The sequence below is a fragment of the Thunnus albacares genome, chromosome 2 (assembly GCF_914725855.1).
Source record: "Thunnus albacares chromosome 2, fThuAlb1.1, whole genome shotgun sequence".
NCBI lineage: Eukaryota > Metazoa > Chordata > Actinopteri > Scombriformes > Scombridae > Thunnus > Thunnus albacares.
This window is the reverse complement of record NC_058107.1, coordinates 12,464,793-12,532,911: the sequence shown is the minus strand read 5'-3', so window position 1 is coordinate 12,532,911 and position 68,119 is coordinate 12,464,793. Positions and strand designations below refer to the sequence as shown.

The 68,119-nt window shown below is 56.1% G+C and overlaps 1 protein-coding gene across 1 annotated transcript; it reads left to right on the top strand.

Annotated features, from left to right (window-relative positions):
* Positions 1-19,345: 19,345 nt before the first annotated feature.
* On the top strand, positions 19,346-59,591 carry LOC122969757 (streptococcal hemagglutinin-like; the record flags this gene model as incomplete). The annotated part of the gene is made up of 15 exons (XM_044335728.1): positions 19,346-19,762; positions 44,973-45,020; positions 45,510-45,782; positions 45,951-46,310; positions 46,385-46,408; positions 46,483-46,833; positions 49,268-49,498; positions 49,559-49,582; positions 49,667-49,942; positions 50,003-50,026; positions 50,778-50,801; positions 51,460-51,852; positions 54,060-54,090; positions 54,927-55,393; positions 59,562-59,591. Coding segments are annotated over exons 1-15 (2,973 nt in total), but the record flags the coding sequence as incomplete, so codon positions are not given.
* Between the last annotated feature and the right edge of the window lie 8,528 nt (positions 59,592-68,119).

Genomic DNA, 68,119 nt, shown 5'->3' with positions numbered 1-68,119 from the left:
CTATCCTTTACATCTCCATGCTTCTTATCCTTAATCTTGTTTCCTATACCTTTTCACCCTCTACCTATCCTGCTCCTTTACCTTCCTCTCTATTCTTTCTCTCCTTAATCCCTCTGTTTCACCCATCCACTTTTCCTTTCCTTCATATTCTATCATCTTCCACCGTTTTATCTTTAAACTTAGTTTTTCTCTCTCTCTCTGTCTCCTTTACACCTCGACTCTTCCTGTCTTTTTTCTTTCTTTCTTTCTCTTAAATGTTACTTCCACTTCCTTCCTCTGCCCCTCCACCTTTCTATCCTTCATCTTCTTATCTTCTATTTAACCATCTACCCTTCCTATTTTTTATCTCATTATTTACATCTCCACCTTCTTGTCCTTTTTTCCTTCATTTCTTCATCTCCCTGTCTCTCATCAACTTTTCCTCTCCTCCTTCTTCTTCCCTCTCCCATCCACCTCTTTTCTCCGTCTATCTCTATTTCTCAAACACACCATCTCTTTAATTCATTCTTTATGTTCCTGTCTTTCATCTTCCTCCTTCTCCCCTCAACCCTTCCTATCCTTCATTATTCCTCCTTTATCTTTCTGGCCTTTCTCTCGTTTCTTTACTCATTCACTCTCTCCATCTCGCTCCCTAACTCATTGACTCTTCCTCTCTTTTGTTTACTCTTTTACCTCTCCATCTCCTTCAACTCATATTCTTTGTTCTCCATTCCTCCTATCCTTCATCTTTCTCACTTTACCCATCCACCCTTCTCCTCCTTCATCTCCTACCTTTACACTATTCTTTTTCTTGATTCTTTAACCATCCACCCTTTCTCTTCATCATCTTCCTTCATTTTCCTCTCCACTCGTTGTATCCTTCATCTCTTATCCTTAGATTCTCAACCCTTTTCGTCTTTCATCTCCTTCACTCTTCCTCTCCATTTTTCTCTCTCAATCCACCTTCTGTCTATTTCAACTTTGTTCTTTTCTCCATCTGTTGTGTCCTCCTTCTACCATCCACCCATCCTTTTGGTTTTCATTTCTCTCCATGATCTTTCTCTTCTAGCTCTCCACCCTTCCTCTTCTCCCTTCTATCATTCATCTTCTTTTATGTACCTTCATCTCTCACCATCTTCTTTCATTTATCAATCAACTCTTCCTCCCCCATTACTTCTCTCCTTTACCTTTCCATCCTTCTACATCTACAACTCCCTCTTCCATCTACCCTCCTCTCCTTCATCTTTCCACTTCTCCCATCTCTCTTCTTTCTTCTTTCTAATAACTCCTTATCCATCCTCTTCCTCCCTCTCCTATCTTCCTTTATCTACCTCTCCACCTTCATTCCCTTACCTTCTTTTAACCACTCTTCCTCTGTCATCTGCTGTCCTTCACATCTCCTCCCTTCCATTCCTTCACTGATCTCTTGCTCCATCTTCCTTACTTTAAATCTCCACTCTTCATCTCCTTCATTTCCCAACCCTTTACTATCAAACTTTTCTTACTTTTTTTTATTTTCCTTCATTTTATCCATCTGACTTTCATCTATTTCAACTTTATTTTTCCTCCATACCCTTCATTTCTCTCATGGATGGGAGATGTAGGACCCTCTCATTCTTATTTATCTTGTTTCCTTTAACCAGTCACTCTCTCTCCTCTTCTCCTTCTCACTCTTCCTCCTGCTGACTTTTCCTCTCCTGCATCTATCTCACTCTTTCACATCTACCTTTCCTCTTGTGTCTTTACCAGTTCAGTCTCCATATTTCATCTTCCTTGATCACCGTTCCACCTTTATCACATCTACTCTCCCTCTTTCATCTTTTCTCTTTTGCCCTCCATCTCCTTCAACTCCCATCTTTTATTCTCCATTCTTCCTCTCCTTCATTTTTATCTTACCCCTTTCTTTAATCCACTTTCTACTTCTTTAATCTACCTTTTTTACTTTCATCCACCCTTCCTCTTCTTCTTCCTTCATTTTTCTCTCCTCTGTTGCTTCTCAACCCTTTCCATCCTCCTGTCCTTACATCTTTTTTCCTTTACCTCTTCAAGGATGGAAGGTTTTTTTTTTTTTTTTTTTTTTTTAAATCTTCATTTAACCAGTCACCCTTCCTCTTTATCTAATTATTTACATCTTAACCTTCCTGTCCTTAATTTTCCTTCATTTCTTCATCTCCCTGTCTCTCATCAAATTTTCCTGTCTTCCTTCTTCCTCCCTCTCATATCCACCTCTCTTCTCCTTCTATCTATCCTTTACATCTTATTCATTTCTCTCCCTTTCTCCGTCATATTCCTTTCTCTATTTCTTAACACCATCTCTCTCTCTCTCTCTCTCTCTCTCTGAGTGCATGCTGGGAGTGAGCAAGGTGAGTGCGGTGGTGAGTTTGCGTTGTGAGTGACTGAGTTTTTCTATCTTTTTATGTGTATTTTTTGTGTATGTAAAGTCACTGTGAATCGTGTTGTTTTGTGAGTCTTTCACTGTGTCTGGGTGAGGTTTGGGTGGTGTAGGTGGCGTCAGCTGCCAGCTTTGCTGGTCAGCATGACAGCAGGTGGAGGCTCTGGCTTGGAGAAGCTAACTCGCCGGCACGCCATTAAGTTGGCTCCGGCGGTTAGATGCAGTGTGGAGGAGTGTAGTCTGGCTGTTGGGGAGGTTGTTGGGTATGGCAGCATTAAATCTGCCTCCCGGATGAACAACTCTGTGGTTGTATTTCTGGACAGCGTGGACAAAGTAAACCGTGTGGTTGAGAGCGGCGTGGTTATTCATGACACCTTCACTCCGGTGTTTTCGTTGGTGAACCCCGCTAAAAAAGTCATCATTTCAAATGTTCCACCTTTCATCAGAAACGAAGTGCTGGCGAAAGAGTTGTCCAGGCACGGGCAACTCGTATCGCCCACAAAACTGATTCCTCTGGGCTGTAAATCCCCTCATTTAAAACATGCCATGTCTTTCTGCAGACAGGTTTTCATGATTCTTAACAGAAATGAGGAAGACTTACACCTGACTTTCAAGTTCAAGGTAGATGACTTTGATTACACTTTCCACGTAACAACGGATAATATGAAGTGCTTTGGTTGTGGTTTAGAGGGGCACCTCGTTCGCTCATGCCCAGAGAGGGGAGGGGAGGGGAGGGGAGGGGCGGGGCCGCCGGTGCAGCCGGGTCCGGCTCCTGCTGCGGAGCCGGCTGGGTCGCCGGTCCGTGCTGCGTCGAGCGGGGCAGCGTCTCAGGATGAGAACATACAAGGTGGTACAAGCATAAAGGAGAAAGCTGACGGGGGGTCACCTGATTCACAAACCGATGTGGAAGCTGAGACAGGTGTCAAACAGGGAAATGATAGCAGGAATCAGGAGGAGGAAACTGTCAAGAAGGAAATGAGCAGGATGGGACAGACTGCTGCCAGGGTGGCAGAGTCTGCGCTAGAGGAGGAGGAGGAGGAAGAGTGCATGGATGAGGATGTTGTGAAATCATCAGTGAAACGAAAGAATACAGAAACCAAACAAGGTGAAGGCAGAGAAAAAAAGGTGTCAAAGTCAGTGACAGAGTGTCCATCCTCTCAACCAGAGGAAAGGTTCCACTCTGACTGTGAAAACCAGACCTCTGAGAACTTAGAGAGTGGATATTCTTTCATTAGAGTACAAAAGTTCTTACAGGACACAAAGGGGCTGAGACAAGTCAAGGTGGACAATTATTTTCCAGACTTGCAACTTTTTCTGGACTCAGTAAAAGTTTACATGAAAAACACAGAAGAGTTTGGGCAGCCTGTTTTCTCTGATCAAGAGATCTACAGACTGAAAAAAATAGTTCTGAAGGTGAAGACTCAAATACGCACTGATGAATAATATGTTTGTAAGTTTTCTATTTTGTGTGCTTTTATCCCACGTTTGGCCCATTTTGCACATGTGCACTTTAAATATTGGCACTTTAAATCTGAATGGAGCGAGGGATATCACCAAGAGAGCCTCTCTGTTTAGTCTGATTGGTATGAAACATTTGAATGTTACTTTTGTTCAGGAAACTCACAGTACTGAAGAAATTGCTGCTGAATGGAGGAGAGAGTGGGCGGGGGAGGTTTTTCTCAGTCATAAGAGCAGCATGAGTGGTGGGGTTGGGAATTTTATTTAACCAAAATTTTAATCCCATTAACATTGATGTTGAGGAAGTTGTGGCAGGAAGAATTTTAAAAGTAAGAGCTGATTTTGGAAAAGTTAAAATGGTATTTATCAACCTTTACGCATCAACTGTAGAGTCTGAAAGACTTGACTTTTATGACGTTTTAAGTGATGTAATTAAACAATGTCATCCTGATGAGTTTCTGTTCCTTGGAGGGGATTTTAACTGTACGGAAAACCCAAAAATGGACAGGAACCATCCAGAGCCACACGTGGCTTCTAAAAATTGCATTTTAAAGTTAAGTGAAGCTCATGAGCTGAGTGACGTGTGGAGAGTTTTTCATAAAAGCCACCGTCAGTACACCTGGGTCCATACTAAGGACAACCTTTTGTCCATGGCCAGGCTCGATAGGTTTTATTGCTTTAAACATCACTTAAATGTTTTTAGAAGTTCTTTTATAAGTCCAGTTGGTTTTTCCGACCACTCTTTGGTTCAGTGTTCTGTTTTTATCAAGCAGATACAATCTGGCAGTGCTTATTGGCATTTTAACACATCGCTTTTATCAGATGGAAATTTTAAAGATGTTTTTAATTTCTTTTGGAAAAATTTTAGTGAAACAAAATCCCTCTACAGCTCCTTGCAACAATGGTGGGATATTGGGAAAAGTCAGATCCAGAAACTATGTCTACAGTACACTTTCAATGTCTCCAAAAACATGACCAGGTCTATTAGAGCTCTGGAGAGAGAAGTGGTGGAGTTGCAGGCTTTTGCAGACTCCACAGGAGAAAGAGGACACATTGAGAACCTCAAGACGAAAAGGTCTGTCTTGGCTGACTTGCTGGGTACCTCTGCAAGGGGCGCTGTGGTGCGCAGTAGGTTTCAAAATGTGGCTTTGATGGACGCTCCCTCTCACTTTTTCTTTGGGTTGCAGCGGAAAAATGGGCAGAGGAGGCAGATGATGTCACTACGCTCACATACTGGGCAGCTGCTGCAGGAGTCGGCTGACATTCGCAGGTTTGCAGCGAGTTTTTATGGTGACTTGTTCAGGTCGGAGTACACCGAGAATCCGGAGGTGTCTCATTTCTTCTATGCAGATCTGCCAAAGGTCTCGAAGGATGCCAACGCAGAGCTGGGGAATGAGATATCGTCTGAAGAACTGTATGCTGCACTGCAGGGCTTGCGGGGTGGAACTTCCCCAGGCATTGATGGTCTGCCTGCCGACTTCTATAAGACTTTCTGGTCGGTGCTTGGTGGGGACCTCCTGATGGTCCTCAATGACAGTGTGAAGAAGGGCCGGTTGCCTCAAAGTTGCAGAAGAGCAGTCCTGACTCTCCTCCCTAAAAAAGGAGAGTTACAGGATATTAAAAACTGGCGTCCTGTTTCTCTCCTCTGCACCGACTATAAGCTTCTGTCCAAGGTTCTGGCCAACAGGATGAGGAAGGTGATGGAGCAGGTCATTCATGTGGATCAGACCTACTGTGTACCTGGCAGGTTGGTAACAGACAACATAGCATTAATTAGAGATGTTGTGGACCTCTCCAGTTCTTTGGGGTTAGATCTTGGACTGATATCCATAGATCAACAAAAGGCTTTTGACCGGGTTGAACATATGTACCTGTGGCAAACACTCAGAGCTTTTGGTTTCAATCCAGGTCTGATAGCCCAGATCCAGGCTTTGTATGGAGACATTGAAAGTGTACTTAAAATAAATGGTGGTTTAAGTGCTCCTTTTAAGGTGGGGAGGGGGGTTAGACAAGGTTGCCCCCTCTCAGGCATGTTGTACTCATTGGCCTTAGAGCCTTTTTTACACAAACTAAGAACACGACTCTCTGGTTTTAATCTCCCTGGTTCCAACTCTGTTGTTGAGCTTTCTGCCTATGCTGATGATGTCATAGTGCTGGTCCAAAAACAGAGTGACATTGACTCTTTAGTTGACAGTGTGGAAAACTTTGGTCTGATCTCTTCTTCAAAAATTAATTGGGGAAAAAAGTGAAGCTCTGATGGTAGGTGATGGTTTAAAGCAGCTCAGCTTACCTGGGAGGCTCACCTGGAAAAAAGGAGGCATCAAATACCTCGGGGTATACCTCGGAGATCCCACCACTGTCTCTAAGAACTGGGAAAATGTTTTAGAGAAAGCTGAAGGCAAACTGAAAAAATGGAAGTGGATTTTACCAAAGTTGTCTTTTAGAGGTTGTGTTCTGGTTATTAATAATCTGATTGCTTCTATGTTGTGGCACCGTTTGTACTCTGTTGATCCTCCAGCTAACCTTCTGTCAAACATCCAGAGGGTAATCGTGGACTTTTTTTGGGATCATCTCCACTGGATCCCACAGAGTGTCTTGTTCTTATCTAAAGACGATGGAGGACAAGGACTGATTCACCTGGCCAGTAGGGGCGCTGTTTTCCGCCTCCAGCACATTCAGAGACTGCTGACCGGCCCTGCTGATCTGGTGTGGAGGCCTGTGGCTCGGGCGATCCTGGGCCAAGGTGGAGGTCAAGGGTTGACTGAGAATTTGTTTTTAATGGATCTACAGAACCACAGACTGAGTAGGCTTTCTGATTTTTATCAGGGGCTGTTCAGGGTGTGGGGCATGTTTAAGAAGCGCAGGCTGCTGAGTGAAAGCACATTGTACTGGATTTTAAAGGAACCTGACGTTTATGGACTACGTTTTAAAACACTCTGTGGACTGGGAACTTCAATGATGGAGAGGTTTGTCTCCTCCAGAGTCGTCACACTGGGTCAGCTGGTGAGACTGTGTGGACCTAAGCTAGAGATGGTTTCTGCTCTGGCTTCTCAGCTGGGAGTATTTTCAGAGAGACTCCTAACCAACCAGCTCAGAGTGTGGAGAGACCAGCTCTCACAGACTGAACAGAACCTCCTGGTCTCATACTGCCAGGGCTCTGTTTTACCCACCGACTCTGATCCTTTTCCAGCAATTACACTGACTCCTGATTTTAAAGACTGTTCTGGTGTTTTGTTGAACTGTGCTGTACCTGGAGGTGTAAATTTGAATGGTTTAACTGGAAAAATGATGTACCAGCTGTTGGTAAAGATGGTGAACAAAGCCAAGTTGAGGGGGCGTGCTGACACACCATGGAGGTCTCACCTGGGTCTGAGTGTTGAGGTGAGGCCTCAATGGAGAGCACTTTATAACACCCCGTTAACCAGGAAGGTGGGAGACTTACAGTGGAGGGTTTTACATGGTGTCCTGCCTGTAAATGCTTTTATTTCTGTTTTAAATCCAAGTGTTTCTGAGTGTTGTCCTTTCTGTCCTCAGAGAGAAACTGTTTTTCACTGTTTTTTGGAATGTGTGAGGTTAACTCCTCTGTTTCTGTTCTTGGAGAGGCTCTTTGGTGAGTTTGGGGAATTTTTCTCCAAACAGGTTTTCATCCTGGGGTATAAATACTCGAGGAGGACTCGTGATAAGTGCCAGTTGTTCAACTTTCTGTTGGGCCAAGCTAAGATGGCCATTTATATCAGCAGAAAGAACAAGATAAATGGTTCTTTGGACTTTGATGTTATCACCATACTGATCAGAATGATAACAAGCAGACTGAAAATTGATCACAACTATTACAGGTTGATGAATGATCTGGACTGTTTTGTCTCTGTGTGGTGTTATAAAAATGTTCTGTGCTCCATTGATAAGGAGGAGCTCTGCTTTGGACGCATGCTGGGCTGAATCTGGTGTTGTTGTTTTTTTTTTTTTTTTTTTTTTAATGTTTTGTTGATCTGATGACTAGATAAATAAAGGTGTTTTAAAAATTCAAAATTCAACTTTATTTTTCCTCCATACCCTTCATTTCTCTCATGGATGGGAGATGTAGGACCCTCTCATTCTTATTTATCTTGTTTCCTTTAACCAGTCACTCCCTCTCCTCTTCTCCTTCTCACTCTTCCTCCTGCTGACTTTTCCTCTCCTGCATCTTTCTCAGTCTTTCACATCTACCTTTCCTCTTGTGTCTTTACCAGTTCAGTCTCCATATTTCATCTTCCTTGATCACCGTTCCACCTTTATCTCACTCCCTAACTCATCTACTCTCCCTCTTTCATCTTTTCTCTTTTGCCCTCCATCTCCTTCAACTCCCATCTCTTATTCTCCATTCTTCCTCTCCTTCATTTTTATTTTACCCCTTTCTTTAATCCACTTTCTACTTCTTTAATCTACCTTTTTACTTTCATCCACCCTTCCTCTTCTTCTTCCTTCATTTTTCTCTCCTCTGTTGCTTCTCAACCCTTTCCATCCTCCTTTCCTTACATCTTTTTTCCTTTACCTCTTCCCTTTCCATCCTTCATGGATGGAAGGGTCGTTTTTTTTTTTAAATCTTCATTTAACCAGTCACCCTTCCTCTTTATCTAATTATTTACATCTTAACCTTCCTGTCCTTAATTTTCCTTCATTTCTTCATCTCCCTGTCTCTCATCAACTTTTCCTCTCCTACATCTTCCTCCCTCTCCCATCCACCTCTCTTCTCCTCTATCTATCCTTTACATCTTATTCATTTCCCTCCCTTTCTCCGTCATATTCCTTTCTCTATTTCTTAACACCATCTCTTTAATTCCTTCTTTATGTTCCTGTCTTTCATCTTTCTTCTTTTCTGCTCAACCCTTCCTATCCATCTCTCTGGCCTTTCTCTAATTTCTTCACCAACTCACTCTTTCCATCTTGATCTCGCTCCCTAACTTGTCTACTCTTCCTCACTTTCATATTTTCTCTTTCATCTTTCCATTCTTCACCTCCTTCAACTGATATTCTTTATTTTCCATTCCTCCTCTTTCTCATAGTCTTAATTTTCTCAAATTACAAAGTTTTTGTGTACACAAACCAAAAATGACAGGTGTGTAGGGTTTTTTAAACCAGCAACATAGAAAAATGTCAAATGATAATATAAAGATTTTTTTTTAATGATTTTATGTAAAAAGAAGCATTTTTATGCATGTTGCAGTCAAACAGACTGGACAGAAATGTGCTTAAAATGTCACACAAACACATGAGGTCATTATGTGGCTTTTGTTTTCTGGGACTTGAACATGTGTCTCGACTTAAGCGTCAAGACTTGACTACTTGTGACTTGCTCAACAGTGTCATGTTCCCACTTCTGCTTCAAACAGCAGCACAATAAGAGTTTTATTTGTTTTCTGACAGTAAAATGTTTTAAAAGCAGCATTTTCTGTGCTGTGAGATGGAATGCGTGTCACTGAAGAATATCATAATGAGCATTCTAATATATGCGAATTCTAGAACTACCAGCACATTATCATAATGTAAAAATTCTACACTGTCCACTCAGTCTCACTCAGATCTTGAACTGAAAGGCAGTTTTTTTTCAGTGGGAATATATCTTCAAATCTTGAGTCATCTGTTTCTTCATATTCGATGGGATCTTTGTTGGGTTGATACACATGGAGAGTAGACACAGCGGGAGAAGCATGGTAAGATTTTCTCATTTGAAGATGGCAAACCTTTAGGCAAACATTGACTGTAATTTAGGATTGCACTTATCTGGGACAGCTTACTTTTTCTCTCATGTCTTTGTATTTGCCTCAGGTTTCAACAAATTAATTAAATGTTGTCTTTTTCTGGAAAGCATATGGATTTTCATACGGTTTGATAACTAAAGTTAATGCCTCACTTAAAAAAAATAATGTCAGTCTGTGTAAGAATCTGCTCCCAACCAACCCCCAAAATACCCCAAAATACACTTTATTGCATATTTTAATTGATATGCAATAAATACAGGATTGATTTCATGATTGAAACAGGGTTTCTCTCCAGTTTGTGACACATGTTTATTGTGTGCACTGTGACATTTAATTAAATCTCAGGATCCTAAAACAGATTTTTTTTTTCTGCTGCTGTTGACCCATTGACTGAAAGTATACTGCGTAACCACCAATGTTTGTGTGAAAAGCCTAATTCATATTGGTTTAAATCATGTAATTTACTCATCTTATTTCTATTCCTACTTATTTTCTATTATTATCTTATTTCACATTACATCATATTATCTTATATATTCTTTCATCTCAACTGTATAAAAACTGCACTGTCACTGTGTGATCTAGATTTTCCAACAAACTCATTTACCATTGACAGGAATAGTTGTGGTGGTGTTACTGTTTGCAGTATTTAAATAAAAACACACACACACACAAAATGCAATAATGTTACCTAAACTATAAATCTATGGAGGATTTTAGTAGGTTATTTATGAAATGCAGTGGACTAAACATATGCTTTAGTTTGCTAGATGAGTTCAGTGGTGGAGATCACACACTGAAGTACTGTAGTGAAGTACTGTTTGTTTCTTCATATTCACACAAAATTCAAAAGTTATGTGAATTAAGATAATAATCAGTGAAGTTAAGAGATGCCCGTGCTTTAGTAAAATGTTGGCAGGAGATTTTAATTATTTTATATATATATATATATATATATATATATATATATATATATATATATATAACATTAACGATGGCTCTGTTCCTGCTAAGTGTGCCAACAGTGTGACAGTGAGCCAGCACACACAATACTGGGACCCTGAAACCAAATCAGCTAAATTTAATTCAGCCACATTACACCTGTGCTTTTCCTACTGCGATGTCATTTTTTTTTTCTGGACTCTGGCTGTGTATAGAGCTTGTTTGACCGAAATCTCCCTCTACACCTAATCATTTCAAGAATAAGTGAAAACACCTGTGTGGAGGTGCAGAGTCTAAATCTAATATTGATTCCTGGCTCTGTCTCTCTGTCTTTTTTCATTTTTTAACACTTCCTGTATATTTCTGTCTTTTTGGCATTTATAGGAGAGTCCAGGGTGGTGATGCTGCTTGCAGAAATGGAAGTGGAGGCACCTTCAAACTTTCTGTCAGCTGCAGAAGGAGGAGAGATGAGATAGAGGGCTTGCATCAGAAAGGTGGACACAACCTTTTCAGAAGCTTGCCTTGGAGAAAAAAAGCCTCACAAAGAAGACGAAGGCAGACGGTGACGGCAAAGACAACAACGCTACCGTCTGACTGGCTCCAACAGGCAGGGAAGCATCGTTCGCTTACCTTATACTGTTCTTCTCCTTCATTTCCCTCCTTCACTCATCTACCCTTGCTGTCCTTCTTCTTCTCTCTGTGACCTATCTCTCCTCAGTCTTCAACTTCCTCCCTTTAAACATCTACCTTTCCTCTTGTTTCTTTACCTGTTCATTCTTTCCACCTTTCATCTCCTTCTATCACCTGTCCACCTTGATTTTGCTCCATAACTCATCTACTGTTCCTCTCTTTCCTTTCATGTTTTGTCTTTCATTTCTTTTACCCTCCATGGCCTTTAACTCCTATCCTTTATTCTACATTCCTCCTCTCCATTTTTTTCACTTGTTTTACCCATCCACCCTTCCCCTCTTTTATCTCCTATCTTTACCTTACGTCTTTACGTCTTCCTTTTCTTCATCCTCCCTCATTTTTCTCTCCACTGTTTCTTTCCTTCATCTCATATCCTTTCCTTCTCAACCCTTTCCATCTTTCATCATTCATCTTCACCTCATTCTTTATTTTCCATTCCTCCTGTCCTTCACCTTTCTCGTTTTACCCGTCCGACCTTCCTGTCCTTTATCTCCTACCTTTACACTATTCTTTTTCTTTATTCTTTAACCATCCACCCTTTCTCTCCTTCATCCTCCACCCCTTAACACCTCCACTCTTCCTCTTTCATTTTTCTTACTTTCCTCTCTTCCTTTCCACTACATCTTCCTCCCTCTCCCATCCACCTCTCTTCTGTCATTTTCTATCCTTTACATTTCCCCCTGTCTTCTTATTCATTTCCCTTCCTTTTCCTTCTTCTTCATATTCCTTTCTCTATTTCTCAACATCATCTCTTTAATTCTTTATGTTCCTGTCTTTCATCTTCCTTCTTCTCCCATCAACTCTTCCTGTCCTTCATCATTCTTCCTGTATCTTTCTGGTCTTTCTCTCATTTCTTTGTATCCTTCATCTCTTATCCTTAGATTCTCAACCCTTTCCATCTTTCTCTCCTTCATCCTCCACCTTTAACATCTCCTCTCTTCCTGTCCTTCATTCTTCTTACTTTCTGTCATACTCCTTCCATCCTCCACATTGTTTCCTTTTCCTCTTCAACCTTTCACTCTTTTCTCTTACCTATCCTACTCCTTCATCTTCCTTTCTTCCACCCAGCCTCTCCTTTCTTTTCCTTCCATTTTCCTTTTACCTCTCCAGCCTTTCTATTTTTCTTCTTTTACATCTCCACTTTAATCTTGTTTCCTATACCACTCTACCTTCTATCACCCAGCTCCTCCCTCTTCTCTTATTCCTCTCCATCCTTTCCTCTTCTGTCTTCTATCTTTTATTTATCTTCATCCTCTATCCTTTTGCTGCAAAATCTTTATCTTCTTTCATTTATCCATGTAAATGTCATCTCTTTCAACACCTCCCTCTCCCATCCACCTCTCTTCTCCATCATCTTCAATATTTTACATTTCCCTCTGTCCTCTTTTTCGTTTCCTTCCTTTTACTTCTTCATATTCCTTTCTCTGTTTCTCAAACACACCATTTCTATAATTCGTTCTTTATGTTCCTGTCTTTCATCTTCCTCCTTCTCCCCTCAACTCTTCCTGTCCTTCATCATTCTTCCTGTATCTCTCCGGCCTTTCTCTCGTTTCTTTACTCATTCACTCTCCATCTCGCTCCCTAACTCATCAACTCTTCCTCTGTTTTGTTTCCTCTTGTATGTCTCCACCCTCCATCTCCTTCAACTCATATTCTTTGTTCTCCATTCCTCCTGTCCTTCATCTTTCTCACTTTACCCATCCACCCCTCTCCTCCTTCATCTCCTACCTTTACACTATTCTTTTTCTTGATTCTTTTAACCATCCACCCTTTCTCTTCATCTTCCTTCATTTTCCTCCACTTTTTCTATCCTTCATCTCTCATTCTTCGATTTTCAACCCTTTCCATCTTTCAACTCCTCCTTCTTCTTATTTTCCCTTTCATACTCCTTCCATCCTCCACATTCCTTGCTTTTCCTCTTCACCCTTTCTTTTATTTTCTATCCTTTACATCTCCATGCTTCCTATCCTTATTCTTGTTTCCTATACCATTCCACCCTCTACCTATCCTGCTCCTTCATCTTCCTCTCTATTCTTTCTCTCCTTAATCCCTCTGTTTGTATCTTTAAACTTCCTTAGTTTTTCTCTCAGCCTTTCTATCCTTCATGGGTGGGAAGTAGGGTTCTCTCCTATCCTTCTTCACTTGATTTTCCTTTCTTTCTTCTTCCTTCCTCTGCTATCCATTGTTTTTTCTTTTCTCTCTCTAACCTTTCTATCCTTCATGGATAAGAGCAATTTCTATCTTCCTTTAACCATCCCTCCTTTCTGTCCCCAATTCTCCTTATTTCCTTTCCACCCTTCCTCTCATCTCTTTCTCCTGTCAACTTTTTCTTTCCTAAATCTTCCTCTTCCTCCCATCCAAGCTTCATCTTTCTTCTTTCCTCTCTATCCATTAAATCCTTCATGTTCTTCTCCTTCTTCTTCCTTCCTCTCCCATCATCCATCATCCCTCCATCTCCCCTCCACTTTTTCTCTCCGTCATGTTTGTTTTCCTCTTCCATGTTCCTTTCATCTTCCTCCTTCAATCCTACATTTACCTCTCCACACTTTCTATCCTTTTTCCTCTTTTACATCTCCACACTTCCTAACTTTAATCTTGTTTCCTATATCACTCTACCTTCTATCATCCAGCTCCTTCATCTTTTCTTCCTCTCCATCCTTTCTCTCCTTTACCTACTTTCAGCCATTTCTGTAATTTTCCTCCTTTTTCCTTTACGTCTCCACCTTTCCCTTCCTTCTCTCTCTCCCCTCAACTGTTCCTCTCCTACATCTTCCTCCATCCAACTTTTGTCTCTTTCATCTTCCTTCATTTTCCTTCATACCCTTCATTTCTATCATGGAGATGTAGGACCCTCTCCCATCTTTATCTTATTTTCTTTAAAATTCCACTCTTCCACTCCTTTATCTTTCTCTCTCAATCCACCTTTTTTCTTTTTCAACTTTGTCCTTTTCTCTCTTCACCTTTCCTGTACTCCTTTCTTTACTTTTCCTTTCTCAGTCTTTCACATCTACCTTTCCTCTTGTTTCTGTTCCCAGTCACTTTCCATCTTTCATTCATTAAACTTTATGTTGCTCCCTAACTGATCTACTCTTCCTCTTGAATCTTTTGTCTTCCTCCTTCTTCCAACCTGTCTCTTAACATCTCCACTCTTCCTGTCTTTCATTCTTATTTTCGCTTTCATACTCCTTCCATCCTCCATGTTCTTCCCTTTTCCTCTTCACCCTTTCTCTCATTTTCTATCCTTCACATCTCCATGCTTCCTATCCTTATTCTTGTTTCCTATAGCATTCCACCCTCTACCTCTCCATCTTCCTTTCTTCCTCTCTATTCTTTCTTTCCTTAATCCCCCTGTTTCATCCCTCCACTTTTCCTTTCATCTATATTCTATCATCTTCCACTGTTGTATCTTTAAACTTAGTTTTTCTTTGAACCTTTCTATACTTCATGGATGGGAGGAATTTTTATCTTCCTTTAACCATCCCTCCTTTCTGTCCCTAATTCTTCCTTCCTTTCCGCACTTCTCATCTCCCTTTCTCCTGTCAACCTTTTCTTCCCTCAATCTTCCTCCCTCCCATCCAAGCTTCATCTTTCTTCTTTCCTCTCTACCCTTTAAATCCTTCATGTTCCTGTCTGTCTTCTTCTTTCCTCTCTTATCCATCCATCCCTTCATCTCCCCTCCACTCTTCCTCTCCTTCATTTTTTCCCTTCCATGCTCCTCTCAGCCTCCTCCTACATTCCTTCATTTATCTCTCCACCCTTTCTATCCTTTTTCCTCTTTTACATCTCCACACTTCCTAACTTTAATCTTGTTTCCTATATCACTCTACCTTCTATCATCCAGCTCCTTCATCTTTTCTTCCTCTCTATCCTCTCTTTCCTTTACCTTCTTTCAACTGTATCTGTAATTTTTCCTCCCTTTCCTTTACCTCTCCACCTTTCACTTCTTTCTCCCTCTCACTCCCCCCAACTGTTCCTCTCCTGCATCTTTCTCACTCTTCCTCTCTTCCTTTAGCCATCATCCTTTTCTCTCTTTTCTTTACACACTCACTCTCTTTATCAACATCTCACTCCCTAACTTGTCTACTCTTCCTCGCTTTCATGTTTTCTTTCACCTCTCCACCCTCCATCTCCAACTCCTATCCTTTTATTCTACATTCCTCCTCTCCTTCATCTTTCTTGTTTTACCTGTCTATCCATCTTCTTTCTTTACCTTTATACTATTCTGTTTCTTGATCTACTTTCTTTAACATCCACCCTTCCTTTTCTTCATCCTCCTTCATGTTTCTTTCCTTATCTCCTATCCTTTCCTTCTCAAACCTTTCCATCTTTCATCATTCATCTTCATCTCCAGTCCACCCTTTCTCTCCTTCACCCTCTCTCCTTTACACCTCCACTCTTCCTGTCCTTTTCTTTCTTTCCCTTAAATGCTCTTTCCAACTTCCTTCCTCTACCTCTCCACCTGTCTATCCCTCATCTTTGTCCTTTACTGCTCCACCTGCTTTATCTTTCATTTATCTTTCTTATTTACCCTCCCTCTACTTTGTTTTCTGTCCATCTTCCTAATTTGTTCTTCCTCTCTCATCCTTTTGATCTTACTGTCTCTCCTCTCCTTCCTTTGCCTCTCCACCTTCCCTTTCCTTCCTTTTTCCTTTGTATTGCATCCTTCTTAGTCATCCTTCATCTTCCATCTTCTACCCTCTCACCATCACTTTCTTTCCTTTTCTTCCACCTTGCTTCCTTTACCTAATGACCTTTCCTCTTTCTCCTCCACTATCATTGACTTTTCTGTCCTTCATGGATGGGAGGTAGGGCTCTCTCCTGTCCTCCTTCACTTGATTTTCCTTTCTTCTTCCTTCTTCTGCTATCCATCCACCCATCCTCTCCTTTCTTTTCCTTCCCTTTTCTTTTACCTCTTCACCCTTTCTATTTTTCTCTTCCTTTCTCTACTATCCTTCCTGTCCATTTTCCTTCCTTCCCTTACATCTTTTTTTCCTTTACCTCTTTATCCTTTCAATTCTTCATGAATGGAAGGGATTTTTATCTCCTTTTCATTTAACCATCCACCCTTCCTTTTTTTTTATCATTATTTACATCTCCACCTTCCTGTACTTTTTCCCTTCATTTCTTCATCTCCCTGTCTCTCATCAACTTTTTCTCTCTTCCTTCTTCCTCCCTCTCCCATCCACCTCTCTTCTCCATCATCTTCTATCCTTTACATTTCCCTTTGTCCTCTTATTCCTTCTCCTCCTTCATATTCCTTTCTCTATTTCTCAACACCATTTTTATAATTCATTCTTTATGTTCCTGTCTTTCATCTTCCTCCTTCTCCCCTCAACTCTTCCTCTCCTTCATCATTCTTCCTGTATCTCTCGGCCTTTCTCTCATTTCTTTGTATCCTTCATCTCTTATCCTTTAGATTCTCAAGCCTTTCCATCTTTCTCTCCCTCATCCTCCACCCTTAACATCTCCTCTCTTCCTGTCTTTCATTCTTTTTATTTTCCCTTTCATACTCCTTCCATCCTCCACATTGTTTCCTTTTCCTCTTCAACCTTTCACTCTTTTCTCTTACCTATCCTACTCCTTCATCTTCCTTTCTTCCACCCAACCTCTCCTGTGTCTTTCCATTTTCCTTCATTTATCTCTCCACCCTTTCTATCCTTTTTCCTCTTTTACATCTCCACACTTCCTAACTTTAATCTTGTTTCCTATATCGCTCTACCTTCTATCACCCAGCTACTTCATCTTTTCTTCCTCTCCATCCTTTCTTTCCTTTACCTTCTTTCAACTGTATCTGTAATTTTCCTCCTTTTTCCTTTACCTCTCCACCTTTCAGGTCCTTCTCCCTCTTACTCCTCTCAACTGTTCCTCTCCCACATCTTTCTCACTCTTCTACTTTTCCTTTAGACATCATCCTTTTCTCTCATTTCTTTATTCAGTCACTCTCTCCATCTCATCTACTCTTCCTCTCTTTCATGTTTTCTTTCACGTCTCCACCTTCCATCCTCCACATTCTTTCCTTTTTCCTCTTCAGCATTTCTTTTATTTTCTTGTCCTTTACATCTCCATGCTTCCTATCTTATATCTTGTTTCCTATACCTTTCCATCCTCTACCTATCCTGCTCCTTCATCTTCCTCTCTATTCTTTCTCTCCTTAATCCCCCTGTTTCACCCATCTATTTTTCCTTTCCTTCATATTCTATCTTCTACTGTTTGTATCTTTAATCTTCCTTAATTTTCTCTCATCCTTTCAGTTCTTCATGGATGGAAGGGATTTTTTATAATCTTCTTTCATTTAACCATCCACCCTTCTTTTATCATTATATACATCTCCACCTTCCTGTACTTTTTTCCTTCATTTCTTCATCTCACTGTCTCAACTTTTCCTCTCCTACATCTTCCTCCCTCTCTCATCCACCTTTCTTCTGTCATCTTCTATCCTTTACATTTCCCCCTGTCCTTCTTCATATTCCTTTCTCTATTTCTCAGCATCTCTTTAATTCATTCTTTATGTTCCTTTCTTTCATCTTCCTTCTTCTCCCCTCAACTCTTCCTATCCTTCATCGTTCTTCCTGTATCTCTCTGGCCTTTCTCTCATTTCTTTACTCATTCACTCTCTCCATCTCGCTCCTTAATTCATCTACTCTTCCTCTCATTCATGTTTTCTCTTTCACCTCTCCACCCTCCATCTCCTTCAACTCATTCTTTATTTTCCATTCCTCCTGTCCTTCATCTCCTACCTTTACACTATTTTTTTTCTTGATTCTTGAACCATCCACCCTTTCTCTTCATCTTCCTTCATTTTCCTCCACTTTTTCTATCCTTCATCTCTTATTCTTCAATTCTCAAGCCTTTCCATCTTTCTCTCCTTCATCCTCCACCCTTAACATCTCCTTTCTTCCTGTCCTTCATTCTTCTTACTTTCCCTTTCATACTCCTTTCATCCTCCACATTCCTTCCTTTTTCTCTTCACCCTTTCTTTTATTTTCTATCCTTTACATCTCCATGCTTCTTATCTTTAATCTTGTTTCCTATACCATTCCACCCTCTACCTATCCAGCTCCTCCATCTTCCCCTCTATCCTTTCTTTCCTTAATCCCTCTGTTTGTTCTATCATCCTCCCCTGTTGTATCTTTAAACTTAGTTTTTCTCTCTCCTATCCAACTTTTGTTTCTTTCAACTTCTCTCCATCCTTTCTATCCTTCATGGATGGGAAGTAGGGTTCTCTCCCATCCTTCTTCACTTGATTTTTCTTTCTTTCTTCTTCCTTCTTCTGCTATCCATCCATTGTTTTTTCTTGTCACTCTCTAACCTTACTATCATTCATGGATAAGAGCATTTCTATCTTCCTTTAACCATCCCTCCTTTCTGTCTCTAATTCTCCTTCATTTCCACCCTTCCTCTCATCTCTCTTTCTCCTGTCAACTTTTTTTTTTTTACTTAAATCTTCCTCCCTCTCCCATCCAAGCTTCATCTTCTTTCCTCTCTACCCTTTAATGTGACATCTTGCCTGGACTTTGGGTGTTTTTTTGGTCTTATGTTGTGTTCTGTGGGGTCTCCTGGTTTTGCACGTCTGTTTAGTCCCTCAGTTCATAGGGTTTTCTTGTATGATTTGGGTGGTGGGTTTTAGAGGATTGAATCATTAGTTTGTTGGGTTGTGTGCTTGGGTTTGTGTTTGTGCTTGGTTTTGGATGGGTTAGTATAGATGGCATTGAGTTTGATTTCTGGGTTTTTCTTCTGTTTCCCTTGTGTGTTCATGTGCTCCTCCACACCTGCCCTGCATTTGGACTCGTTAGCCCTGCCCTGCTGTCTTCCCCACACCTGCCCTGTGTTAGCCTCGTCAGCCCTGCCCCGCTCCCTGTGTGTCCTCAGCCAATCAGCTCCCTGTATGTTCATTCCCCTCTCGAGTTCTCCACCCATCTCCCCACCTGCACCTCATCTCCTTGTTAGTTCAGTTTCTTTAAGTTCGGGTTTTCTGTTCAGTCTTTGTTGGATCGTTTTGTGTTGTTCCTTCTGCTAGTTCTGTTCAGCCCTGTTTACCTGTCCGTGACCATCCACAATTAAGAGTTTTTCATCATATCTGCATTCTGGCCTCTGCGTTTGGGTCCACTCCTGCTTCCCCGAGCCTGACAGAACGATCCAACCAGTTATGGACCCAGCAGAGACAAACTGTTTTCAAGGAACCCGTCTGGCACTGGGGGGACCTCGATCAGCCAGACGGGCCTCCAAGCTTGCCAACCACCAGCACTGCCATTCGGCTTCCACTCCGGACATTCCAGCTCAGATGACTTTGCTGAAGTACTTTTATTATCAGGCATCTAAGACTGCTAGCAAGGAGCCAGCTAGCCAGCAGCCTGCCACTCCTGAGCCAGCACCAACCCAAAACCCCTACCTGGGCACCCACTTGGCTCTGGGAGGCCCTCGGAGCGCCAACCAGAGGTCCGGTCGTCAACGCAGACGACCACACCGTTCCTTGGGTCACCTTGCCACCTGGCCTGTCCTCTCCAGTGCCTCAGAGTCTCCGCCCCCCAGCGTCTCTGCTCCCCAGCGTCCCTGCTGGCGTGCAGCAACCCTCCGTCCCTGCTGGCGTGCAGCAACCCTCCGTCCCTGCTGGCGTGCAGCAACCCTCCGTCCCTGCTGGGCCAGCGCAGCTATCCCTTGTTCCGGAGCTGCGCCAGCCCCCCGTTCCATAGTCTGCAGCATCCCCTGTGGCGAGTCTGCAGCAGCATCCTCTTCTTCTGTGGCGTCGCCGCCCGAGTCTGCAGCAACATCCTCTTCTTCTGTGGCGTCGCCGCCCGAGTCTGCAGCAGCATCCTCTTCTTCTGTGCAGCAGCATCCATTTCTTCTGTGGCGTCGCCAACCAAGTCTGCTGCAGCATCCTCTTCGTCTGTGGCGTCGCCAACCAAGTCTGCTGCAGCATCCTCTTCTTCTGTGGCGTCGCCAACCGAGTATGCTGCAGCATCCTCTTCTTCTGTGGCGTCGCCGCCCGAGTCTGCAGCAACATCCTCTTCTTCTGTGGCGTCGCCGCTTGAGTCTGCAGCATCCCCTGTGGCGTCGCCGCCCGAGTCTGCAGCAGCATCCTCTTCTTCTGTGGCGTCGCCGCCCGAGTCTGCAGCAGCATCCTCTTCTTCTGTGGCGTCGCCGCCCGAGTCTGCAGCAGCATCCTCTTCTTCTGTGGCGTCGCCGCCCGAGTCTGCAGCATCCCCTGTGGCGAGTCTGCAGCAGCATCCTCTTCTTCTGTGGCGTCGCCAACCGAGTCTGTAGCAGCATCCTCTTCTTCTGTGGCGTCGCCGCCCGAGTCTGCAGCAGCATCCTCTTCTTCTGTGGCGTCGCCGCCCGAGTCTGCAGCAGCATCCTCTTCTTCTGTGGCGTCGCCGCCCGAGTCTGCAGCAGCATCCTCTTCTTCTGTGGCGTCGCCGCCCGAGTCTGCAGCAGCATCCTCTTCTTCTGTGGCGTCGCCGCCCGAGTCTGCAGCATCCCCTGTGGCGAGTCTGCAGCAGCATCCTCTTCTTCTGTGGCGTCGCCAACCGAGTCTGTAGCAGCATCCTCTTCTTCTGTGGCGTCGCCGCCCGAGTCTGCAGCAGCATCCTCTTCTTCTGTGGCGTCGCCGCCCGAGTCTGCAGCAGCATCCTCTTCTTCTGTGGCGTTGCCGCCCGAGTCTGCAGCAGCATCCTCTTCTTCTGTGGCGTCGCCGCCCGAGTCTGCAGCATCCCCTGTGGCGAGTCTGCAGCAGCATCCTCTTCTTCTGTGGCGTCACCGCCCGAGTCTGCAGCAGCATCCTCTTCTTCTGTGGCGTCGCCGCCCGAGTCTGCAGCATCCCCTGTGGCGAGTCTGCAGCAGCATCCTCTTCTTCTGTGGCGTCACCGCCCGAGTCTGCAGCAGCATCCTCTTCTTCTGTGGCATCTACGCCCGAGTCTGCAGCAGCATCCTCTTCTTCTGTGGCGTCGCCGCCCGAGTCTGCAGCATCCCCTGTTGCGTCGCCGCCCGAGTCTGCAGCAGCATCCTCTTCGTCTGTGGCGTCGCCAACCGAGTCTGCAGCAGCATCCTCTTCTTCTGTGGCGTCGCCGCCCAAGTCTGCAGCAGCATCCTCTTCTTCTGTGCAGCAACATCCATTTCTTCTGTGGCGTCGCCAACCAAGTCTGCTGCAGCATCCTCTTCTTCTGTGGCGTCGCCAACCGAGTCTGCTGCAACATCCTCTTCTTCTGTGGCGTCGCCGCCCGAGTCTGCAGCAGCATCCTCTTCTTCTGTGCAGCAGAATCCTCTTCTGTGGCGTCGCCGCCCGAGTCTGCAGCAGCATCCTCTTCTTCTGTGGCGTCGCCGCCCGAGTCTGCAGCATCCCCTGTGGCGAGTCTGCAGCAGCATCCTCTTCTGTGGCGTCGCTGCCCGAGTCTGCAGCAGTATCCTTTTCTTCTGTGGCGTCGCCGCCCGAGTCTGCAGCAGCATCCTCTTCTTCTGTGGCGTCGCTGCCCGAGTCTGCAGCAGTATCGTCTTCTTCTGTGGCATCGCCGCCCGAGTCTGCAGCAGCATCCTCTTCTTCTGTGGCGTCGCCGCCCGAGTCTGCAGCATCCCCTGTGGCGAGTCTGCAGCAGCATCCTCTTCTGTGGCGTCACCGCCCGAGTCTGCAGCAGCATCCTCTTCTTCTGTGGCATCTACGCCCGAGTCTGCAGCAGCATCCTCTTCTTCTGTGGCGTCGCCGCCCGAGTCTGCAGCAGCATCCTCTTCTTCTGTGGCATCTACGCCCGAGTCTGCAGCAGCATCCTCTTCTTCTGTGGCGTCGCCGCCCGAGTCTGCAGCAGCATCCTCTTCTTCTGTGGCGTCGCCGCCCGAGTCTGCAGCAGCATCCTCTTCTTCTGTGGCGTCGCCGCCCGAGTCTGCAGCAGCATCCTCTTCTTCTGTGGCGTCGCCGCCCGAGTCTGCAGCAGCATCCTCTTCTTCTGTGGCGTCGCCGCCCGAGTCTGCAGCAGCATCCTCTTCTTCTGTGGCGTCGCCGCCCGAGTCTGCAGCAGCATCCTCTTCTTCTGTGGCGTCGCCGCCCGAGTCTGCAGCAGCATCCTCTTCTTCTGTGGCGTCGCCGCCCGAGTCTGCAGCAGCATCCTCTTCTTCTGTGGCGTCGCCGCCCGAGTCTGCAGCAGCATCCTCTTCTTCTGTGGCGTCGCCGCCCGAGTCTGCAGCAGCATCCTCTTCTTCTGTGGCGTCGCCGCCCGAGTCTGCAGCAGCATCCTCTTCTTCTGTGGCGTCGCCGCCCGAGTCTGCAGCAGCATCCTCTTCTTCTGTGGCATCTACGCCCGAGTCTGCAGCAGCATCCTCTTCTTCTGTGGCGTCGCCGCCCGAGTCTGCAACAGCATCCTCTTCTTTTGTGCAGCAACATCCACTTCTTCTGTGGCGTCGCCAACCAAGTCTGCTGCAGCATCCTCTTCTTCTGTGGCGTCGCCAACCGAGTCTGCTGCAGCATCCTCTTCTTCTGTGGCGTCGCCGCCCGAGTCTGCTGCAACATCCTCTTCTTCTGTGGCGTCGCCGCCCGAGTCTGCAGCAGCATCCTCTTCTTCTGTGGCGTCGCCGCCCGAGTCTGCAGCAGCATCCTCTTCTTCTGTGGCGTCGCCGCCCGAGTCTGCAGCAGCATCCTCTTCTTCTGTGGCGTCGCCGCCCGAGTCTGCAGCAGCATCCTCTTCTTCTGTGGCGTCGCCGCCCGAGTCTGCAGCAGCATCCTCTTCTTCTGTGGCGTCGCCGCCCGAGTCTGCAGCAGCATCCTCTTCTTCTGCAGCATCCCCTGTGGCGAGTCTGCAGCAGCATCCTCTTCTTCTGTGGCGTCGCCGCCCGAGTCTGCAGCAGCATCCTCTTCTTCTGTGGCGTCGCCGCCCGAGTCTGCAGCAGCATCCTCTTCTTCTGTGGCGTCGCCGCCCGAGTCTGCAGCAGCATCCTCTTCTTCTGTGGCGTCGCCGCCCGAGTCTGCAGCATCCCCTGTGGCGAGTCTGCAGCAGCATCCTCTTCTGTGGCGTCACCGCCCGAGTCTGCAGCAGCATCCTCTTCTTCTGTGGCATCTACGCCCGAGTCTGCAGCAGCATCCTCTTCTTCTGTGGCGTCGCCGCCCGAGTCTGCAACAGCATCCTCTTCTTTTGTGCAGCAACATCCATTTCTTCTGTGGCGTCGCCAACCAAGTCTGCTGCAGCATCCTCTTCTTCTGTGGCGTCGCCAACCGAGTCTGCTGCAGCATCCTCTTCTTCTGTGGCGTCGCCGCCCGAGTCTGCTGCAACATCCTCTTCTTCTGTGGCGTCGCCGCCCGAGTCTGCAGCAGCATCCTCTTCTTCTGTGGCGTCGCCGCCCGAGTCTGCAGCAGCATCCTCTTCTTCTGTGGCGTCGCCGCCCGAGTCTGCAGCAGCATCCTCTTCTTCTGTGGCGTCGCCGCCCGAGTCTGCAGCAGCATCCTCTTCTTCTGTGGCGTCGCCGCCCGAGTCTGCAGCAGCATCCTCTTCTTCTGTGGCGTCGCCGCCCGAGTCTGCAGCAGCATCCTCTTCTTCTGTGGCGTCGCCGCCCGAGTCTGCAGCAGCATCCTCTTCTTCTGTGGCGTCGCCGCCAACCGAGTCTGCAGCAGCATCCTCTTCTTCTGTGGCGTCGCCGCCAACCGAGTCTGCAGCAGCATCCTCTTCTTCTGTGGCGTCGCCGCCCGAGTCTGCAGCAGCATCCTCTTCTTCTGTGGCGTCGCCGCCCGAGTCTGCAGCAGCATCCTCTTCTTCTGTGGCGTCGCCGCCCGAGTCTGCAGCAGCATCCTCTTCTTCTGTGGCGTCGCCGCCCGAGTCTGCAGCAGCATCCTCTTCTTCTGTGGCGTCGCCGCCCGAGTCTGCAGCAGCATCCTCTTCTTCTGTGGCGTCGCCGCCCGAGTCTGCAGCAGCATCCTCTTCTTCTGTGGCGTCGCCGCCCGAGTCTGCAGCAGCATCCTCTTCTTCTGTGGCGTCGCCGCCCGAGTCTGCAGCATCCCCTGTGGCGAGTCTGCAGCAGCATCCTCTTCTTCTGTGGCATCTACGCCCGAGTCTGCAGCAGCATCCTCTTCTTCTGTGGCGTCGCCGCCCGAGTCTGCAGCATCCCCTGTTGCGTCGCCGCCCGAGTCTGCAGCAGCATCCTCTTCGTCTGTGGCGTCGCCAACCGAGTCTGCAGCAGCATCCTCTTCTTCTGTGGCGTCGCCGCCCAAGTCTGCAGCAGCATCCTCTTCTTCTGTGCAGCAACATCCATTTCTTCTGTGGCGTCGCCAACCAAGTCTGCTGCAGCATCCTCTTCTTCTGTGGCGTCGCCAACCGAGTCTGCTGCAGCATCCTCTTCTTCTGTGGCGTCGCCAACCGAGTCTGCTGCAACATCCTCTTCTTCTGTGGCGTCGCCGCCCGAGTCTGCAGCAGCATCCTCTTCTTCTGTGCAGCAGAATCCTCTTCTGTGGCGTCGCCGCCCGAGTCTGCAGCAGCATCCTCTTCTTCTGTGGCGTCGCCGCCCGAGTCTGCAGCAGCATCCTCTTCTTCTGTGGCGTCGCCGCCCGAGTCTGCAGCATCCCCTGTGGCGAGTCTGCAGCAGCATCCTCTTCTGTGGCGTCGCTGCCCGAGTCTGCAGCAGTATCCTTTTCTTCTGTGGCGTCGCCGCCCGAGTCTGCAGCAGCATCCTCTTCTTCTGTGGCGTCGCTGCCCGAGTCTGCAGCAGTATCGTCTTCTTCTGTGGCATCGCCGCCCGAGTCTGCAGCAGCATCCTCTTCTTCTGTGGCGTCGCCGCCCGAGTCTGCAGCATCCCCTGTGGCGAGTCTGCAGCAGCATCCTCTTCTGTGGCGTCACCGCCCGAGTCTGCAGCAGCATCCTCTTCTTCTGTGGCGTCGCCGCCCGAGTCTGCAGCAGCATCCTCTTCTTCTGTGGCGTCGCCGCCCGAGTCTGCAGCAGCATCCTCTTCTTCTGTGGCGTCGCCGCCCGAGTCTGCAACAGCATCCTCTTCTTTTGTGCAGCAACATCCATTTCTTCTGTGGCGTCGCCAACCAAGTCTGCTGCAGCATCCTCTTCTTCTGTGGCGTCGCCAACCGAGTCTGCTGCAGCATCCTCTTCTTCTGTGGCGTCGCCGCCCGAGTCTGCTGCAACATCCTCTTCTTCTGTGGCGTCGCCGCCCGAGTCTGCAGCAGCATCCTCTTCTTTTGTGCAGCAGAGTCTGCAGCAGTATCCTTTTCTTCTGTGGCGTCGCCGCCCGAGTCTGCAGCAGCATCCTCTTCTTCTGTGGCGTCGCCGCCCGAGTCTGCAGCATCCCCTGTGGCGAGTCTGCAGCAGCATCCTCTTCTTCTGTGGCGTCGCCAACCGAGTCTGTAGCAGCATCCTCTTCTTCTGTGGCGTCGCCGCCCGAGTCTGCAGCAGCATCCTCTTCTTCTGTGGCGTCGCCAACCGAGTCTGCTGCAGCATCCTCTTCGTCTGTGGCGTCGCCAACCGAGTCTGCTGCAGCATCCTCTTCTTCTGTGGCGTCGCCGCCCGAGTCTGCAGCAGCATCCTCTTCTTCTGTGGCGTCGCCGCCCGAGTCTGCAGCAGCATCCTCTTCTTCTGTGGCGTCGCCGCCCGAGTCTGCAGCAGCATCCTCTTCTTCTGTGGCGTCGCCCCCCGAGTCTGCAGCATCGCCTGTGGCGTCGCCGCCCGAGTCTGCAGCACCCCCTGTGGTGAGTCTGCAGCAGCATCCTCTTCTTCTGTGGCGTCGCCGCCCGAGTCTGCAGCAGCATCCTTTCCTTCTGTGGTGTCGCCGCCCGAGTCTGCAGCAGCATCCCCTGTGGCGTCGCCGCCCGAGTCTGCAGCAGCATCCTCTTCTTCTGTGGCGTCGCCGCCCGAGTCTGTTGCAGCATCGTCTTCTTCTGTGGCGTCGCCGCCCGAGTCTGCAGCAGCATCCTCCTCTTCTGTGGTGTCGCCGCCCGAGTCTGCAGCAGCATCCTCTTCTTCTGTGGCGTCGCCAACCGAGTCTGCTGCAGCATCGTCTTCTTTTCTGTCGTCGCCGCCCGAGTCTGCAGCAGCATCCTCCTCTTCTGTGGCGTCGCCGCCCGAGTCTGCAGCAGCATCCTCTTCTTCTGTGGCGTCGCCGCCCGAGTCTGTTGCAGCATCGTCTTCTTCTGTGGCGTCGCCGCCCGAGTCTGCAGCAGCATCCTCCTCTTCTGTGGTGTCGCCGCCCGAGTCTGCAGCAGCATCCTCTTCTTCTGTGGCGTCGACACCCGAGTCTGCAGCAGTATCGTCTTCTTCTGTGGCGTCGCCGCCCGAGTCTGCAGCATCCCCTGTGGCATCGCCGCCCGAGTCTGCAGCAGCATCCTCTTCTTCTGTGGCGTCGCCGCCCGAGTCTGCTGTAACAACCTCTTCTTCTGTGGCGTCGCCGCCCGAGTCTGCAGCAGCATCCTCTTTTTCTGTGCAGCAGCATCCATTTCTTCCGTGGCGTCGCCAACCGAGTCTGCTGCAGCATCCTCTTCTTCTGTGGCATCGCCGCCCGAGTTTGCAGCAGCATCCTCTTCTTCTGTGGCGTTGCCGCCCGAGTCTGCAGCAGCATCCTCTTCTTCTGTGGCGTGTACGCCCGAGTCTGCAGCAGCATCCTCTTCTTCTGTGGCGTCGCCGCCCGAGTCTGCTGCAGCATCCTCTTCTTCTGTGGCGTCGCCAACCGAGTCTGCTGCAGCATCGTCTTCTTTTCTGTCGTCGCCGCCCGAGTCTGCAGCAGCATCCTCCTCTTCTGTGGCGTCGCCGCCCGAGTCTGCAGCAGCATCCTCTTCTTCTGTGGCGTCGCAGCCCGAGTCTGCAGCATCCCCTGTGGCGAGTCTGCAGCAGCATCCTCTTCTTCTGTGGCGTGTACACCCGAGTCTGCAGCAGTATCCTCTTCTTCTGTGGCGTCGCCGCCTGAGTCTGCAGCAGCATCCTCTTCTTCTGTGGCGTGGCCGCCCGAGTCTGCAGCATCCCCTGTGGCGTCGCCGCCCGAGTCTGCAGCAGCATCCTCTTCTTCTGTGGCGTCGCCGCCCGAGTCTGCAGCAGCATCCTCTTCTTCTGTGGCGTCGCCATCCGAGTCTGCAGCATCCCCTGTGGCGAGTCTGCAGCAGCATCCTCTTCTTCTGTGGCGTGTACGCCCGAGTCTGCAGCAGCATCCTCTTCGTCTGTGGCGTCTAACCAAGTCTGCTGCAGCATCCTCTTCTTCTGTGACATCGCCAACCGAGTCTGCTGCAGCATCCTCTTCTTCTGTGGCGTCGCCGCCCGAGTCTGCAGCATCCCCTGTGGCGTCGCCGCCCGAGTCTACAGCAGCATTCTCTTCTTCTGTGGCGTCACCGCTCGAGTCTGCAGCAGCATCCTCTTCTTCTGTGGCGTCGACACCCGAGTCTGCAGCAGTATCCTCTTCTTCTGTGGCGTCGCCGTCCGAGTCTGCAGCATCCCCTGTGGCATCGCCGCCCGAGTCTGCAGCAGCATCCTCTTCTTCTGTGGCGTCGCCGCCCGAGTCTGCTGTAACATCCTCTTCTTCTGTGGCGTCGCCGCCCGAGTCTGCAGCAGCATCCTCTTCTTCTGTGCAGAAGCATCCATTTCTTCCGTGGCGTCGCCAACCGAGTCTGCTGCAGCATCCTCTTCTTCTGTGGCATCGCCGCCCGAGTTTGCAGCAGCATCCTCTTCTTCTGTGGCGTTGCCGCCCGAGTCTGCAGCAGCATCCTCTTCTTCTGTGGCGTGTACGCCCGAGTCTGCAGCAGCATCCTCTTCTTCTGTGGCGTCGCCGCCCGAGTCTGCTGCAGCATCCTCTTCGTCTGTGGCGTCGCCAACCGAGTCTGCTGCAGCATTCTCTTCTTCTGTGGCGTCGCCAACCGAGTCTGTTGCAGCATCGTCTTCTTCTGTGGCGTCGCCGCCCGAGTCTGCAGCAGCATCCTCTTCTTCTGTGCAGCAGCATCCATTTCTTCTGTGGCGTCGCCAACCAAGTCTGCTGCAGCATTCTCTTCTTCTGTGGCGTCGCCAACCGAGTCTGCTGCAACATCCTCTTCTTCTGTGGCGTCGCCGCCCGAGTCTGCAGCAGCATCCTCTTCGTCTGTGGCGTCGCCAACCGAGTCTGCTGCAGCATTCTCTTCTTCTGTGGCGTCGCCAACCGAGTCTGTTGCAGCATCGTCTTCTTCTGTGGCGTCGCCGCCCGAGTCTGCAGCAGCATCCTCTTCTTCTGTGCAGCAGCATCCATTTCTTCTGTGGCGTCGCCAACCAAGTCTGCTGCAGCATTCTCTTCTTCTGTGGCGTCGCCAACCGAGTCTGCTGCAACATCCTCTTCTTCTGTGGCGTCGCCGCCCGAGTCTGCAGCAGCATCCTCTTCTTCTGTGGCGTCGCCGCCCGAGTCTGCAGCAGCATCCTCTTCTTCTGTGGCGTCTACGCCCGAGTCTGCAGCAGCATCCTCTTCTTCTGTGGCGTCGCCGCCCGACTCTGCAGCATCCCCTGTGTAGTCGCCGCCCGAGTCTGCTGCAGCATCCTCTTCTTCTGTGGCGTGTACGCCCGAGTCTGCAGCAGCATCCTCTTCTTCTGTGGCGTGTACGCCCGAGTCTGCAGCAGCATCCTCTTCTTCTGTGGCGTCGCCGCCCGAGTCTGCAGCATCCCCTGTGGCGAGTCTGCAGCAGCATCGTCTTCTTCTGTGGCGTCGCCGCCCGAGTCTGCAGCAGCATCCTCTTCTTTTGTGCAGCAGAATCCTCTTCTGTGGCGTCGCCGCCCGAGTCTGCAGCAGCATCCTCTTCTTCTGTGGCGTCGCCGCCCGAGTCTGCAGCAGCATCCTCTTCTTCTGTGGCGTCGCCGCCCGAGTCTGCAGCAGCATCCTCTTCTTTTGTGCAGCAGAATCCTCTTCTGTGGCGTCGCCGCCCGACTCTGCAGCATCCCCTGTGTAGTCGCCGCCCGAGTCTGCAGCATCCTCTTCTTCTGTGGCGTTGCCGCCCGAGTCTGCTGCAGCATCCTCTTCTTCTGTGGCGTGTACGCCCGAGTCTGCAGCAGCATCCTCTTCTTCTGTGGCGTGTACGCCCGAGTCTGCAGCAGCATCCTCTTCTTCTGTGGCGTCGCCGCCCGAGTCTGCAGCATCCCCTGTGGCGAGTCTGCAGCAGCATCGTCTTCTTCTGTGGCGTCGCCGCCCGAGTCTGCAGCAGCATCCTCTTCTTTTGTGCAGCAGAATCCTCTTCTGTGGCGTCGCCGCCCGAGTCTGCAGCAGCATCCTCTTCTTCTGTGGCGTCGCCGCCCGAGTCTGCAGCAGCATCCTCTTCTTTTGTGCAGCAGAGTCTGCAGCAGTATCCTTTTCTTCTGTGGCGTCGCCGCCCGAGTCTGCAGCAGCATCCTCTTCTTCTGTGGCGTCGCCGCCCGAGTCTGCAGCATCCCCTGTGGCGAGTCTGCAGCAGCATCCTCTTCTTCTGTGGCGTCGCCAACCGAGTCTGTAGCAGCATCCTCTTCTTCTGTGGCGTCGCCGCCCGAGTCTGCAGCAGCATCCTCTTCTTCTGTGGCGTCGCCAACCGAGTCTGCTGCAGCATCCTCTTCGTCTGTGGCGTCGCCAACCGAGTCTGCTGCAGCATCCTCTTCTTCTGTGGCGTCGCCGCCCGAGTCTGCAGCAGCATCCTCTTCTTCTGTGGCGTCGCCGCCCGAGTCTGCAGCAGCATCCTCTTCTTCTGTGGCGTCGCCGCCCGAGTCTGCAGCAGCATCCTCTTCTTCTGTGGCGTCGCCCCCCGAGTCTGCAGCATCGCCTGTGGCGTCGCCGCCCGAGTCTGCAGCACCCCCTGTGGTGAGTCTGCAGCAGCATCCTCTTCTTCTGTGGCGTCGCCGCCCGAGTCTGCAGCAGCATCCTTTCCTTCTGTGGTGTCGCCGCCCGAGTCTGCAGCAGCATCCCCTGTGGCGTCGCCGCCCGAGTCTGCAGCAGCATCCTCTTCTTCTGTGGCGTCGCCGCCCGAGTCTGTTGCAGCATCGTCTTCTTCTGTGGCGTCGCCGCCCGAGTCTGCAGCAGCATCCTCCTCTTCTGTGGTGTCGCCGCCCGAGTCTGCAGCAGCATCCTCTTCTTCTGTGGCGTCGCCAACCGAGTCTGCTGCAGCATCGTCTTCTTTTCTGTCGTCGCCGCCCGAGTCTGCAGCAGCATCCTCCTCTTCTGTGGCGTCGCCGCCCGAGTCTGCAGCAGCATCCTCTTCTTCTGTGGCGTCGCCGCCCGAGTCTGTTGCAGCATCGTCTTCTTCTGTGGCGTCGCCGCCCGAGTCTGCAGCAGCATCCTCCTCTTCTGTGGTGTCGCCGCCCGAGTCTGCAGCAGCATCCTCTTCTTCTGTGGCGTCGACACCCGAGTCTGCAGCAGTATCGTCTTCTTCTGTGGCGTCGCCGCCCGAGTCTGCAGCATCCCCTGTGGCATCGCCGCCCGAGTCTGCAGCAGCATCCTCTTCTTCTGTGGCGTCGCCGCCCGAGTCTGCTGTAACAACCTCTTCTTCTGTGGCGTCGCCGCCCGAGTCTGCAGCAGCATCCTCTTTTTCTGTGCAGCAGCATCCATTTCTTCCGTGGCGTCGCCAACCGAGTCTGCTGCAGCATCCTCTTCTTCTGTGGCATCGCCGCCCGAGTTTGCAGCAGCATCCTCTTCTTCTGTGGCGTTGCCGCCCGAGTCTGCAGCAGCATCCTCTTCTTCTGTGGCGTGTACGCCCGAGTCTGCAGCAGCATCCTCTTCTTCTGTGGCGTCGCCGCCCGAGTCTGCTGCAGCATCCTCTTCTTCTGTGGCGTCGCCAACCGAGTCTGCTGCAGCATCGTCTTCTTTTCTGTCGTCGCCGCCCGAGTCTGCAGCAGCATCCTCCTCTTCTGTGGCGTCGCCGCCCGAGTCTGCAGCAGCATCGTCTTCTTCTGTGGCGTCGCAGCCCGAGTCTGCAGCATCCCCTGTGGCGAGTCTGCAGCAGCATCCTCTTCTTCTGTGGCGTGTACACCCGAGTCTGCAGCAGTATCCTCTTCTTCTGTGGCGTCGCCGCCTGAGTCTGCAGCAGCATCCTCTTCTTCTGTGGCGTGGCCGCCCGAGTCTGCAGCATCCCCTGTGGCGTCGCCGCCCGAGTCTGCAGCAGCATCCTCTTCTTCTGTGGCGTCGCCGCCCGAGTCTGCAGCAGCATCCTCTTCTTCTGTGGCGTCGCCATCCGAGTCTGCAGCATCCCCTGTGGCGAGTCTGCAGCAGCATCCTCTTCTTCTGTGGCGTGTACGCCCGAGTCTGCAGCAGCATCCTCTTCGTCTGTGGCGTCTAACCAAGTCTGCTGCAGCATCCTCTTCTTCTGTGACATCGCCAACCGAGTCTGCTGCAGCATCCTCTTCTTCTGTGGCGTCGCCGCCCGAGTCTGCAGCATCCCCTGTGGCGTCGCCGCCCGAGTCTACAGCAGCATTCTCTTCTTCTGTGGCGTCACCGCTCGAGTCTGCAGCAGCATCCTCTTCTTCTGTGGCGTCGACACCCGAGTCTGCAGCAGTATCCTCTTCTTCTGTGGCGTCGCCGTCCGAGTCTGCAGCATCCCCTGTGGCATCGCCGCCCGAGTCTGCAGCAGCATCCTCTTCTTCTGTGGCGTCGCCGCCCGAGTCTGCTGTAACATCCTCTTCTTCTGTGGCGTCGCCGCCCGAGTCTGCAGCAGCATCCTCTTCTTCTGTGCAGAAGCATCCATTTCTTCCGTGGCGTCGCCAACCGAGTCTGCTGCAGCATCCTCTTCTTCTGTGGCATCGCCGCCCGAGTTTGCAGCAGCATCCTCTTCTTCTGTGGCGTTGCCGCCCGAGTCTGCAGCAGCATCCTCTTCTTCTGTGGCGTGTACGCCCGAGTCTGCAGCAGCATCCTCTTCTTCTGTGGCGTCGCCGCCCGAGTCTGCTGCAGCATCCTCTTCGTCTGTGGCGTCGCCAACCGAGTCTGCTGCAGCATTCTCTTCTTCTGTGGCGTCGCCAACCGAGTCTGTTGCAGCATCGTCTTCTTCTGTGGCGTCGCCGCCCGAGTCTGCAGCAGCATCCTCTTCTTCTGTGCAGCAGCATCCATTTCTTCTGTGGCGTCGCCAACCAAGTCTGCTGCAGCATTCTCTTCTTCTGTGGCGTCGCCAACCGAGTCTGCTGCAACATCCTCTTCTTCTGTGGCGTCGCCGCCCGAGTCTGCAGCAGCATCCTCTTCGTCTGTGGCGTCGCCAACCGAGTCTGCTGCAGCATTCTCTTCTTCTGTGGCGTCGCCAACCGAGTCTGTTGCAGCATCGTCTTCTTCTGTGGCGTCGCCGCCCGAGTCTGCAGCAGCATCCTCTTCTTCTGTGCAGCAGCATCCATTTCTTCTGTGGCGTCGCCAACCAAGTCTGCTGCAGCATTCTCTTCTTCTGTGGCGTCGCCAACCGAGTCTGCTGCAACATCCTCTTCTTCTGTGGCGTCGCCGCCCGAGTCTGCAGCAGCATCCTCTTCTTCTGTGGCGTCGCCGCCCGAGTCTGCAGCAGCATCCTCTTCTTCTGTGCAGCAGCATCCTCTTCTTCTGTGGCGTGTACGCCCGAGTCTGCAGCAGCATCCTCTTCTTCTGTGGCGTCGCCGCCCGAGTCTGCAGCAGCATCCTCTCCTTCTGTGGTGTCGCCGCCCGAGTCTGCAGCAGCATCCCCTGTGGCGTCGCCGCCCGAGTCTGCAGCAGCATCCTCTTCTTCTGTGGCGTCGCCGCCCGAGTCTGCAGCAGCATCCTCTTCTTCTGTGGCGTCGACACCCGAGTCTGCAGCAGTATCGTCTTCTTCTGTGGCGTCGCCGCCCGAGTCTGCAGCATCCCCTGTGGCATCGCCGCCCGAGTCTGCAGCAGCATCCTCTTCTTCTGTGCAGCAGCATCCATTTCTTCCGTGGCGTCGCCAACCGAGTCTGCTGCAGCATCCTCTTCTTCTGTGGCATCGCCGCCCGAGTTTGCAGCAGCATCCTCTTCTTCTGTGGCGTCGCCGCCCGAGTCTGCTGTAACAACCTCTTCTTCTGTGGCGTCGCCGCCCGAGTCTGCAGCAGCATCCTCTTCTTCTGTGCAGCAGCATCCATTTCTTCCGTGGCGTCGCCAACCGAGTCTGCTGCAGCATCCTCTTCTTCTGTGGCATCGCCGCCCGAGTTTGCAGCAGCATCCTCTTCTTCTGTGGCGTTGCCGCCCGAGTCTGCAGCAGCATCCTCTTCTTCTGTGGCGTGTACGCCCGAGTCTGCAGCAGCATCCTCTTCTTCTGTGGCGTCGCCGCCCGAGTCTGCTGCAGCATCCTCTTCTTCTGTGGCGTCGCCAACCGAGTCTGCTGCAGCATCGTCTTCTTTTCTGTCGTCGCCGCCCGAGTCTGCAGCAGCATCCTCCTCTTCTGTGGCGTCGCCGCCCGAGTCTGCAGCAGCATCCTCTTCTTCTGTGGCGTCGCCGCCCGAGTCTGTTGCAGCATCGTCTTCTTCTGTGGCGTCGCCGCCCGAGTCTGCAGCAGCATCCTCCTCTTCTGTGGTGTCGCCGCCCGAGTCTGCAGCAGCATCCTCTTCTTCTGTGGCGTCGACACCCGAGTCTGCAGCAGTATCGTCTTCTTCTGTGGCGTCGCCGCCCGAGTCTGCAGCATCCCCTGTGGCATCGCCGCCCGAGTCTGCAGCAGCATCCTCTTCTTCTGTGGCGTCGACACCCGAGTCTGCAGCAGTATCGTCTTCTTCTGTGGCGTCGCCGCCCGAGTCTGCAGCATCCCCTGTGGCATCGCCGCCCGAGTCTGCAGCAGCATCCTCTTCTTCTGTGGCGTCGCCGCCCGAGTCTGCTGTAACAACCTCTTCTTCTGTGGCGTCGCCGCCCGAGTCTGCAGCAGCATCCTCTTTTTCTGTGCAGCAGCATCCATTTCTTCCGTGGCGTCGCCAACCGAGTCTGCTGCAGCATCCTCTTCTTCTGTGGCATCGCCCCCCGAGTTTGCAGCAGCATCCTCTTCTTCTGTGGCGTTGCCGCCCGAGTCTGCAGCAGCATCCTCTTCTTCTGTGGCGTGTACGCCCGAGTCTGCAGCAGCATCCTCTTCTTCTGTGGCGTCGCCGCCCGAGTCTGCTGCAGCATCCTCTTCTTCTGTGGCGTCGCCAACCGAGTCTGCTGCAGCATCGTCTTCTTTTCTGTCGTCGCCGCCCGAGTCTGCAGCAGCATCCTCCTCTTCTGTGGCGTCGCCGCCCGAGTCTGCAGCAGCATCCTCTTCTTCTGTGGCGTCGCAGCCCGAGTCTGCAGCATCCCCTGTGGCGAGTCTGCAGCAGCATCCTCTTCTTCTGTGGCGTGTACACCCGAGTCTGCAGCAGTATCCTCTTCTTCTGTGGCGTCGCCGCCTGAGTCTGCAGCAGCATCCTCTTCTTCTGTGGCGTGGCCGCCCGAGTCTGCAGCATCCCCTGTGGCGTCGCCGCCCGAGTCTGCAGCAGCATCCTCTTCTTCTGTGGCGTCGCCGCCCGAGTCTGAAGCAGCATCCTCTTCTTCTGTGGCGTCGCCATCCGAGTCTGCAGCATCCCCTGTGGCGAGTCTGCAGCAGCATCCTCTTCTTCTGTGGCGTGTACGCCCGAGTCTGCAGCAGCATCCTCTTCGTCTGTGGCGTCTAACCAAGTCTGCTGCAGCATCCTCTTCTTCTGTGACATCGCCAACCGAGTCTGCTGCAGCATCCTCTTCTTCTGTGGCGTCGCCGCCCGAGTCTGCAGCATCCCCTGTGGCGTCGCCGCCCGAGTCTACAGCAGCATTCTCTTCTTCTGTGGCGTCACCGCTCGAGTCTGCAGCAGCATCCTCTTCTTCTGTGGCGTCGACACCCGAGTCTGCAGCAGTATCCTCTTCTTCTGTGGCGTCGCCGTCCGAGTCTGCAGCATCCCCTGTGGCATCGCCGCCCGAGTCTGCAGCAGCATCCTCTTCTTCTGTGGCGTCGCCGCCCGAGTCTGCTGTAACATCCTCTTCTTCTGTGGCGTCGCCGCCCGAGTCTGCAGCAGCATCCTCTTCTTCTGTGCAGAAGCATCCATTTCTTCCGTGGCGTCGCCAACCGAGTCTGCTGCAGCATCCTCTTCTTCTGTGGCATCGCCGCCCGAGTTTGCAGCAGCATCCTCTTCTTCTGTGGCGTTGCCGCCCGAGTCTGCAGCAGCATCCTCTTCTTCTGTGGCGTGTACGCCCGAGTCTGCAGCAGCATCCTCTTCTTCTGTGGCGTCGCCGCCCGAGTCTGCTGCAGCATCCTCTTCGTCTGTGGCGTCGCCAACCGAGTCTGCTGCAGCATTCTCTTCTTCTGTGGCGTCGCCAACCGAGTCTGTTGCAGCATCGTCTTCTTCTGTGGCGTCGCCGCCCGAGTCTGCAGCAGCATCCTCTTCTTCTGTGCAGCAGCATCCATTTCTTCTGTGGCGTCGCCAACCAAGTCTGCTGCAGCATTCTCTTCTTCTGTGGCGTCGCCAACCGAGTCTGCTGCAACATCCTCTTCTTCTGTGGCGTCGCCGCCCGAGTCTGCAGCAGCATCCTCTTCGTCTGTGGCGTCGCCAACCGAGTCTGCTGCAGCATTCTCTTCTTCTGTGGCGTCGCCAACCGAGTCTGTTGCAGCATCGTCTTCTTCTGTGGCGTCGCCGCCCGAGTCTGCAGCAGCATCCTCTTCTTCTGTGCAGCAGCATCCATTTCTTCTGTGGCGTCGCCAACCAAGTCTGCTGCAGCATTCTCTTCTTCTGTGGCGTCGCCAACCGAGTCTGCTGCAACATCCTCTTCTTCTGTGGCGTCGCCGCCCGAGTCTGCAGCAGCATCCTCTTCTTCTGTGGCGTCGCCGCCCGAGTCTGCAGCAGCATCCTCTTCTTCTGTGCAGCAGCATCCTCTTCTTCTGTGGCGTGTACGCCCGAGTCTGCAGCAGCATCCTCTTCTTCTGTGGCGTCGCCGCCCGAGTCTGCAGCAGCATCCTCTTCTGTGGCGTCGCCGCCCGAGTCTGCAGCATCCCCTGTGGTGAGTCTGCAGCAGCATCCTCTTCTTCTGTGGCGTCGCCGCCCGAGTCTGCAGCAGCATCCTCCTCTTCTGTGGCGTCGCCGCCCGAGTCTGCAGCAGCATCCTCTTCTTCTGTGGCGTCGCCGCCCGAGTCTGCAGCAGCATCCTCTTCTTCTGTGGCGTGTACGCCCGAGTCTGCAGCAGCATCCTCTTTCTGTGGCGTCGCCGCCCGAGTCTGCAGCAGCATCCTCTTCTTCTGTGGCGTCGCCGCCCGAGTCTGCAGCATCCCCTGTGGCGTCGCCGCCCGAGTCTGCAGCATCCCCTGTGGCTAGTCTGCAGCAGCATCCTCTTCTTCTGTGGCGTCGCCGCCCGAGTCTGCTGCATCCCCTGTGGCGTCACCGCCCGAGTCTGCAGCATCCCCTGTGGAGAGTCTGCAGCAGCATCCTCTTCGTCTGTGGCGTCGCCAACCGAGTCTGCTGCAGCATCCTCTTCTTCTGTGGCGTCGCCGCCCGAGTCTGCAGCAGCATCCTCTTCTTCTGTGGCGTCGCCGCCCGAGTCTGCAGCAGCATCCTCTTCTTCTGTGGCGTGTACGCCCGAGTCTGCAGCAGCATCCTCTTTTTCTGTGGCGTCGCCGCCCGAGTCTGCAGCAGCATCCTCTTCTTCTGTGGCGTCGCCGCCCGAGTCTGCAGCATCCCCTGTGGCGTCGCCGCCCGAGTCTGCAGCATCCCCTGTGGCTAGTCTGCAGCAGCATCCTCTTCTTCTGTGGCGTCGCCGCCCGAGTCTGCTGCATCCCCTGTGGCGTCACCGCCCGAGACTGCAGCATCCCCTGTGGAGAGTCTGCAGCAGCATCCTCTTCGTCTGTGGCGTCGCCAACCGAGTCTGCTGCAGCATCCTCTTCTTCTGTGACGTCGCCAACCGAGTCTGCTGCAGCATCCTCTTCTTCTGTGGCATCGCCGCCCGAGTCTGCAGCATCCCCTGTGGCGTCGCCCCCCGAGTCTGCAGCATCCCCTGTGGCGAGTCTGCAGCAGCATCCTCTTCTTCTGTGGCGTGTACGCCCGAGTCTGCAGCAGCATCCTCTTTTTCTGTGGCGTCGCCGCCCGAGTCTGCAGCAGCATCCTCTTCTTCTGTGGCATCGCTGCCCGAGTCTGCAGCATCCCCTGTGGCGTCGCCGCCCGAGTCTGCAGCATCCTCTGTGGCTAGCATCCTCTTCTTCTGTGGCGTCGCCGCCCGAGTCTGCTGCATCCCCTGTGGCGTCACCGCCCGAGTCTGCAGCATCCCCTGTGGAGAGTCTGCAGCAGCATCCTCTTCGTCTGTGGCGTCGCCAACCGAGTCTGCTGCAGCATCCTCTTCTTCTGTGACATCGCCAACCGAGTCTGCTGCAGCATCCTCTTCTTCTGTGGCATCGCCGCCCGAGTCTGCAGCAGCATCCTCTTCTTCTGTGGCGTCGCAGCCCGAGTCTGCAGCATCCCCTGTGGCGAGTCTGCAGCAGCATCCTCTTCTTCTGTGGCGTGTACGCCCGAGTCTGCAGCAGCATCCTCTTCTTCTGTGGCGTCGCCGCCCGAGTCTGCAGCAGCATCCTCTTCTTCTGTGGCGTGTACGCCCGAGTCTGCAGCAGCATCCTCTTCTTCTGTGGCGTCGCCGCCCGAGTCTGCAGCAGCATCCTCTTCTGTGGCGTCGCCGCCCGAGTCTGCAGCATCCCCTGTGGTGAGTCTGCAGCAGCATCCTCTTCTTCTGTGGCGTCGCCGCCCGAGTCTGCAGCAGCATCCTCCTCTTCTGTGGCGTCGCCGCCCGAGTCTGCAGCAGCATCCTCTTCTTCTGTGGCGTCGCCGCCCGAGTCTGCAGCAGCATCCTCTTTTTCTGTGGCGTCGCCGCCCGAGTCTGCAGCAGCATCCTCTTCTTCTGTGGCGTCGCCGCCCGAGTCTGCAGCATCCCCTGTGGCGTCGCCGCCCGAGTCTGCAGCATCCCCTGTGGCTAGTCTGCAGCAGCATCCTCTTCTTCTGTGGCGTCGCCGCCCGAGTCTGCTGCATCCCCTGTGGCGTCACCGCCCGAGTCTGCAGCATCCCCTGTGGAGAGTCTGCAGCAGCATCCTCTTCGTCTGTGGCGTCGCCAACCGAGTCTGCTGCAGCATCCTCTTCTTCTGTGGCGTCGCCGCCAGAGTCTGCAGCAGCATCCTCTTCTTCTGTGCAGCAGCATCCTCTTCTTCTGTGCAGAAGCATCCATTTCTTCCGTGGCGTCGCCAACCGAGTCTGCTGCAGCATCCTCTTCTTCTGTGGCATCGCCGCCCGAGTCTGCAGCAGCATCCTCTTCTTCTGTGCAGCAGCATCCTCTTCTTCTGTGGCGTGTACGCCCGAGTCTGCAGCAGCATCCTCTTCTTCTGTGGCGTCGCCGCCCGAGTCTGCAGCAGCATCCTCTTCTGTGGCGTCGCCGCCCGAGTCTGCAGCATCCCCTGTGGTGAGTCTGCAGCAGCATCCTCTTCTTCTGTGGCGTCGCCGCCCGAGTCTGCAGCAGCATCCTCCTCTTCTGTGGCGTCGCCGCCCGAGTCTGCAGCAGCATCCTCTTCTTCTGTGGCGTCGCCGCCCGAGTCTGCAGCAGCATCCTCTTCTTCTGTGGCGTGTACACCCGAGTCTGCAGCAGCATCCTCTTTTTCTGTGGCGTCGCCGCCCGAGTCTGCAGCAGCATCCTCTTCTTCTGTGGCGTCGCCGCCCGAGTCTGCAGCATCCCCTGTGGCGTCGCCGCCCGAGTCTGCAGCATCCCCTGTGGCTAGTCTGCAGCAGCATCCTCTTCTTCTGTGGCCGCCCGAGTCTGCAGCAGCATCCTCTTCTTCTGTGGCATCGCCGCCCGAGTCTGCAGCATCCCCTGTGGCGTCGCCGCCCGAGTCTGCAGCATCCTCTGTGGCTAGCATCCTCTTCTTCTGTGGCGTCGCCGCCCGAGTCTGCTGCATCCCCTGTGGCGTCACCGCCCGAGTCTGCAGCATCCCCTGTGGAGAGTCTGCAGCAGCATCCTCTTCGTCTGTGGCGTCGCCAACCGAGTCTGCTGCAGCATCCTCTTCTTCTGTGACGTCGCCAACCGAGTCTGCTGCAGCATCCTCTTCTTCTGTGGCATCGCCGCCCGAGTCTGCAGCAGCATCCTCTTCTTCTGTGGCGTCGCAGCCCGAGTCTGCAGCATCCCCTGTGGCGAGTCTGCAGCAGCATCCTCTTCTTCTGTGGCGTGTACGCCCGAGTCTGCAGCAGCATCCTCTTCTTCTGTGGCGTCGCCGCCCGAGTCTGCAGCAGCATCCTCTTCTTCTGTGGCGTGTACGCCCGAGTCTGCAGCAGCATCCTCTTCTTCTGTGGCGTCGCCGCCCGAGTCTGCAGCAGCATCCTCTTCTTCTGTGGCGTCGCCGCCCGAGTCTGCAGCATCCCCTGTGGTGAGTCTGCAGCAGCATCCTCTTCTTCTGTGGCGTCGCCGCCCGAGTCTGCAGCAGCATCCTCCTCTTCTGTGGCGTCGCCGCCCGAGTCTGCAGCAGCATCCTCTTCTTCTGTGGCGTCGCCGCCCGAGTCTGCAGCAGCATCCTCTTCTTCTGTGGCGTGTACGCCCGAGTCTGCAGCAGCATCCTCTTTTTCTGTGGCGTCGCCGCCCGAGTCTGCAGCAGCATCCTCTTCTTCTGTGGCGTCGCCGCCCGAGTCTGCAGCATCCCCTGTGGCGTCGCCGCCCGAGTCTGCAGCATCCCCTGTGGCTAGTCTGCAGCAGCATCCTCTTCTTCTGTGGCGTCGCCGCCCGAGTCTGCAGCATCCCCTGTGGCGTCACCGCCCGAGTCTGCAGCATCCCCTGTGGAGAGTCTGCAGCAGCATCCTCTTCGTCTGTGGCGTCGCCAACCGAGTCTGCTGCAGCATCCTCTTCTTCTGTGGCGTCGCCGCCAGAGTCTGCAGCAGCATCCTCTTCTTCTGTGCAGCAGCATCCTCTTCTTCTGTGCAGAAGCATCCATTTCTTCCGTGGCGTCGCCAACCGAGTCTGCTGCAGCATCCTCTTCTTCTGTGGCATCGCCGCCCGAGTTTGCAGCAGCATCCTCTTCTTCTGTGGCGTTGCCGCCCGAGTCTGCAGCAGCATCCTCTTCTTCTGTGGCGTGTACGCCCGAGTCTGCAGCAGCATCCTATTTTTCTGTGGCGTCGCCGCCCGAGTCTGCAGCAGCATCCTCTTCTTCTGTGGCGTCGCCGCCCGAGTCTGCAGCATCCCCTGTGGCGTCGCCGCCCGAGTCTGCAGCATCCCCTGTGGCTAGTCTGCAGCAGCATCCTCTTCTTCTGTGGCGTCGCCGCCCGAGTCTGCTGCATCCCCTGTGGCGTCACCGCCCGAGTCTGCAGCATCCCCTGTGGAGAGTCTGCAGCAGCATCCTCTTCGTCTGTGGCGTCGCCAACCGAGTCTGCTGCAGCATCCTCTTCTTCTGTGACGTCGCCAACCGAGTCTGCTGCAGCATCCTCTTCTTCTGTGGCATCGCCGCCCGAGTCTGCAGCATCCCCTGTGGCGTCGCCCCCCGAGTCTGCAGCATCCCCTGTGGCGAGTCTGCAGCAGCATCCTCTTCTTCTGTGGCGTCTCCGCCCGAGTCTGCAGCAGCATCCTCCTCTTCTGTGGCGTCGCCGCCCGAGTCTGCAGCAGCATCCTCTTCTTCTGTGGCGTCGCAGCCCGAGTCTGCAGCATCCCCTGTGGCGAGTCTGCAGCAGCATCCTCTTCTTCTGTGGCGTGTACGCCCGAGTCTGCAGCAGCATCCTCTTTTTCTGTGGCGTCGCCGCCCGAGTCTGCAGCAGCATCCTCTTCTTCTGTGGCATCGCCGCCCGAGTCTGCAGCATCCCCTGTGGCGTCGCCGCCCGAGTCTGCAGCATCCCCTGTGGCTAGTCTGCAGCAGCATCCTCTTCTTCTGTGGCGTCGCCGCCCGAGTCTGCTGCATCCCCTGTGGCGTCACCGCCCGAGTCTGCAGCATCCCCTGTGGAGAGTCTGCAGCAGCATCCTCTTCGTCTGTGGCGTCGCCAACCGAGTCTGCTGCAGCATCCTCTTCTTCTGTGACGTCGCCAACCGAGTCTGCTGCAGCATCCTCTTCTTCTGTGGCATCGCCGCCCGAGTCTGCAGCATCCCCTGTGGCGTCGCCCCCCGAGTCTGCAGCATCCCCTGTGGCGAGTCTGCAGCAGCATCCTCTTCTTCTGTGGCGTCGCCGCCCGAGTCTGCAGCAGCATCCACTTCTTCTGTGGCGTCGCAGCCCGAGTCTGCAGCATCCCCTGTGGCGAGTCTGCAGCAGCATCCTCTTCTTCTGTGGCGTGTACGCCCGAGTCTGCAGCAGCATCCTCTTTTTCTGTGGCGTCGCCGCCCGAGTCTGCAGCAGCATCCTCTTCTTCTGTGGCATCGCCGCCCGAGTCTGCAGCATCCCCTGTGGCGTCGCCGCCCGAGTCTGCAGCATCCTCTGTGGCTAGCATCCTCTTCTTCTGTGGCGTCGCCGCCCGAGTCTGCTGCATCCCCTGTGGCGTCACCGCCCGAGTCTGCAGCATCCCCTGTGGAGAGTCTGCAGCAGCATCCTCTTCGTCTGTGGCGTCGCCAACCGAGTCTGCTGCAGCATCCTCTTCTTCTGTGACGTCGCCAACCGAGTCTGCTGCAGCATCCTCTTCTTCTGTGGCATCGCCGCCCGAGTCTGCAGCAGCATCCTCTTCTTCTGTGGCGTCGCCGCCCGAGTCTGCAGCAGCATCCTCTTCTTCTGTGCAGCAGCATCCTCTTCTTCTGTGGCGTGTACGCCCGAGTCTGCAGCAGCATCCTCTTCTTCTGTGGCGTCGCCGCCCGAGTCTGCAGCAGCATCCTCTTCTGTGGCGTCGCCGCCCGAGTCTGCAGCATCCCCTGTGGTGAGTCTGCAGCAGCATCCTCTTCTTCTGTGGCGTCGCCGCCCGATTCTGCAGCAGCATCCTCCTCTTCTGTGGCGTCGCCGCCCGAGTCTGCAGCAGCATCCTCTTCTTCTGTGGCGTCGCCGCCCGAGTCTGCAGCAGCATCCTCTTCTTCTGTGGCGTGTACACCCGAGTCTGCAGCAGCATCCTCTTTTTCTGTGGCGTCGCCGCCCGAGTCTGCAGCAGCATCCTCTTCTTCTGTGGCGTCGCCGCCCGAGTCTGCAGCATCCCCTGTGGCGTCGCCGCCCGAGTCTGCAGCATCCCCTGTGGCTAGTCTGCAGCAGCATCCTCTTCTTCTGTGGCCGCCCGAGTCTGCAGCAGCATCCTCTTCTTCTGTGGCATCGCTGCCCGAGTCTGCAGCATCCCCTGTGGCGTCGCCGCCCGAGTCTGCAGCATCCTCTGTGGCTAGCATCCTCTTCTTCTGTGGCGTCGCCGCCCGAGTCTGCTGCATCCCCTGTGGCGTCACCGCCCGAGTCTGCAGCATCCCCTGTGGAGAGTCTGCAGCAGCATCCTCTTCGTCTGTGGCGTCGCCAACCGAGTCTGCTGCAGCATCCTCTTCTTCTGTGACGTCGCCAACCGAGTCTGCTGCAGCATCCTCTTCTTCTGTGGCATCGCCGCCCGAGTCTGCAGCAGCATCCTCTTCTTCTGTGGCGTCGCAGCCCGAGTCTGCAGCATCCCCTGTGGCGAGTCTGCAGCAGCATCCTCTTCTTCTGTGGCGTGTACGCCCGAGTCTGCAGCAGCATCCTCTTCTTCTGTGGCGTCGCCGCCCGAGTCTGCAGCAGCATCCTCTTCTTCTGTGGCGTGTACGCCCGAGTCTGCAGCAGCATCCTCTTCTTCTGTGGCGTCGCCGCCCGAGTCTGCAGCAGCATCCTCTTCTTCTGTGGCGTCGCCGCCCGAGTCTGCAGCATCCCCTGTGGTGAGTCTGCAGCAGCATCCTCTTCTTCTGTGGCGTGTACGCCCGAGTCTGCAGCAGCATCCTCTTTTTCTGTGGCGTCGCCGCCCGAGTCTGCAGCAGCATCCTCTTCTTCTGTGGCGTCGCCGCCCGAGTCTGCAGCAGCATCCTCTTCTTCTGTGGCGTGTACGCCCGAGTCTGCAGCAGCATCCTCTTTTTCTGTGGCGTCGCCGCCCGAGTCTGCAGCAGCATCCTCTTCTTCTGTGGCGTCGCCGCCCGAGTCTGCAGCATCCCCTGTGGCGTCGCCGCCCGAGTCTGCAGCATCCCCTGTGGCTAGTCTGCAGCAGCATCCTCTTCTTCTGTGGCGTCGCCGCCCGAGTCTGCTGCATCCCCTGTGGCGTCACCGCCCGAGTCTGCAGCATCCCCTGTGGAGAGTCTGCAGCAGCATCCTCTTCGTCTGTGGCGTCGCCAACCGAGTCTGCTGCAGCATCCTCTTCTTCTGTGGCGTCGCCGCCAGAGTCTGCAGCAGCATCCTCTTCTTCTGTGCAGCAGCATCCTCTTCTTCTGTGCAGAAGCATCCATTTCTTCCGTGGCGTCGCCAACCGAGTCTGCTGCAGCATCCTCTTCTTCTGTGGCATCGCCGCCCGAGTTTGCAGCAGCATCCTCTTCTTCTGTGGCGTTGCCGCCCGAGTCTGCAGCAGCATCCTCTTCTTCTGTGGCGTGTACGCCCGAGTCTGCAGCAGCATCCTCTTTTTCTGTGGCGTCGCCGCCCGAGTCTGCAGCAGCATCCTCTTCTTCTGTGGCGTCGCCGCCCGAGTCTGCAGCATCCCCTGTGGCGTCGCCGCCCGAGTCTGCAGCATCCCCTGTGGCTAGTCTGCAGCAGCATCCTCTTCTTCTGTGGCGTCGCCGCCCGAGTCTGCTGCATCCCCTGTGGCGTCACCGCCCGAGTCTGCAGCATCCCCTGTGGAGAGTCTGCAGCAGCATCCTCTTCGTCTGTGGCGTCGCCAACCGAGTCTGCTGCAGCATCCTCTTCTTCTGTGACGTCGCCAACCGAGTCTGCTGCAGCATCCTCTTCTTCTGTGGCATCGCCGCCCGAGTCTGCAGCATCCCCTGTGGCGTCGCCCCCCGAGTCTGCAGCATCCCCTGTGGCGAGTCTGCAGCAGCATCCTCTTCTTCTGTGGCGTCTCCGCCCGAGTCTGCAGCAGCATCCTCCTCTTCTGTGGCGTCGCCGCCCGAGTCTGCAGCAGCATCCTCTTCTTCTGTGGCGTCGCAGCCCGAGTCTGCAGCATCCCCTGTGGCGAGTCTGCAGCAGCATCCTCTTCTTCTGTGGCGTGTACGCCCGAGTCTGCAGCAGCATCCTCTTTTTCTGTGGCGTCGCCGCCCGAGTCTGCAGCAGCATCCTCTTCTTCTGTGGCATCGCCGCCCGAGTCTGCAGCATCCCCTGTGGCGTCGCCGCCCGAGTCTGCAGCATCCCCTGTGGCTAGTCTGCAGCAGCATCCTCTTCTTCTGTGGCGTCGCCGCCCGAGTCTGCTGCATCCCCTGTGGCGTCACCGCCCGAGTCTGCAGCATCCCCTGTGGAGAGTCTGCAGCAGCATCCTCTTCGTCTGTGGCGTCGCCAACCGAGTCTGCTGCAGCATCCTCTTCTTCTGTGACGTCGCCAACCGAGTCTGCTGCAGCATCCTCTTCTTCTGTGGCATCGCCGCCCGAGTCTGCAGCATCCCCTGTGGCGTCGCCCCCCGAGTCTGCAGCATCCCCTGTGGCGAGTCTGCAGCAGCATCCTCTTCTTCTGTGGCGTCGCCGCCCGAGTCTGCAGCAGCATCCTCTTCTTCTGTGGCGTCGCAGCCCGAGTCTGCAGCATCCCCTGTGGCGAGTCTGCAGCAGCATCCTCTTCTTCTGTGGCGTGTACGCCCGAGTCTGCAGCAGCATCCTCTTTTTCTGTGGCGTCGCCGCCCGAGTCTGCAGCAGCATCCTCTTCTTCTGTGGCATCGCCGCCCGAGTCTGCAGCATCCCCTGTGGCGTCGCCGCCCGAGTCTGCAGCATCCTCTGTGGCTAGCATCCTCTTCTTCTGTGGCGTCGCCGCCCGAGTCTGCTGCATCCCCTGTGGCGTCACCGCCCGAGTCTGCAGCATCCCCTGTGGAGAGTCTGCAGCAGCATCCTCTTCGTCTGTGGCGTCGCCAACCGAGTCTGCTGCAGCATCCTCTTCTTCTGTGACGTCGCCAACCGAGTCTGCTGCAGCATCCTCTTCTTCTGTGGCATCGCCGCCCGAGTCTGCAGCAGCATCCTCTTCTTCTGTGGCGTCGCAGCCTGAGTCTGCAGCATCCCCTGTGGCGAGTCTGCAGCAGCATCCTCTTCTTCTGTGGCGTGTACGCCCGAGTCTGCAGCAGCATCCTCTTCTTCTGTGTCGTCGCCGCCCGAGTCTGTAGCAGCATCCTCTTCTTCTGTGGCGTGTACGCCCGAGTCTGCAGCAGCATCCTCTTCTTCTGTGGCGTCGCCGCCCGAGTCTGCAGCAGCATCCTCTTCTTCTGTGGCGTCGCCGCCCGAGTCTGCAGCATCCCCTGTGGCGTCGCCGCCCGAGTCTGCAGCATCCCCTGTGGCTAGTCTGAAGCAGCATCCTCTTCTTCTGTGGCGTCGCCGCCCGAGTCTGCTGCATCCCCTATGGCGTCACCGCCCGAGTCTGCAGCATCCCCTGTGGAGAGTCTGCAGCAGCATCCTCTTCGTCTGTGGCGTCGCCAACCAAGTCTGCAGCAGCATCCTCTTCTTCTGTGGCGTCGCCGCCCGAGTCTGCAGCAGCATCTTCTTCTGTGGCATCGCCGCCCGAGTCTGCAGCAGCATCCTCTTCTTCTGTGGCGTCGCCGCCCGAGTCTGCAGCAGCATCCTCTTCGTCTGTGGCGTCGCCGCCCGAGTCTGCAGCAGCATCCTCTTCTTCTGTGGCGTCGCCGCTCGAGTCTGCAGGAGCATCCTCTTCGTCTGTGGCGTCGCCGCCCGAGTCTGCAGCAGCATCCTCTTCTTCTGTGGCGTCGCCGCCCGAGTCTGCAGCATCCCCTGTGGCGTCGCCGCCCGAGTCTGAAGCATCCCCTGTGGCGTCGCCGCCCGAGTCTGCAGCAACATCCTCTTCTTCTGTGGCGTCGCCGCCCGAGTCTGCAGCAGCATCCTCTTCTTCTGTGGCGTCGCCGCCCGAGTCTGCAGCAGCATCCTCTTCTTCTGTGGCGTCCACACCCGAGTCTGCAGCAGTATCCTCTTCTTCTGTTGTGTCGCCGCCCGATTCTGCAGCAGCATCCTCTTCTTCTGTGGCATCTACGCCCGAGTCTGCAGCAGCATCCTCTTCTTCTGTGGCGTCGCCACCCGAGTCTGCAGCAGCATCCTCTTCTTCTGTGGCGTCGCCGCCCGAGTCTGCAGCAGCATCCTCTTCTTCTGTGGCGTCCACACCCGAGTCTGCAGCAGTATCCTCTTCTTCTGTGGCGTCGCCGCCCGATTCTGCAGCAGCATCCTCTTCTTCTGTGGCGTCGCCGCCCGAGTCTGAAGCATCCCCTGTGGCGTCGCCGCCCGAGTCTGCAGCATCCCCTGTGGCAAGTCTGCAGCAGCATCCTCTTCTTCTGTGGCGTCGCCGCCCGAGTCTGCTGCATCCCCTGTGGCGTCACCGCCCGAGTCTGCAGCATCCCCTGTGGAGAGTCTGCAGCAGCATCCTCTTCGTCTGTGGCGTCGCCAACCAAGTCTGCTGCAGCATCCTCTTCTTCTGTGGCATCGCCGCCCGAGTCTGCAGCAGCATCCTCCTCTTCTGTGGCGTCGCCGCCCGAGTCTGCAGCAGCATCCCCTGTGGCATCGCCGCCCGAGTCTGCAGCAGCATCTTCTTCTGTGGCATCGCCGCCCGAGTCTGCAGCAGCATCCTCTTCTTCTGTGGCGTCGCCGCCCGAGTCTGCAGCAGCATCCTCTTCTTCTGTGGCGTCGCCAACCAAGTCTGCTGCAGCATCCTCTTCTTCTGTGACGTCGCCAACCGAGTCTCCTGCAGCATCCTCTTCTTCTGTGGCGTCGCCGCCCGAGTCTGCAGCAGCATCCTCTTCTTCTGTGGCGTCGCCGCTCGAGTCTGCAGCAGCATTCTCTTCTTCTGTGGTGTGTACGCCCGAGTCTGCAGGAGCATCCTCTTCTTCTGTGGCGTCGCCGCCCGAGTCTGAAGCATCCCCTGTGGCGTCGCCGCCCGAGTCTGCAGCATCCCCTGTGGCAAGTCTGCAGCAGCATCCTCTTCTTCTGTGGCGTCGCCGCCCGAGTCTGCTGCATCCCCTGTGGCGTCACCGCCCGAGTCTGCAGCATCCCCTGTGGAGAGTCTGCAGCAGCATCCTCTTCGTCTGTGGCGTCGCCAACCAAGTCTGCTGCAGCATCCTCTTCTTCTGTGGCATCGCCGCCCGAGTCTGCAGCAGCATCCTCCTCTTCTGTGGCGTCGCCGCCCGAGTCTGCAGCAGCATCCCCTGTGGCATCGCCGCCCGAGTCTGCAGCAGCATCTTCTTCTGTGGCATCGCCGCCCGAGTCTGCAGCAGCATCCTCTTCTTCTGTGGCGTCGCCGCCCGAGTCTGCAGCAGCATCCTCTTCTTCTGTGGCGTCGCCGCCCGAGTCTGCAGCAGCATCCTCTTCTCCTGTGGCGTCGCCAACCAAGTCTGCTGCAGCATCCTCTTCTTCTGTGACGTCGCCAACCGAGTCTGCTGCAGCATCCTCTTCTTCTGTGGCGTCGCCGCCCGAGTCTGCAGCAGCATCCTCTTCTTCTGTGACGTCGCCAACCGAGTCTGCTGCAGCATCCTCTTCTTCTGTGGCATCGCCGCCCGAGTCTGCAGCATCCCCTGTGGCGTCGCCCCCCGAGTCTGCAGCATCCCCTGTGGCGAGTCTGCAGCAGCATCCTCTTCTTCTGTGGCGTCGCCGCCCGAGTCTGCAGCAGCATCCTCCTCTTCTGTGGCGTCGCCGCCCGAGTCTGCAGCAGCATCCTCTTCTTCTGTGGCGTCGCAGCCCGAGTCTGCAGCATCCCCTGTGGCGAGTCTGCAGCAGCATCCTCTTCTTCTGTGGCGTGTACGCCCGAGTCTGCAGCAGCATCCTCTTTTTCTGTGGCGTCGCCGCCCGAGTCTGCAGCAGCATCCTCTTCTTCTGTGGCATCGCCGCCCGAGTCTGCAGCATCCCCTGTGGCGTCGCCGCCCGAGTCTGCAGCATCCCCTGTGGCTAGTCTGCAGCAGCATCCTCTTCTTCTGTGGCGTCGCCGCCCGAGTCTGCTGCATCCCCTGTGGCGTCACCGCCCGAGTCTGCAGCATCCCCTGTGGAGAGTCTGCAGCAGCATCCTCTTCGTCTGTGGCGTCGCCAACCGAGTCTGCTGCAGCATCCTCTTCTTCTGTGACGTCACCAACCGAGTCTGCTGCAGCATCCTCTTCTTCTGTGGCATCGCCGCCCGAGTCTGCAGCATCCCCTGTGGCGTCGCCCCCCGAGTCTGCAGCATCCCCTGTGGCGAGTCTGCAGCAGCATCCTCTTCTTCTGTGGCGTCGCCGCCCGAGTCTGCAGCAGCATCCTCCTCTTCTGTGGCGTCGCCGCCCGAGTCTGCAGCAGCATCCTCTTCTTCTGTGGCGTCGCAGCCCGAGTCTGCAGCATCCCCTGTGGCGAGTCTGCAGCAGCATTCTCTTCTTCTGTGGCGTGTACGCCCGAGTCTGCAGCAGCATCCTCTTTTTCTGTGGCGTCGCCGCCCGAGTCTGCAGCAGCATCCTCTTCTTCTGTGGCATCGCCGCCCGAGTCTGCAGCATCCCCTGTGGCGTCGCCGCCCGAGTCTGCAGCATCCTCTGTGGCTAGCATCCTCTTCTTCTGTGGCGTCGCCGCCCGAGTCTGCTGCATCCCCTGTGGCGTCACCGCCCGAGTCTGCAGCATCCCCTGTGGAGAGTCTGCAGCAGCATCCTCTTCGTCTGTGGCGTCGCCAACCGAGTCTGCTGCAGCATCCTCTTCTTCTGTGACGTCGCCAACCGAGTCTGTTGCAGCATCCTCTTCTTCTGTGGCATCGCCGCCCGAGTCAGCAGCAGCATCCTCTTCTTCTGTGGCGTCGCAGCCCGAGTCTGCAGCATCCCCTGTGGCGAGTCTGCAGCAGCATCCTCTTCTTCTGTGGCGTGTACGCCCGAGTCTGCAGCAGCATCCTCTTCTTCTGTGGCGTCGCCGCCCGAGTCTGCAGCAGCATCCTCTTCTTCTGTGGCGTGTACGCCCGAGTCTGCAGCAGCATCCTCTTCTTCTGTGGCGTCGCCGCCCGAGTCTGCAGCAGCATCCTCTTCTTCTGTGGCGTCGCCGCCCGAGTCTGCAGCATCCCCTGTGGCGTCGCCGCCCGAGTCTGCAGCATCCCCTGTGGCTAGTCTGAAGCAGCATCCTCTTCTTCTGTGGCGTCGCCGCCCGAGTCTGCTGCATCCCCTATGGCGTCACCGCCCGAGTCTGCAGCATCCCCTGTGGAGAGTCTGCAGCAGCATCCTCTTCGTCTGTGGCGTCGCCAACCAAGTCTGCAGCAGCATCCTCTTCTTCTGTGGCGTCGCCGCCCGAGTCTGCAGCAGCATCTTCTTCTGTGGCATCGCCGCCCGAGTCTGCAGCAGCATCCTCTTCTTCTGTGGCGTCGCCGCCCGAGTCTGCAGCAGCATCCTCTTCGTCTGTGGCGTCGCCGCCCAAGTCTGCAGCAGCATCCTCTTCTTCTGTGGCGTCGCCGCTCGAGTCTGCAGGAGCATCCTCTTCGTCTGTGGCGTCGCCGCCCGAGTCTGCAGCAGCATCCTCTTCTTCTGTGGCGTCGCCGCCCGAGTCTGCAGCATCCCCTGTGGCGTCGCCGCCCGAGTCTGAAGCATCCCCTGTGGCGTCGCCGCCCGAGTCTGCAGCAACATCCTCTTCTTCTGTGGCGTCGCCGCCCGAGTCTGCAGCAGCATCCTCTTCTTCTGTGGCGTCGCCGCCCGAGTCTGCAGCAGCATCCTCTTCTTCTGTGGCGTCCACACCCGAGTCTGCAGCAGTATCCTCTTCTTCTGTGGTGTCGCCGCCCGATTCTGCAGCAGCATCCTCTTCTTCTGTGGCATCTACGCCCGAGTCTGCAGCAGCATCCTCTTCTTCTGTGGCGTCGCCACCCGAGTCTGCAGCAGCATCCTCTTCTTCTGTGGCGTCCACACCCGAGTCTGCAGCAGTATCCTCTTCTTCTGTGGCATCTACGCCCGAGTCTGCAGCAGCATCCTCTTCTTCTGTGGCGTCGCCGCCCGAGTCTGCAGCAGCATCCTCTTCTTCTGTGGCGTCCACACCCGAGTCTGCAGCAGTATCCTCTTCTTCTGTGGCGTCGCCGCCCGATTCTGCAGCAGCATCCTCTTCTTCTGTGGCGTCGCCGCCCGAGTCTGAAGCATCCCCTGTGGCGTCGCCGCCCGAGTCTGCAGCATCCCCTGTGGCAAGTCTGCAGCAGCATCCTCTTCTTCTGTGGCGTCGCCGCCCGAGTCTGCTGCATCCCCTGTGGCGTCACCGCCCGAGTCTGCAGCATCCCCTGTGGAGAGTCTGCAGCAGCATCCTCTTCGTCTGTGGCGTCGCCAACCAAGTCTGCTGCAGCATCCTCTTCTTCTGTGGCATCGCCGCCCGAGTCTGCAGCAGCATCCTCCTCTTCTGTGGCGTCGCCGCCCGAGTCTGCAGCAGCATCCCCTGTGGCATCGCCGCCCGAGTCTGCAGCAGCATCTTCTTCTGTGGCATCGCCGCCCGAGTCTGCAGCAGCATCCTCTTCTTCTGTGGCGTCGCCGCCCGAGTCTGCAGCAGCATCTTCTTCTTCTGTGGCGTCGCCGCTCGAGTCTGCAGCAGCATCCTCTTCTCCTGTGGCGTCGCCAACCAAGTCTGCTGCAGCATCCTCTTCTTCTGTGACGTCGCCAACCGAGTCTGCTGCAGCATCCTCTTCTTCTGTGGCGTCGCCGCCCGAGTCTGCAGCAGCATCCTCTTCTTCTGTGGCGTCGCCGCTCGAGTCTGCAGCAGCATTCTCTTCTTCTGTGGTGTGTACGCCCGAGTCTGCAGGAGCATCCTCTTCGTCTGTGGCGTCGCCGCCCGAGTCTGAAGCATCCCCTGTGGCGTCGCCGCCCGAGTCTGAAGCATCCCCTGTGGCGTCGCCGCCCGAGTCTGGAGCAACATCCTCTTCTTCTGTGGCGTCGCCGCCCGAGTCTGCAGCAGTATCCTCTTCTTCTGTGGTGTTGCCGCCCGATTCTGCAGCAGCATCCTCTTCTTCTGTGGCATCTACGCCCGAGTCTGCAGCAGCATCCTCTTCTTCTGTGGCGTCGCCACCCGAGTCTGCAGCAGCATCCTCTTCTTCTGTGGCGTCGCCGCCCGAGTCTGCAGCAGCATCCTCTTCTTCTGTGGCGTCCACACCCGAGTCTGCAGCAGTATCCTCTTCTTCTGTGGCGTCGCCGCCCGATTCTGCAGCAGCATCCTCTTCTTCTGTGGCGTCGCCGCCCGAGTCTGAAGCATCCCCTGTGGCGTCGCCGCCCGAGTCTGCAGCATCCCCTGTGGCAAGTCTGCAGCAGCATCCTCTTCTTCTGTGGCGTCGCCGCCCGAGTCTGCTGCATCCCCTGTGGCGTCACCGCCCGAGTCTGCAGCATCCCCTGTGGAGAGTCTGCAGCAGCATCCTCTTCGTCTGTGGCGTCGCCAACCAAGTCTGCTGCAGCATCCTCTTCTTCTGTGGCATCGCCGCCCGAGTCTGCAGCAGCATCCTCCTCTTCTGTGGCGTCGCCGCCCGAGTCTGCAGCAGCATCCCCTGTGGCATCGCCGCCCGAGTCTGCAGCAGCATCTTCTTCTGTGGCATCGCCGCCCGAGTCTGCAGCAGCATCCTCTTCTTCTGTGGCGTCGCCGCCCGAGTCTGCAGCAGCATCTTCTTCTTCTGTGGCGTCGCCGCCCGAGTCTGCAGCAGCATCCTCTTCTCCTGTGGCGTCGCCAACCAAGTCTGCTGCAGCATCCTCTTCTTCTGTGACGTCGCCAACCGAGTCTGCTGCAGCATCCTCTTCTTCTGTGGCGTCGCCGCCCGAGTCTGCAGCAGCATCCTCTTCTTCTGTGGCGTCGCCGCTCGAGTCTGCAGCAGCATTCTCTTCTTCTGTGGTGTGTACGCCCGAGTCTGCAGGAGCATCCTCTTCGTCTGTGGCGTCGCCGCCCGAGTCTGAAGCATCCCCTGTGGCGTCGCCGCCCGAGTCTGAAGCATCCCCTGTGGCGTCGCCGCCCGAGTCTGCAGCAACATCCTCTTCTTCTGTGGCGTCGCCGCCCGAGTCTGCAGCAGCATCCTCTTCTTCCGTGGCGTCGCCGCCCGAGTCTGCAGCAGCATCCTCTTCTTCTGTGGCGTCGCCGCCCGAGTCTGCAGCAGCATCCTCTTCTTCTGTGGCGTCGCCGCCCGAGTCTGCAGCAGCATCCTCTTCTTCTGTGGCGTCCACACCCGAGTCTGCAGCAGTATCCTCTTCTTCTGTGGTGTCGCCGCCCGATTCTGCAGCAGCATCCTCTTCTTCTGTGGCATCTACACCCGAGTCTGCAGCAGCATCCTCTTCTTCTGTGGCGTCGCCACCCGAGTCTGCAGCAGCATCCTCTTCTTCTGTGGCGTCGCCACCCGAGTCTGCAGCAGCATCCTCTTCTTCTGTGGCGTCGCCGCCCGAGTCTGCAGCAGCATCCTCTTCTTCTGTGGCGTCCACACCCGAGTCTGCAGCAGTATCCTCTTCTTCTGTGGCGTCGCCGCCCGATTCTGCAGCAGCATCCTCTTCTTCTGTGGCATCTACGCCCGAGTCTGCAGCAGCATCCTCTTCTTCTGTGCAGCAGCATCCTCTTCTTCTGTGGCGTGTACGCCCGAGTCTGCAGCAGCATCCTCTTCTTCTGTGACGTCGCCAACCGAGTCTGCTGCAGCATCCTCTTCTTCTGTGGCGTTGCTGCCCGAGTCTGCTGCAGCATCCTCTTCTTCTTTGGCGTCGCTGCCCGAGTCTGCAGCAGTATCCTCTTCTTCTGTGGCGTCGCCGCCCGAGTCTGCAGCAGCATCCTCTTCTTCTGTGGCATCTACGCCCGAGTCTGCAGCAGCATCCTCTTCTGTGGCGTCGCCGCCCGAGTCTGCAGCATCCCCTGTGGCGTCGCCGCCCGAGTCTGCAGCAGCATCCTCTTCTTCTGTGGCTCTGCTGCCCGAGTCTGCAGCAGCATCCTCTTCTTCTGTGGCGTCGCCGCCAGAGTCTGCAGCAGCATCCTCTTCTTCTGTGGCGTCGCCGCCCGAGTCTGCAGCAGCATCCTCTTCTTCTGTGGCGTCGCCGCCAGAGTCTGCAGCAGCATCCTCTTCTTCTGTGGCGTCGCCGCCAGAGTCTGCAGCAGCATCCTCTTCTTCTGTGGCGTCGCCCCCCGAGTCTGCAGCATCCCCTGTGGCATCGCCGCCCGAGTCTGCAGCATCCCCTGTGGCGTCACCGCCCGAGTCTGAAGCATCCCCTGTGGCGTCGCTGCCCGAGTCTGCAGCAGCATCCTCTTCTTCTGTGGCGTCGCCACCAGAGTCTGTAGCATCCCCTGTGGCGTCGCTGCCCGAGTCTGCAGCAGCATCCTCTTCTTCTGTGGCGTCGCCGCCCGAGTCTGCAGCATCCCCTGTGGCGTCGCCGCCCGAGTCTGCAGCAGCATCCTCTTCTTCTGTGGCTCCGCCGCCCGAGTCTGCTGTAACATCCTCTTCTTCTGTGGCGTCGCCGCCCGAGTCTGCAGCAGCATCCTCTTCTTCTGTGGCGTCGCCGCCCGAGTCTGCAGCAGCATCCTCTTCTTCTGTGGCGTCGCCGCCCGAGTCTGCAGCAGCATCCTCTTCTTCTGTGGCTCTGCCGCCCGAGTCTGCTGTAACATCCTCTTCTTCTGTGGCTCTGCCGCCCGAGTCTGCTGTAACATCCTCTTCTTCTGTGGCGTCGCCGCCCGAGTCTGCAGCAGCATCCTCTTCTGTGGCGTCGCCGCCCGAGTCTGCAGCAGCATCCTCTTCTTCTGTGCTGCAGCATCCTCTTCTTCTGTGGCGTCACCAACCGAGTCTGCTGCAACATCCTCTTCTTCTGTGGCGTCGCCGCCCGAGTCTGCAGCAGCATCCTCTTCTTCTGTGGCGTCGCCGCCCGAGTCTGCAGCAGCATCCTCTTCTTCTGTGCAGCAGCATCCTCTTCTTCTGTGGCGTCGCCGCCCGAGTCTGAAGCATCCCCTGTGGCGTCGCCGCCCGAGTCTGCAGCATCTCCTGTGGCGAGTCTGCAGCAGCATCCTCGTCTTCTGTGGCGTCACCGCCCGAGTCTGCAGCAGCATCCTCTTCTTCTGTGGCGTGTACGCCCGAGTCTGCAGCAGCATCCTCTTCTTCTGTGGCGTCGCCGCCCGAGTCTGCAGCAGCATCCTCTTCGTCTGTGGCGTCGCCAACCGAGTGTGCTGCTGCATCCTCTTCGTCTGTGGCGTCGCCAACCGAGTCTGCTGCAGCATCCTCTTCTTCTGTGGCGTCGCCAACCGAGTCTGCTGCAGCATCCTCTTCTTCTGTGGCGTCGCCGCCCGAGTCTGCAGCAGCATCCTCCTCTTCTGTGGCGTCGCCGCCCGAGTCTGCAGCAGCATCCTCTTCTTCTGTGGCGTCGCCGCCCGAGTCTGCAGCAGCATCCTCTTCTTCTGTGGCGTCGCCGCCCGAGTCTGAAGCAGCATCCTCTTCTTCTGTGGCGTCGCCGCCCGAGTCTGCAGCAGCATCCTCTTCTTCTGTGGCGTCGCCGCCCGAGTCTGCAGCATCCCCTGTGGCGAGTCGTAGCAGCATCCTCTTCTTCTGTGGCGTGTACGCCCGAGTCTGCAGCAGCATCGTCTTCGTCTGTGGCGTCGCCAACCAAGTCTGCAGCAGCATCCTCTTCTTCTGTGGCGTGTACGCCCGAGTCTGCAGCAGCATCCTCTTCTTCTGTGGCGTCGCCGCCCGAGTCTGCAGCAGCATCCTCTTTTTCTGTGGCGTCGCCGCCCGAGTCTGCAGCATCCCCTGTGGCAAGTCTGCAGCAGCATCCTCTTCTTCTGTGGCGTCGCCGCCCGAGTCTGCTGCATCCCCTGTGGCGTCACCGCCCGAGTCTGCAGCATCCCCTGTGGAGAGTCTGCAGCAGCATCCTCTTCGTCTGTGGCGTCGCCAACCAAGTCTGCTGCAGCATCCTCTTCTTCTGTGGCATCGCCGCCCGAGTCTGCAGCAGCATCCTCTTCTTCTGTGGCATCGCCACCCGAGTCTGCAGCAGCATCCCCTGTGGCATCGCCGCCCGAGTCTGCAGCAGCATCTTCTTCTGTGGCGTCGCCGCCCGAGTCTGCAGCAGCATCCTCTTCTTCTGTGGCGTCGCCGCCCGAGTCTGCAGCAGCATCCTCTTCTTCTGTGGCGTCGCCGCCCGAGTCTGCAGCAGCATCCTCTTCTTCTGTGGTATGTACGCCCGAGTCTGCAGCAGCATCCTCTTCGTCTGTGGCGTCGCCAACCAAGTCTGCAGCAGCATCCTCTTCTTCTGTGACATCGCCAACCGAGTCTGCTGCAGCATCCTCTTCTTCTGTGGCGTCGCTGCCCGAGTCTGCAGCAGTATCCTCTTCTTCTGTGGCGTCGCCGCCCGAGTCTGCAGCAGCATCCTCTTCTTCTGTGGCATCTACGCCCGAGTCTGCAGCAGCATCCTCTTCTTCTGTGGCGTCGCCGCCCGAGTCTGCAGCATCCCCTGTGGCGTCGCCGCCCGAGTCTGCAGCAGCATCCTCTTCTTCTGTGGCGTCGCCGCCAGAGTCTGCAGCAGCATCCTCTTCTTCTGTGGCGTCGCCGCCCGAGTCTGCAGCAGCATCCTCTTCTTCTGTGGCGTCGCCACCCGAGTCTGTAGCATCCCCTGTGGCGTCGCTGCCCGAGTCTGCAGCAGCATCCTCTTCTTCTATGGCGTCGCCACCCGAGTCTGTAGCATCCCCTGTGGCGTCGCTGCCCGAGTCTGCAGCAGCATCCTCTTCTTCTGTGGCGTCGCCGCCCGAGTCTGCAGCATCCCCTGTGGCGTCGCCGCCCGAGTCTGCAGCAGCATCTTCTTCTGTGGTGTCGCCGCCTGAGTCTGCAGCATCCCCTGTGGCGTCGCTGCCCGAGTCTGCAGCAGCATCTTCTTCTGTGGTGTCGCCGCCCGAGTCTGCAGCAGCATCCTCTTCTTCTGTGGCGTCGCCGCCCGAGTCTGCAGCAGCATCCTCTTCTTCTGTGGCGTCGCCGCCCGAGTCTGCAGCAGCATCCTCTTCTTCTGTGGTATGTACGCCCGAGTCTGCAGCAGCATCCTCTTCGTCTGTGGCGTCGCCAACCAAGTCTGCAGCAGCATCCTCTTCTTCTGTGACATCGCCAACCGAGTCTGCTGCAGCATCCTCTTCTTCTGTGGCGTCGCTGCCCGAGTCTGCAGCAGCATCCTCTTCTTCTGTGGCATCTACGCCCGAGTCTGCAGCAGCATCCTCTTCTTCTGTGGCGTCGCCGCCCGAGTCTGCAGCATCCCCTGTGGCGTCGCCGCCCGAGTCTGCAGCAGCATCCTCTTCTTCTGTGGCTCTGCCGCCCGAGTCTGCAGCAGCATCCTCTTCTTCTGTGGCGTCGCCGCCAGAGTCTGCAGCAGCATCCTCTTCTTCTGTGGCGTCGCCGCCCGAGTCTGCAGCAGCATCCTCTTCTTCTGTGGCGTCGCCGCCAGAGTCTGCAGCAGCATCCTCTTCTTCTGTGGCGTCGCCCCCCGAGCCTGCAGCATCCCCTGTGGCATCGCCGCCCGAGTCTGCAGCATCCCCTGTGGCGTCACCGCCCGAGTCTGAAGCATCCCCTGTGGCGTCGCCGCCCGAGTTTGCAGCAACATCCTCTTCTTCTGTGGCGTCGCCGCCCGAGTCTGCAGCAGCATCCTCTTCTTCTGTGGCGTCACCGCCCGAGTCTGCAGCAGCATCCTCTTCTTCTGTGGCGTCGCCACCCGAGTCTGCAGCATCCCCTGTGGCGTCGCTGCCCGAGTCTGCAGCAGTATCCTCTTCTTCTGTGGCGTCGCTGCCTGAGTCTGCAGCAGTATCCTCTTCTTCTGTGGCGTCGCCACCCGAGTCTGCAGCATCCCCTGTGGCGTCGCTGCCCGAGTCTGCAGCAGTATCCTCTTCTTCTGTGGCGTCGCTGCCCGAGTCTGCAGCAGTATCCTCTTCTTCTGTGGCGTCGCCACCCGAGTCTGCAGCAGCATCCTCTTCTTCTGTGGCATCTACGCCCGAGTCTGCAGCAGCATCCTCTTCTTCTGTGGCGTCGCCGCCCGAGTCTGCAGCAGCATCCTCTTCTTCTGTGGTATGTACGCCCGAGTCTGCAGCAGCATCCTCTTCTTCTGTGGCGTCGCCAACCAAGTCTGCTGCAGCATCCTCTTCTTCTGTGACATCGCCAACCGAGTCTGCTGCAGCATCCTCTTCTTCTGTGGCGTCGCTGCCCGAGTCTGCAGCAGTATCCTCTTCTTCTGTGGCGTCGCCGCCCGAGTCTGCAGCAGCATCCTCTTCTTCTGTGGCATCTACGCCCGAGTCTGCAGCAGCATCCTCTTCTTCTGTGGCGTCGCCGCCCGAGTCTGCAGCATCCCCTGTGGCGTCGCCGCCCGAGTCTGCAGCAGCATCCTCTTCTTCTGTGGCTCTGCCGCCCGAGTCTGCAGAAGCATCCACTTCTTCTGTGGCGTCGCCGCCAGAGTCTGCAGCAGCATCCTCTTCTTCTGTGGCGTCGCCGCCCGAGTCTGCAGCAGCATCCTCTTCTTCTGTGGCGTCGCCGCCCGAGTCTGCAGCAGCATCCTCTTCTTCTGTGGCGTCGCCGCCAGAGTCTGCAGCAGCATCCTCTTCTTCTGTGGCGTCGCCCCCCGAGTTTGCAGCATCCCCTGTGGCATCGCCGCCCGAGTCTGCAGCATCCCCTGTGGCGTCACCGCCCGAGTCTGAAGCATCCCGTGGCGTCGCCGCCCGAGTTTGCAGCAACATCCTCTTCTTCTGTGGCGTCGCCGCCCGAGTCTGCAGCAGCATCCTCTTCTTCTGTGGCGTCGCCGCCCGAGTCTGCAGCAGCATCCTCTTCTTCTGTGGCGTCACCGCCCGAGTCTGCAGCAGCATCCTCTTCTTCTGTGGCGTCGCCACCCGAGTCTGCAGCATCCCCTGTGGCGTCGCCGCCCGAGTCTGCAGCAGTATCCTCTTCTTCTGTGGCGTCGCCACCCGAGTCTGCAGCATCCCCTGTGGCGTCGCTGCCCGAGTCTGCAGCAGTATCCTCTTCTTCTGTGGCGTCGCCACCCGAGTCTGCAGCAGCATCCTCTTCTTCTGTGGCATCTACGCCCGAGTCTGCAGCAGCATCCTCTTTTTCTGTGGCGTCGCCGCCCGAGTCTGCAGCATCCCCTGTGGCGTCGCCGCCCGAGTCTGCAGCAGCATCCTCTTCTTCTGTGGCTCTGCCGCCCGAGTCTGCTGTAACATCCTCTTCTTCTGTGGCGTCGCCGCCCGAGTCTGCAGCAGCATCCTCTTCTTCTGTGGCGTCGCCGCCCGAGTCTGCAGCAGCATCCTCTTCTTCTGTGGCGTCGCCGCCCGAGTCTGCAGCAGCATCCTCTTCTTCTGTGGCGTCACCGCCCGAGTCTGCAGCATCCCCTGTGGCGTCGCCGCCCGAGTCTGCAGCAGCATCCTCTTCTTCTGTGGCTCTGCCGCCCGAGTCTGCTGTAACATCCTCTTCTTCTGTGGCGTCGCCGCCCGAGTCTGCAGCAGCATCCTCTTCTTCTGTGGCGTCGCCGCCCGAGTCTGCAGCAGCATCCTCTTCTTCTGCGCAGCAGCATCCATTTCTTCTGTGGCGTCGCCAACCAAGTCTGCTGCAGCATCCTCTTCTTCTGTGGCGTCGCCAACCGAGTCTGCTGCAACATCCTCTTCTTCTGTGGCGACGCCGCCCGAGTCTGCAGCAGCATCCTCTTCTTCTGTGGCGTCGCTGCCCGAGTCTGCAGCAGCATCCTCTTCTTCTGCGCAGCAGCATCCATTTCTTCTGTGGCGTCGCCAACCAAGTCTGCTGCAGCATCCTCTTCTTCTGTGGCGTCGCCAACCGAGTCTGCTGCAACATCCTCTTCTTCTGTGGCGTCGCCGCCCGAGTCTGCAGCAGCATCCTCTTCTTCTGTGGCGTCGCCGCCCGAGTCTGCAGCAGCATCCTCTTCTTCTGTGGCGTCGCCGCCCGAGTCTGCAGCGTCCCCTGTGGAGAGTCTGCAGCAGCATCCTCTTCTTCTGTAACGTCGCCAACCGAGTCTGCTGCAGCATCCTCTTCTTCTGTGGCATCGCCGCCCGAGTGTGCAGCAGCATCCTCTTCTTCTGTGGCGTCGCCTCCCGAGTCTGCAGCAGCATCCTCTTCTTCTGTGGCGTCGCCACCCGAATCTGCAGCAGCATCCTCTTCTTCTGTGGCGTCGCTGCCCGAGTCTGCAGCAGTATCCTCTTCTTCTGTGGCGTCGCCGCCCGAGTCTGCAGCAGTATCCTCTTCTGCTGTGGCGTCGCCGCCCGAGTCTGCAGCAGCATCCTCTTCTTCTGTGGCATCTACGCCCGAGTCTGCAGCAGCATCCTCTTCTTCTGTGGCGTCGCCGCCCGAGTCTGCAGCATCCCCTGTGTCGAGTCTGCAGCAGCATCCTCTTCTTCTGTGGCGTGTACGCCCGAGTGTGCAGCAGCATCCTCTTCTTCTGTGGCGTCGCCGCCCGAGTCTGCAGCATCCCCTGTGGCGAGTCTGCAGCAGCATCCTCTTCTTCTGTGGCGTCGCCGCCCGAGTCTGCTGCATCCCCTGTGGCGTCACCGCCCGAGTCTGCAGCATCCCCTGTGGAGAGTCTGCAGCAGCATCCTCTTCGTCTGTGGCGTCGCCAACCAAGTCTGCTGCAGCATCCTCTTCTTCTGTGACGTCGCCAACCGAGTCTGCTGCAGCATCCTCTTCTTCTGTGGCGTCGACACCCGAGTCTGCAGCATCCCCTGTGGCGTCGCCGCCCGAGTCTGCAGCAGCATCCTCTTCTTCTGTGGCGTCGCCGCCCGAGTCTGCTGTAACATCCTCTTCTTCTGTGGCGTCGCCGCCCGAGTCTGCAGCAGCATCCTCTTCTTCTGTGCAGCAGCATCCATTTCTTCTGTGGCGTCGCCAACCAAGTCTGCTGCAGCATCCTCTTCTTCTGTGGCGTCGCCAACCGAGTCTGCTGCAACATCCTCTTCTTCTGTGGCGTCTCCGCCCGAGTCTACAGCAGCATCCTCTTCTTCTGTGGCGTCGCCGCCCGAGTCTGCAGCAGCATCCTCTTCTTCTGTGCAGCAGCATCCATTTCTTCTGTGGCGTCGCCAACCAAGTCTGCTGCAGCATCCTCTTCTTCTGTGGCGTCGCCAACCGAGTCTGCAGCAGCATCCTCTTCTTCTGTGGCATCTACGCCCGAGTCTGCAGCAGCATCCTCTTCTTCTGTGGCGTCGCCGCCCGAGTCTGCAGCATCCCCTGTGGCGTCGCCGCCCGAGTCTGCAGCAGCATCCTCTTCTTCTGTGGCTCTGCCGCCCGAGTCTGCAGAAGCATCCACTTCTTCTGTGGCGTCGCCGCCAGAGTCTGCAGCAGCATCCTCTTCTTCTGTGGCGTCGCCGCCCGAGTCTGCAGCAGCATCCTCTTCTTCTGTGGCGTCGCCGCCAGAGTCTGCAGCAGCATCCTCTTCTTCTGTGGCGTCGCCGCCAGAGTCTGCAGCAGCATCCTCTTCTTCTGTGCAGCAGCATCCATTTCTTCTGTGGCGTCGCCAACCAAGTCTGCTGCAGCATCCTCTTCTTCTGTGGCGTCGCCAACCGAGTCTGCAGCAGCATCCTCTTCTTCTGTGGCGTCGCCGCCCGAGTCTGCAGCAGCATCCTCTTCTTCTGTGCAGCAGCATCCTCTTCTTCTGTGGCGTGTACGCCCGAGTCTGCAGCAGCATCCTCTTCTTCTGTGGCGTCGCCGCCCGAGTCTGCAGCAGCATCCTCTTCTTCTGTGGCATCGCCGCCCGGGTCTGCTGTAACATCCTCTTCTTCTGTGGCGTCGCCGCCCGAGTCTGCAGCAGCATCCTCTTCTTCTGTGGCGTCGCCGCCCGAGTCTGCAGCAGCATCCTCTTCTTCTGTGCAGCAGCATCCATTTCTTCTGTGGCGTCGCCAACCAAGTCTGCTGCAGCATCCTCTTCTTCTGTGGTGTCGCCGCCCGAGTCTGCAGCAGCATCCTCTTCTTCTGTGCAGCAGCATCCATTTCTTCTGTGGCGTCGCCAACCGAGTCTGCTGCAACATCCTCTTCTTCTGTGGCGTCGCCGCCCGAGTCTGCAGCAGCATCCTCTTCTTCTGTGGCGTCGCCGCCCGAGTCTGCAGCAGCATCCTCTTCTTCTGTGCAGCAGCATCCATTTCTTCTGTGGCGTCGCCAACCAAGTCTGCTGCAGCATCCTCTTCTTCTGTGGCGTCGCCAACCGAGTCTGCTGCAGCATCCTCTTCTTCTGTGGCGTCGCCGCCCGAGTCTGCAGCAGCATCCTCTTCTTCTGTGCAGCAGCATCCTCTTCTTCTGTGGCGTGTACGCCCGAGTCTGCAGCAGCATCCTCTTCTTCTGTGGCGTCGCCGCCCGAGTCTGCAGCAGCATCCTCTTCTTCTGTGGCGTCGCCGCCCGAGTCTGCAGCATCCCCTGTGGCGTCGCCGCCCGAGTCTGCAGCATCCCCTGTGGCGAGTCTGCAGCAGCATCCTTTTCGTCTGTGGCGTCGCCAACCAAGTCTGCTGCAGCATCCTCTTCTTCTGTGGCGTCGCCGCCCGAGTCTGCAGCAGCATCCTCTTCTTCTGTGGCGTCGCCGCCCGAGTCTGCAGCAGCATCCTCTTCTTCTGTGCAGCAGCATCCATTTCTTCTGTGGCGTCGCCAACCAAGTCTGCTGCAGCATCCTCTTCTTCTGTGGCGTCGCCAACCGAGTCTGCTGCAGCATCCTCTTCTTCTGTGGCGTCGCCGCCCGAGTCTGCAGCAGCATCCTCTTCTTCTGTGCAGCAGCATCCTCTTCTTCTGTGGCGTGTACGCCCAAGTCTGCAGCAGCATCCTCTTCTTCTGTGGCGTCGCCGCCCGAGTCTGCAGCAGCATCCTCTTCTTCTGTGGCGTCGCCGCCCGAGTCTGCAGCATCCCCTGTGGCGTCGCCGCCCGAGTCTGCTGCATCCCCTGTGGCGTCACCGCCCGAGTCTGCAGCATCCCCTGTGGAGAGTCTGCAGCAGCATCCTTTTCGTCTGTGGCGTCGCCAACCAAGTCTGCTGCAGCATCCTCTTCTTCTGTGACGTCGCCAACCGAGTCTGCTGCAGCATCCTCTTCTTCTGTGGCATCGCCGCCCGAGTGTGCAGCAGCATCCTCTTCTTCTGTGGCGTCGCCTCCCGAGTGTGCAGCAGCATCCTCTTCTTCTGTGGCGTTGCCGCCCGAGTCTGCAGCAGCATCCTCTCCTTCTGTGGCGTCGCCGCCCGAGTCTGCAGCTGCATCCCCTGTGGCGTCGCCGCCCGAGTCTGCAGCAGCATCTTCTTCTGTGGCATCGCCGCCCGAGTCTGCAGCAGCATCCTCTTCTTCTGTGGCGTCGCCGCCCGAGTCTGCAGCAGCATCCTCTTCTTCTGTGGCGTCGCCGCCCGAGTCTGCAGCAGCATCCTCTTCTTCTGTGGCGTCGCCGCCCGAGTCTGCAGCATCCCCTGTGGAGAGTCTGCAGCAGCATCCTTTTCGTCTGTGGCGTCGCCAACCAAGTCTGCTGCAGCATCCTCTTCTTCTGTGACGTCGCCAACCGAGTCTGCTGCAGCATCCTCTTCTTCTGTGGCATTGCCGCCCGAGTGTGCAGCAGCATCCTCTTCTTCTGTGGCGTCGCCTCCCGAGTCTGCAGCAGCATCCTCTTCTTCTGTGGCGTCGCCACCCGAATCTGCAGCAGCATCCTCTTCTTCTGTGGCGTCGCCGCCCGAGTCTGCAGCAGTATCCTCTTCTGCTGTGGCGTCGCCGCCCGAGTCTGCAGCAGTATCCTCTTCTGCTGTGGCGTCGCCGCCCGAGTCTGCAGCAGCATCCTCTTCTTCTGTGGCATCTACGCCCGAGTCTGCAGCAGCATCCTCTTCTTCTGTGGCGTCGCCGCCCGAGTCTGCAGCATCCCCTGTGGCGAGTCTGCAGCAGCATCCTCTTCTTCTGTGGCGTGTACGTCCGAGTCTGCAGCAGCATCCTCTTCTTCTGTGGCGTCGCCGCCCGAGTCTGCAGCATCCCCTGTGGCGAGTCTGCAGCAGCATCCTCTTCTTCTGTGGCGTCGCCGCCCGAGTCTGCTGCATCCCCTGTGGCGTCACCGCCCGAGTCTGCAGCATCCCCTGTGGAGAGTCTGCAGCAGCATCCTCTTCGTCTGTGGCGTCGCCAACCAAGTCTGCTGCAGCATCCTCTTCTTCTGTGACGTCGCCAACCGAGTCTGCTGCAGCATCCTCTTCTTCTGTGGCGTCGACACCCGAGTCTGCAGCATCCCCTGTGGCGTCGCCGCCCGAGTCTGCAGCAGCATCCTCTTCTTCTGTGGCGTCGCCGCCCGAGTCTGCTGTAACATCCTCTTCTTCTGTGGCGTCGCCGCCCGAGTCTGCAGCAGCATGCTCTTCTTCTGTGGCGTCGCCGCCCGAGTCTGCAGCAGCATCCTCTTCTTCTGTGCAGCAGCATCCATTTCTTCTGTGGCGTCGCCAACCAAGTCTGCTGCAGCATCCTCTTCTTCTGTGGCGTCGCCAACCGAGTCTGCTGCAACATCCTCTTCTTCTGTGGCGTCTCCGCCCGAGTCTGCAGCAGCATCCTCTTCTTCTGTGGCGTCGCCGCCCGAGTCTGCAGCAGCATCCTCTTCTTCTGTGCAGCAGCATCCATTTCTTCTGTGGCGTTGCCAACCAAGTCTGCTGCAGCATCCTCTTCTTCTGTGGCGTCGCCAACCGAGTCTGCAGCAGCATCCTCTTCTTCTGTGGCGTCGCCGCCCGAGTCTGCAGCAGCATCCTCTTCTTCTGTGCAGCAGCATCCTCTTCTTCTGTGGCGTGTACGCCCGAGTCTGCAGCAGCATCCTCTTCTTCTGTGGCGTCGCCGCCCGAGTCTGCAGCAGCATCCTCTTCTTCTGTGGCGTCGCCGCCCGAGTCTGCAGCAGCATCCTCTTCTTCTGTGGCGTCGCCGCCCGAGTCTGCAGCATCCCCTGTGGCGAGTCTGCAGCAGCATCCTCTCCTTCTGTGGCGTCGCCGCCCGAGTCTGCAGCAGCATCCTCTTCTTCTGTGGCGTCGCCGCCCGAGTCTGCAGCATCCCCTGTGGCGAGTCTGTAGCAGCATCCTCTTCTTCTGTGGCGTCGACGCCAGAGTCTGCAGCAGCATCCTCTTCTTCTGTGGCGTCACCGCCCGAGTCTGCAGCAGCATCCTCTTCTTCTGTGGCGTCGCCGCCCGAGTCTGCAGCATCCCCTGTGGCGAGTCTGCAGCAGCATACTCTTCTTATGTGGCGTTGCCGCCCGAGTCTGCAGCAGCATCCTCTCCTTCTGTGGCGTCGCCAACCAAGTCTGCTGCAGCATCCTCTTCTTCTGTGACGTCGCCAACCGAGTCTGCTGCAGCATCCTCTTCTTCTGTGGCGTCGACACCCGAGTCTGCAGCATCCCCTGTGGCGTCGCCGCCCGAGTCTGCAGCAGCATCCTCTTCTTCTGTGGCGTCGCCGCCCGAGTCTGCTGTAACATCCTCTTCTTCTGTGGCGTCGCCGCCCGAGTCTGCAGCAGCATCCTCTTCTTCTGTGGCGTCGCCGCCCGAGTCTGCAGCAGCATCCTCTTCTTCTGTGCAGCAGCATCCATTTCTTCTGTGGCGTCGCCAACCAAGTCTGCTGCAGCATCCTCTTCTTCTGTGGCGTCGCCAACCGAGTCTGCTGCAACATCCTCTTCTTCTGTGGCGTCTCCGCCCGAGTCTACAGCAGCATCCTCTTCTTCTGTGGCGTCGCCGCCCGAGTCTGCAGCAGCATCCTCTTCTTCTGTGCAGCAGCATCCATTTCTTCTGTGGCGTCGCCAACCAAGTCTGCTGCAGCATCCTCTTCTTCTGTGGCGTCGCCAACCGAGTCTGCAGCAGCATCCTCTTCTTCTGTGGCGTCGCCGCCCGAGTCTGCAGCAGCATCCTCTTCTTCTGTGCAGCAGCATCCTCTTCTTCTGTGGCGTGTACGCCCGAGTCTGCAGCAGCATCCTCTTCTTCTGTGGCGTCGCCGCCCGAGTCTGCAGCAGCATCCTCTTCTTCTGTGGCATCGCCGCCCGGGTCTGCTGTAACATCCTCTTCTTCTGTGGCGTCGCCGCCCGAGTCTGCAGCAGCATCCTCTTCTTCTGTGGCGTCGCCGCCCGAGTCTGCAGCAGCATCCTCTTCTTCTGTGCAGCAGCATCCATTTCTTCTGTGGCGTCGCCAACCAAGTCTGCTGCAGCATCCTCTTCTTCTGTGGTGTCGCCGCCCGAGTCTGCGGCAGCATCCTCTTCTTCTGTGCAGCAGCATCCATTTCTTCTGTGGCGTCGCCAACCGAGTCTGCTGCAACATCCTCTTCTTCTGTGGCGTCGCCGCCCGAGTCTGCAGCAGCATCCTCTTCTTCTGTGGCGTCGCCGCCCGAGTCTGCAGCAGCATCCTCTTCTTCTGTGCAGCAGCATCCATTTCTTCTGTGGCGTCGCCAACCAAGTCTGCTGCAGCATCCTCTTCTTCTGTGGCGTCGCCAACCGAGTCTGCTGCAGCATCCTCTTCTTCTGTGGCGTCGCCGCCCGAGTCTGCAGCAGCATCCTCTTCTTCTGTGCAGCAGCATCCTCTTCTTCTGTGGCGTGTACGCCCGAGTCTGCAGCAGCATCCTCTTCTTCTGTGGCGTCGCCGCCCGAGTCTGCAGCAGCATCCTCTTCTTCTGTGGCGTCGCCGCCCGAGTCTGCAGCATCCCCTGTGGCGTCGCCGCCCGAGTCTGCAGCATCCCCTGTGGCGAGTCTGCAGCAGCATCCTTTTCGTCTGTGGCGTCGCCAACCAAGTCTGCTGCAGCATCCTCTTCTTCTGTGGCGTCGCCGCCCGAGTCTGCAGCAGCATCCTCTTCTTCTGTGGCGTCGCCGCCCGAGTCTGCAGCAGCATCCTCTTCTTCTGTGCAGCAGCATCCATTTCTTCTGTGGCGTCGCCAACCAAGTCTGCTGCAGCATCCTCTTCTTCTGTGGCGTCGCCAACCGAGTCTGCTGCAGCATCCTCTTCTTCTGTGGCGTCGCCGCCCGAGTCTGCAGCAGCATCCTCTTCTTCTGTGCAGCAGCATCCTCTTCTTCTGTGGCGTGTACGCCCGAGTCTGCAGCAGCATCCTCTTCTTCTGTGGCGTCGCCGCCCGAGTCTGCAGCAGCATCCTCTTCTTCTGTGGCGTCGCCGCCCGAGTCTGCAGCATCCCCTGTGGCGTCGCCGCCCGAGTCTGCTGCATCCCCTGTGGCGTCACCGCCCGAGTCTGCAGCATCCCCTGTGGAGAGTCTGCAGCAGCATCCTTTTCGTCTGTGGCGTCGCCAACCAAGTCTGCTGCAGCATCCTCTTCTTCTGTGACGTCGCCAACCGAGTCTGCTGCAGCATCCTCTTCTTCTGTGGCATCGCCGCCCGAGTGTGCAGCAGCATCCTCTTCTTCTGTGGCGTCGCCTCCCGAGTCTGCAGCAGCATCCTCTTCTTCTGTGGCGTTGCCGCCCGAGTCTGCAGCAGCATCCTCTCCTTCTGTGGCGTTGCCGCCCGAGTCTGCAGCTGCATCCCCTGTGGCGTCGCCGCCCGAGTCTGCAGCAGCATCTTCTTCTGTGGCATCGCCGCCCGAGTCTGCAGCAGCATCCTCTTCTTCTGTGGCGTCGCCGCCCGAGTCTGCAGCAGCATCCTCTTCTTCTGTGGCGTCGCCGCCCGAGTCTGCAGCAGCATCCTCTTCTTCTGTGGCGTCGCCGCCCGAGTCTGCAGCATCCCCTGTGGAGAGTCTGCAGCAGCATCCTTTTCGTCTGTGGCGTCGCCAACCAAGTCTGCTGCAGCATCCTCTTCTTCTGTGACGTCGCCAACCGAGTCTGCTGCAGCATCCTCTTCTTCTGTGGCATTGCCGCCCGAGTGTGCAGCAGCATCCTCTTCTTCTGTGGCGTCGCCTCCCGAGTCTGCAGCAGCATCCTCTTCTTCTGTGGCGTCGCCACCCGAATCTGCAGCAGCATCCTCTTCTTCTGTGGCGTCGCTGCCCGAGTCTGCAGCAGTATCCTCTTCTGCTGTGGCGTCGCCGCCCGAGTCTGCAGCAGTATCCTCTTCTGCTGTGGCGTCGCCGCCCGAGTCTGCAGCAGCATCCTCTTCTTCTGTGGCATCTACGCCCGAGTCTGCAGCAGCATCCTCTTCTTCTGTGGCGTCGCCGCCCGAGTCTGCAGCATCCCCTGTGGCGAGTCTGCAGCAGCATCCTCTTCTTCTGTGGCGTGTACGTCCGAGTCTGCAGCAGCATCCTCTTCTTCTGTGGCGTCGCCGCCCGAGTCTGCAGCATCCCCTGTGGCGAGTCTGCAGCAGCATCCTCTTCTTCTGTGGCGTCGCCGCCCGAGTCTGCTGCATCCCCTGTGGCGTCACCGCCCGAGTCTGCAGCATCCCCTGTGGAGAGTCTGCAGCAGCATCCTCTTCGTCTGTGGCGTCGCCAACCAAGTCTGCTGCAGCATCCTCTTCTTCTGTGACGTCGCCAACCGAGTCTGCTGCAGCATCCTCTTCTTCTGTGGCGTCGACACCCGAGTCTGCAGCATCCCCTGTGGCGTCGCCGCCCGAGTCTGCAGCAGCATCCTCTTCTTCTGTGGCGTCGCCGCCCGAGTCTGCTGTAACATCCTCTTCTTCTGTGGCGTCGCCGCCCGAGTCTGCAGCAGCATCCTCTTCTTCTGTGGCGTCGCCGCCCGAGTCTGCAGCAGCATCCTCTTCTTCTGTGCAGCAGCATCCATTTCTTCTGTGGCGTCGCCAACCAAGTCTGCTGCAGCATCCTCTTCTTCTGTGGCGTCGCCAACCGAGTCTGCTGCAACATCCTCTTCTTCTGTGGCGTCTCCGCCCGAGTCTGCAGCAGCATCCTCTTCTTCTGTGGCGTCGCCGCCCGAGTCTGCAGCAGCATCCTCTTCTTCTGTGCAGCAGCATCCATTTCTTCTGTGGCGTCGCCAACCAAGTCTGCTGCAGCATCCTCTTCTTCTGTGGCGTCGCCAACCGAGTCTGCAGCAGCATCCTCTTCTTCTGTGGCGTCGCCGCCCGAGTCTGCAGCAGCATCCTCTTCTTCTGTGCAGCAGCATCCTCTTCTTCTGTGGCGTGTACGCCCGAGTCTGCAGCAGCATCCTCTTCTTCTGTGGCGTCGCCGCCCGAGTCTGCAGCAGCATCCTCTTCTTCTGTGGCGTCGCCGCCCGAGTCTGCAGCAGCATCCTCTTCTTCTGTGGCGTCGCCGCCCGAGTCT